The 72,089-nt window shown below is 35.8% G+C and overlaps 3 protein-coding genes and 1 long non-coding RNA gene across 6 annotated transcripts in view; 1 reads left to right on the plus strand and 3 right to left on the minus strand.

Moving 5' to 3' along the window:
- The window catches only part of LOC128982132 (uncharacterized), a 4,059-nt gene extending 974 nt beyond the window's left edge, over positions 1–3,085 (minus strand). Inside the window, exons 1-3 of one of the 2 annotated variants that reach the window (XM_054401181.1) lie at positions 2,996–3,085; positions 1,873–1,980; positions 669–830 (exon numbers count right to left, since the gene is read on the minus strand). In XM_054401181.1, coding sequence (XP_054257156.1) covers positions 669–830; positions 1,873–1,980; positions 2,996–3,058 — 333 coding nt within the window. In that variant the 5' untranslated portion in view covers positions 3,059–3,085. Of the gene's footprint in view, positions 1–316; positions 831–1,872; positions 1,981–2,995 lie in introns of those variants that run through there. The other variant, XM_054401180.1, reaches the window with a different exon arrangement.
- A 7,135-nt stretch (positions 3,086–10,220) lies between these two features.
- LOC128982138 (NADPH oxidase 4-like) lies at positions 10,221–45,602 on the plus strand. Of its 2 annotated transcripts, none has more exons than XM_054401186.1 (15): positions 10,221–10,278; positions 20,991–21,083; positions 21,846–22,044; positions 24,315–24,412; positions 31,594–31,775; positions 32,320–32,443; positions 34,595–34,765; positions 35,843–35,905; positions 36,449–36,512; positions 37,568–37,637; positions 39,310–39,429; positions 40,611–40,731; positions 41,361–41,429; positions 41,704–41,801; positions 45,257–45,602. In XM_054401186.1, the coding sequence occupies exons 1-15, from the start codon at positions 10,243–10,245 to the stop codon at positions 45,375–45,377; spliced, it is 1,629 nt and encodes a 542-aa protein (XP_054257161.1). In that variant the 5' UTR covers positions 10,221–10,242; the 3' UTR covers positions 45,378–45,602. The 2 variants fall into 2 exon arrangements, with proteins under 2 accessions (XP_054257161.1, XP_054257162.1); XM_054401187.1 differs by having other exon boundaries at positions 41,704–41,805; positions 45,257–45,332.
- LOC128982139 (uncharacterized) lies at positions 26,084–28,923 on the minus strand. Its single transcript, XR_008489540.1, has 3 exons — positions 28,790–28,923; positions 27,762–27,872; positions 26,084–26,117 (listed from the first exon to the last, which is right to left on the minus strand). It is a non-coding gene; the product is annotated as an uncharacterized LOC128982139 (long non-coding RNA).
- An 821-nt stretch (positions 45,603–46,423) lies between the features above and the next one.
- On the minus strand, positions 46,424–57,528 carry LOC128982136 (DNA-directed RNA polymerases I, II, and III subunit RPABC2-like). The gene is made up of 4 exons (XM_054401185.1): positions 57,330–57,528; positions 52,394–52,457; positions 48,258–48,349; positions 46,424–46,681 (listed from the first exon to the last, which is right to left on the minus strand). Exons 1-4 carry the CDS (start codon positions 57,356–57,358, stop codon positions 46,471–46,473), a joined length of 396 nt encoding a protein of 131 aa, XP_054257160.1. The 5' UTR covers positions 57,359–57,528; the 3' UTR covers positions 46,424–46,470.
- Between the last annotated feature and the right edge of the window lie 14,561 nt (positions 57,529–72,089).

A 72,089-nucleotide genomic window follows, 5' to 3' on the forward strand; every position in this document is an offset into this window, starting at 1 on the left:
ATAACACATTGTAAAATGAGGCAAACTTACAAATACGTATGAATAGCAGTGTGAACATTGTTTTCTTTCTTATGTTTTAGTATTTCATCAGTGAAAGGGAAAATTATTGTAAACTATATCTTAACATGTTCAATATCAACTAGGCCTATCATAGTATGTAGAAAAACTAAGAGACAAGAAGAACTTAAACATTATAACAATCTGTGGGTATACCATTCATTAAGACAAGAAGAGATTGGTAGGGTATCTGAGTACCACTCCTTGCTTTGCTGTAAACGATCCACGCACGGGCGCTTAGTCTATGTGGACAGGCAAATGCAAGGTTAAAAGAGGCCGCCAACCTCATTTTTTAAAAAAAGAAAAAAAAGAAAAAGATGAGTGGTAGTGCTCATAGTAATAAAATAACCCCGCACAGCAAACCTACCGACTAAGAAAATTTCCATTTGTCTGAATTAATTTTTCAATCAAATCTATTTTCAAGGGGATCTGTCATCAGGCTCACAGATTGTGAAGTTTCTTGAGGTTTGTCTGGGAGTGAAAACCCCCAAGTGGCTGGTCCACATTAGACAGCAAGGTCCCCCTTAATAATAAGTCGAGGCTCAAGAGATAGGATGTCTACTTAAACACTCCAAGACAGATTCAATGCGATTAACAGCTGCTAAACCTACCCATGTGAAGGTTGTACAACTGAGTGGCATGCTGGGAACTCCGATGACACAAGCCTGTACTCTGGTGTTGACTCTCTGTAGCACCAGCACCAAACTTTTGCGGAACTGAGGGGAACATTCATACCACGGACCATGGACAAGGGGAGCTGCTACACTGCCACTCTGAAAGATTGAGAGACACCAGTTCAGTGTCTTACAAGTTACAAAATTAATGCTTATACTCAGATTACTCTAGAATTACCTTGAGGAAGAAGGAATAGGTACATAGCTTACAATCAGGCCTACACCAGGGTTGCTTTAGTAAATGGGCCTGAGCCCAGGGCCATTTTAGGTATTTTGGTAGTGAAAGGAAGATAAATTTTCCCCGCAAGGAAAGGGAAGAGGGATCCAAATATCTCTCAGGCCCATAGCGTGTTACCAGTACATGCAAACCCTGCCTGGGCCTGAATTACAAAAGAAAGAGTTCCAGGCAGTTCACAGCTCACAAAAAGTTCACAACTAGTGTGATATTTCGTCCTTGAAAGAGGGCTTCTACAGAAGAAAGTTGTAGAATGGTAGCTGTGCTAGTTTTGAAGGCTGTTAGGTTGGGAATTTGACACGAAACATCAAACTAACTATGTTGTGAACTTTATATGTGCCTGGATCTCTTATCTTGGGTAGTCTGTTAGCTGATTATCCATTCCTTTGGTTATCAATGTATTCCTAAAATAAGTACTTTTTCGGTTCGGCAGTGAATTAGATCTTATAACATCGTTGGCTCTGAAAAGACTCATGAATTTTTCAAATTTAGCGTTTTGCCCTTTAGCAATAAGATGTTTTGCAATCCATCATATTCAATGAGTGTGATGCAAAAAAAAAAAAAAAAAAACAAATCCATGCCAAATGATGGAAGTATAATCATTATTTCCACCATTGGTCCACTTTTTCTAGCTCATTGTATGGACACAAGTCAAGTACTATACGTAACTATACCTCTAGGGCATGTAGGATGGAGTAACATTTTTATGGTTACTAATCTTTCAGTTTAATTAATAGGTAGTATAAGTTTAGCAATGAAAGTGACTAAAATGCAAATACAGACAGATTAGGATAAGCTTACCTCAGCCTTTTTCAATTTTCTAAAACTATTGCAAGGTTAGGAATCTTTGAATGGTACTTTTGACAGAAATGAAGAGAAGATACTAGCACCACACTTGATAAGTACCTGGAGGGCTAATTGATCTCCAGCTTCTGACATGAAGAACATACAGAGCAGGTTGACAATGCTGAAGAGAACAACTGCCGCTGACTGCACACCTTCAAAACCATTCGTCTGTCAACAAAATAAAAAGCTTTATTTATACCTAGGGATTTTTATAGTCCAATGAAACTACCCTAGGACAAAGGTCCTCTTCAGTCCAAACCACTGGTGATGAAAATAATAAATAATAAGATATTTAATAAAATATACTGTGCAGGTTGATAATGTGTAGAAAAGAACCATCCTGACTGCACACCTTCAAACCCAGTAGTCTAAAAATCAGAAACTGCTGTACGTAGGTACTGCATTGTATAGTGATGTTTTGTTTGGTAAAGTTGAACAAGGAATAGATATTTTTTTTCTTGGTGATACCTGTCATTGAAGCTGCTCTAGGGCAAAGGTATTTTTCAGTATAATAACATACATCGAAGAATACAAAGCAAGTTGCTAATGCAGAAAAGAACAACCACCATTGGCTCATATTCCTCATCCTTTTTTGTATGAAAAAAAAGGAAACTTCAGTAAAACCAAAAATATGCAGATCAATTTTCGGTTATACTGTAGTTTTCATTGTTGTTCATACACTAACAGGTCTGGGAGCTGCAATCAATGATGGTTGTTCTTTTCTGTATTAGCAGAGCAGCTTGCCCAACTATCCGGATCGATTCTCCTCAGGGATGGTTGTCTGTCAACTATACGGGACGGGAGGTCTCTTATGGGCTAGTGAACCTGAGATACCTGAGCCAACCCCCAGATCCCCCACTTCTTCATTCTGAGTTCTATGACCAGCATACTTATTTCTTTGCCGGATTTTATATGTTTTTCAAATAGTGACAGTCTATCATTCATAAGCATTATGGCTATCGGTATGGGTTAGATAAAATCATTAAGATTCCATGTAAAACAAACCACATAGTTTACACACACATAGGTATTGTGAAGGAATATTAAAGCGATTGAGAAGAGGTTATTAAAAAACCTAAAAACATAATCTTTTATTGGCTTTGTTTATACAGACTGTTAAAAATGCTTTGTTGATTTTAAAGCACTAAAGAAATTTATTCACCCATATTCATAAATTACTCACGTTTATGACCCCAAAGGCTCCAACACTTAAAAAACCAATCAAGCTGAGAAGATAAAACATCATCACTGGTCCATACACTTGACAGGTGAGCTTGGCACATCTGTACAAAAGAATTTAAATAGTTAACACAAAATATTACCACGGCACTACCTACCTATGAAAAATAATACAATAACTAAACATAGGTACCTCATGCGAATTTCTTGAAATCTTACTTCTTATCTTACTAATATTATAAAAATGTGAAAGTTTGGGGTCGACGTCTACTTGTACCGGCGTCTAGTTGTACCTGCTGCATTTTGGTGACAGGCGTCTAGTTGTACCTCGTCCAAAGCTGTGGGTACAACTTGACGATGGTGCGGACGTCTAGTTGTACCTACGTCTAGTTGTCTCTACGTCTCTCTTAAAAATCTGCAGGTACAACTAGTCGGGTACGCCACCGTCTACTTGTACCTCATACGTCTGCGTCTATTTGTACCTACGACTAGTTGTACCTACGACTACTTGTACCTACGTCTAGTTGTACCTACGGCTAGTTGTATCTCCCCTTCAACTTGTCACCAGTTTAAGGGATTTATTTTATTTCTTTAGAAATCATACAATCTTACAAAAATTTTTATAAACAACTTGCTACAAAAGCCAGGAGAATTTGGCTTGTTTGCAGCTCATTGAGAAAACCCTGTTCTTGATAACAATGTACTGTGTCCCTTGGTCAGTCCTTATCCATATTACACTTTGGTTTTACTTATTTCTTGTCAAGATCTGCTATCATTGTTTTTTCCACTTAAACTCTATCTTTCTATAGAAAACTAACATTAACTAGCTTTAACAACAACTTAAAACAATTATCTTAAACCTAAATAAATTCAGAGTTTGTGTTTTTGTATGGTATTAGCCACGGAGAGTATATGAGTTTTCAACCCCTGGACCTCAACTTCATTGGTCATTGTTCATTGGGAAATCCGTAAACTATAAGAAATGCACACTAATCAATGCTAATACTTTAAGGTTATGTGAAAAAATAGTTAAAGGAATCAGCAAAAATAGTAATACATAATTGCTAGGCAGCGGTCTATTGCAATTTATTAAGGATATACTGCTTGTATATTTAATAATATATATAAATGTTTTAATTAAATAAGCGATTTTCTGTACTAGGACTCGAAAAATTTGATTACAACTATAGCTGCCATTTCGACCCTAGACAGCAATGCGTAGCTTTCAGCCTCCAAATAACGTCTGCAAAACTACTAAAACATCGTAGTGCGGTGAAAAATATTTGCCAATCATACTCAATTGACTCGGAACACTGCAGTTTCTGATTTAATTAAGGGTATTATTAAAAAGTACTCGTGCAGTAATCAATTAAACAGGGTAACGAATTGAAGGATAGATACAACTAGACTATAAGGACGCAAAATACGCGTAGGTACAACTAGTCGTAGGTACAACTAGACGTAGGTTCAACTAGACGTAGGTACAACTAGACGTAGGGACCACTAGTCGTAGGGACAACTGGTCGCATCCGTACAAGCTAGGTGATACTACTTGTCGGTGGGATACACGTCTAGTTGTACCTACGTCTACTTGTACCTACGTCTATTTGTACCTCCTAAAAATCTGCAGGTACAACTAGTCGGGTGTGCCACCGTCTACTTGTACCTACGTCTAGTTGTACCTACGACTAGATGTCCCTAGGCCTTGAGGTACAAGTAGACGTAGGTACAACTAGACGGAGGGACAACGAGACGCGGTCCCGAAAGTTTGTATGTTTGTTTGTTAGTTTGTTTGTTTGTTTGAAGTTCAATCATGCATTAACTACTCGTAGGATTGAGCTGAAATTTTGCATGGTGATAGCTTAAGTTCCCAATTATATAGACATACACTCTTTATCTCAAAGATCTTTTTGTGCCCCGCCCCAGTGTGGCTCTGGAAATTTTCTTTTTTTGGTTAACCAGTATTCATTTAAAAATACCCCCGCCGCAGCAAACCTGCAGACTAAGCGAATTTCCATTTGCCTAAGTAAGTGAGCGGAGCGAACGAGTTCCAACCTAAAGTTGAGTGAGCGTAGCGAACGAACATCAACCAGGACGTGATTGAGCCATGCGAACGAGCTCACTTGTGAAGTTGAACGGGGCAAAGCCCGCGGGTACAGCTAGTATATATATAAATGTATAGTTAATAAATAAATATATTATTCCTTTCATTATTTTTGTTATTGTATTTGTAAATGTAAACATGACTATGACCTAAGTGTCGAAACATGTCGTTTATTAATTAAAAATGAATTTAAAAAGGGTACTAATGTATTTATAATGTTTTCAATTATTTATAAATATATATATATATATATATATATGAATTTGAACGGATGGTGATTTTGGCCTCTAGGGACCTCAAAACAAAAAAAAATCGGTCCCGCGTCCAGGTCTTACCATGAGTACTACGGTAATAGCTTATTCCCTGTATGGAAAATTTGCTAATATTCCCTGTATGGGAAATTCGCTAAAAGGAATTAAATAATTTTGCCAGCTGTTTCAACTACACAAGTTGGTTCTATGATATTTAATAGCATTAAAAAGTTATGAGATTTATGTACAGGGTGCAGCACTATTAATGTTTTTCATTTATGACAACAGCTAATTTGAACCAAGCAGTAACAAACAATTTATTGTGATATACGATGGGAACCGTCCATGTAGGATTTATTTTTACAGTTATGCTTATATTTTTGATCTATAAATAATTTGTGATATTGTGCAAATATTTGGTAATTTACTCTTTTCTATATTGTTTAGGTGAAGTGATAGAAAATTATAATGGCTATGGTAGATGTATTATACAATATCTAAATCTATAAAAGGCAAAGCCCTCACTGACTGACTCACTCACTCACTCATCACTAATTCTCCCACTTCCCATTTACCTAGGAGGCTGAAATTCGGTACGCCGATTCTTTGGGCATAAAATAGGAAAACTAAGTAGTTTTTATTCTGATCGGGCTTTCGGGCTCCGCCCCAGTGGCTCTGGAGTTTCCCATGTTAACCTTATGATTTTTCATACTGGAAAGGAATTTCTTAACAGCTGTTTCAATTAAACAAGTTGGTTCTGTTCTATGATGTTCAATAGCATTAAAGTTACAAGGATTACCAACAGGGTGCAGCACTATTATTTTTTTAAATTTCTGACTACAGCCAATTTGCAACCAAAAGGTGAGTGAGCGTAGCGAACGAACTGCAACCAGGACGTAGTTTGAGCCATGCGAACGAGCTCACTTGTGAAGTTAAACGGGGCAAAGCCCGCGGGTACAGCTAGTCATACCATAGATTAAAAGAACCAAATCTTCTCAAATTGGGTTCTGCCTCATTAAAAACGCAGAGATTGAGTATAACTGCAATAAACATTTGATACTTATACGCCAATCCCGTACGAAGAACGGCAGAGGCGGCGTTTAGGGGGGGCCAGGGGGGGCAGTCGCCCCCCCACTTTCATAAGGAATACATATCAAAATTATAAAATAGAATTATATCAACAATAAATCTAGATTTCGCCCCCCCCACCTCTCAAGCCTAATCGCCGCCACTGAAGAACGGGTGCTCAACAAATTAGAAAAATGAAATAGTTTATAAACAAAATAGCCTATTGAAAACTCGGATGATGTATTTACTGTACCTTAAAACAATCTGGTGCTCTTTAATGAAAATAATTAATTTATCATTAGCCATTTTTTCTGATTTCTCATCCAACTCCAACTTGTTATACTGAATGCTTGAAGACCTCTTAAATCTAATTTCTTTTCCATCAAGAGGTTGAAGCACTTTCAAATTATTTTCCTTCAATACTGTATTGTCTTTTTGTTCTCCAACTAGTTGTATGTCTGATATGTGACTTAGCACACTCTTTCCTAGGCTCTTCAAAAGTTTGAAATACTGTATGTTCAGTTTTATTGCAAACATGAAGAATGAATCATTTGCAAAGAATCTTACTGCGACCCAAAATACAGTAACAAACTGCACGAAGACTGTAATTTCAAATTTTATTGCAGCGTGACAGTCGTAAGGACACCAGGTGTCGATCTGAAGCACCTTCTGGCCGTCTTTACCGAAAAACCCTAAGCTTCGTAGCAAAGGTTGGATGGAGAACAGAATCGCTGACATGACCGCAGTGAACAGCCCACACATAACGTAGATCTTGTGGTAACGAACGTCATGACGAGTTGATTTAACAACCGCTTCCTTGTTTATCTCCAGCGAGAGAGAAGTAGCTACATCTTCCAGCATCTTTTTCATATCAACAATCTTCTGGTATTGCAGACGAAAGCACAACGAGTAGTAGAGGGTTAGCAAGTAAGCAATGGTCACAACAAGACTGACCGACAAAGACTCTTTTTGATCAGAAGGGTGAGTAAGAAGCTGATAAACTGTAGCGAGGAGAACACAAAAAATTATAAAGTCTGATAGCAAATAGTAAGCCCTACGTAGTCTACAAGCATCCTCTCCAGGATAAAAGCCTGCTACTCCGTATACTACTTTAAAAGTTTTCATTCCGTCAAAATTTATTATTTTGTCCATTTTGCCCTCCTCGACAACTGATGTTAGATTTCTGAGTGGTCGCATGTCTCAAATGCTTACTTATGCACAACATATTTTCTCTCGATATCCAAGCTGTCATTAGGGTCTGATGGAACTATTGATGGAATATCTACTTGACGAGGGGAAATGAGGAATGAAATATGTAGAAAGTGTTTTCATACATGGGACATTCTCATTAAACTCAAAATTAGTTCATCACAGTTAAAATATGTCTAGTGGTTTAGATAAAATTGTTCATAAATATTAAGAAACAATTTAGTTTATAAGTAAAGTCTTTTATAGATTACATTGATTGATTAATATAGCACTAGTGTACATGTTGCTAGAATTCGAGCAATTGCAAAGTATTGCAGGAGTTATTTCAAAACGAATTGCACAGGTCATATTTACAATGAGTTTAAAAGAGTCAACTCAAAGATTATCGGTGTGTAACTCATGGAGAAATTCACGATGTATATAACGGTAATAAACATTTCCTGTAAATATTTGATCATATTTCGTAACCTGGTATTGCTTTTTAATGTTTTCTACAAACATTTCCTGACTTATAGCCAAATAAGGTTGTCCATGTTTATCTTTTTTATTGATAAACCTAAAGCATTCCGGTCGGTTTTCTCCTTCTCAAAATGCCTCGCTGTACAGGCAATACAGGTCATTGATAGAGGGCCAATTGAGAACGAAAATTCGTTTTGGGGTAGTGTTAGGGCGCATTGGTAACCTAATAGTTGAGATTGTCCAGGGTCAGGTGCTGACTGTGATGAGTTACTACGCCTCCTGTCCATGTTTCGTTGTCGTCGCGTCGGAGGAATTTAAAAGAAAGAAACAAATAAACAAATTATAGCTACACAAAACCACGATAAATGCACAAATTTAAGATACAGCCATACTAACACGATCCGTCTTGGGGGATATGTTTACACAAACTCAAATAGTAAAAAATGTAATGCAATAATATTATACAGCTGATCAGAATGTAAACAATTATGTTCTGCATAAGGATAACGTGGGAACTTTCGAAGCCACTGGGGCAGAGCCAAGGAACTTTTTCAAAAATGTAAGGCCAGTTTGCAAATCTACGCGACACGCTCTTTCCAATGAGACGTCAATGGATAAAATCGGTTAAGAAATGGCGGAGGAGTTCAATCGACAAAGTTTCATGTCGCGTATTAATTATATAGATTACTGAACAAAAAATTATAAAAATGTTATTGTATTCCCTATTTTAGGAATATACTTTTTATTTTTTCATTTTGTTTGAATTAAGCCTCCGAATCACTGATCAATACGTGTACTGGTGAAATTACCTGCTGTCAAGTGATCCTTTTGACCCTGAAAACTAGGTCAAAAGGATCACTTGACAGCAGGTAATTTCACCAGTACACGTACACTTTTTATCTTGCAAACATTTAAATCTATTAATAAATTAACAATAAAAAATACATTCTTGTTTATATTTGTTTCCTATTCAACATATTAAATAATTTTAGAGTTTATAAAATTTTTTTAAAAAGTTGTTTACAAGTTTTTTTTTTATTACTCAAATCTTTGACTATAAAAGAAGTAGTCATTCTATTTCCGTGTAAAATTTATTGACGGTTTTTTCTTTATAGTGAAAATTATTTAAATCACTGATTGTGATTTCTGTAAAATAACCAACATAAAAAAACTAGCCTGAAAAGTCAATTCATTTGTAACTATAGTTAATTTTTAACTAATTTAACAACACATAAGGAAGCTGTTCTAGCTTTAAACCTAGAACACTCTGTGGATGACTGATTCATCTGTTTAAAAAAGATGGTTACAGCTGGTCCATATTGTTATATAAAGGTCAATGGTTAAAACAAATCCAGCAACTATAGTTCGGCCGCTTAGAAAACGTCCTGAGCGCTAATGCTAAACCAATGCTGGAGGAGGTCGCTTTCTAAGCGGCCGAACTATATCAACATTTTAGTGAATTTCCCTGTAGGGAAGTAGCTATTACAGTTGAAAATCCAATCAGGTACAAATGGAAATTTATGTAGTCTGCAGGTATGCTGCAGCAGGGGTAATATCACACAGAACAACGATAAACGTATTCAACAATAATTACCAAAGTAATTTATAAATAAATGACAAATAGTGAATTATCAAATGTTATTGTAAAAAACAAAATGAATAAGTGCAGTACTAGAGTGTGACATGGAGTGAACACGCGCTAGTGACATTGTATTGTAACTGATTAGTAATAACATACATATATTTAAAGATATAAAAAAAAACAGTAACACAGAGATTAAAAAAAATAGTACATTATTATTACAAGCTTTTGCAACCTTCCTTCTTACAAGGCAAAAACGATATGCACAATTTCCCATTGTTAATGATATAATTACTATTAAAGTACTATTAAGTATTAAATTTGTCTTAAAAAAAGTTATCAATTACTTATGTATGTCCAATATGTGATAGGCTATAACGCCATCTATGACAATGACACAACACAAACAGTTGAAATGATACTGCAAATTTCAAATCACGGGGACATTATTTTCTCTAGGGAAATTTTGCACTGACAGCAGTTAAGTTGGCAGCTAGTCGATTGTTGCGGCGTTACCACTTCCACTTCTCAAGTTCCCAGTCCTGCTCTGTGCTGTAGTTGCATGACTCCGCCCGTAGATGGCGTTCACTTCGCTCTCTTCCCATCGCTACTTGGTAAGTTTGTTTATTTGTATTACAATAACGGTTTGAAGACATCTGTTTGTCTCGTTTAGTTTACAGAAGGTAATTTCATTATATTTCAAAAGGGAATATCTCGGTACTGTTTTATAACTACGTGCCCTAATGATGTGAAGGAGTAGTATCGCAGTCTACCAAAATAATATCAAATAAGTTATTATATCACTACTATACACATAAACATACAATTTATGCAAATTTTACATGACTATGACTAAGTGTTTACTCAGGGGATGCTCAAGAAAGCTCCATTAATTACAGTAGGCCTATACCTAACTAATGTATGTCATTGTCACGTTTTTCTTATCTGTGTATTCACTTAAAAATGCATATTATGGAAATAACTGGATACATATTTAATTTCTACTAGAGGTCGTCCAGTGGTCGAAACTCGACCAAAAATATTTAATGTACAGACTTCTTTATTTTCATCCCACACTGTGAATAAAACATGTGATTGGAGTTTCTTCCATTGTTTTGATTTTCTGTTTATATTTCGTTGTTATTTCATCACCAGCATGGCAACCCATAAGATCCATGTTAATTTTTTCAAAATTTTAGATTGATTTTTTGTGCTTATTTTTGGGCTTATTTTAATTTATAAAGGGATCCTGCACATCTACAGGTAAATATCTTTCCAACAGTACGGTATGCGTAGATTTTCCCTGCGATGCACACGAGCTGAGAAAAAAGGTTTTAAAGAAACATGCTTGCCTATTAATATATAGATGTGTATGACCATCAGCATTGACTATTTTATTCAAAACGTTTGTCAATTAGATTACAGATACCCATATGACATATTTATTGAGAAACTAAGACTTGGCGAAGCAATAGAAAAGCACAAATTGACAGACAAAAGTGTGTGCTGTGACTTCACTTCACATTTTATTATACTGACCGAACAAAGTTGGACGCACTACCCAACAAAGGCAACATATGAACCGCATTTTAAACATAAAATAACTAACCTCGTACTCGTTGGATTCGCGATCGCCATTGGCACAAATCATACATTAATCACACATATATTTACCGTAAAACAACTTATTAGGACAATTTTAAGTTTTTGTGGTTTTGTGCCTAGTTTTTGTTTTGTTTTTTACCAACATCCCACCTTTAATAGCAAAATATAGAACGATTTATTCTCAAACGTTTTCTTTTGTTTCAGGTTTAACTTAGGGTATAAAGTACTTACTGTAAATACTCAAAACTAAGAGAAAAAATAAACGCTTTCAGACTTTTCTGCATTGTCTTGCAGTGTCTGAAGTCAATGGCCTAATTTACCTTGGTCGCTGCCGGCACAACAAACTTGTCTGCCGACGACCTAGTTGTCGATGCTATGATATGATAACAGATGATTTGAGCCTCTAGTCTATCTCTTATCTACAAAGCCTGCCGTCGGCGTCGCGTCACTGTTGTCGGTGTCTTGCTGCTATCGAAACTTCAAAAAATAGAGTCTGAACGAAGGATTAATAATTGAAGACTTTTAAAGATATTTTTGACCGATCCTTTGTATAGGTAGCAATTATACTAACTTATTATTATCGGAAAATGAGCTGGGTTAAAATGTGCAACATTTCTTTTTCTTTGATGATTCTTAAAAGCAACACATATGAGGACACACAAAAAGGATAAAAATATAATTAGCCTAATTCAAATTTTATTTATTTATTTATTCCAACGACAATATATCACCAATTTACAATGTGGATACAAGAAGCCTATGTGGTAACAACATGCATTTTAACAGAAAACTTAACAACTAACTTAAATCTATGGCAGGATCAGAGCAACATTGGTAACAGGAAATATAATCATGACTAGGAAAACAATAATTAACAATGAAGTACAAAATAATTGTGAAAAAACAATAACAATAAAGGTAAGAATTTGGACTGGCAATACAGTTAAGCAATCGATCAGCAAAAGCAAGGTAAATCTTTGGCTAAATGTTCATAATATCGTTATCCAAGCATTGGAAGTTGAATATTTTTTTTTTATCAAATTGGCCATTACTAAGATTCGTGATTAACTGCAGTACTACCATAGATGAAGTAATGTACTACTGTATACAATAATTTCATCTCATGCATACAATAAAACAGAAAATTAAGTTTAAAACTCAGGGACATAAGTCAATAATTCCAATATAGTAACGCATATAGTAAATATAGTATAAAGCATGGCTGTTTTGAAACTAGGCAAAACTATCAGTTGTCACCTTGTTCGACACAATCACCGATATAACTATCGTTTGGAAAAAGGTAGGGTACTACTGGTACTAAAAGTACTATACTTTGTACTAGACAAATGGCGAAACAGCAAACCCTTTTTACGATTAAAACAGTAGTTTAAGAGATTTCTGTTTTAATATGGTTCGTGCTTTATGTTATACCAATTATATTTTGTCAAACGAATGTCCTTTTTCTCGTGAATTGAGTGTTTTGAATCATCAAAACGTGGCGTTGACTTCGCAGCGGCCGTGTCTCGTGCTCAGTTTCTGAGAAGCTTGTTAATCTCGCAACAATGGTTGACCTTGAGGTCACACAGATGTGCTCCACCTCCCCCCCCCCATGCTAACAGCTGATCCAGGTAACAAACCATGCATGACCTCTGGATTCTATCTATCATCCTTAAATTTTAGCCGAACAAAGTGTACGGAATTGATTATGAATAAGTTAAAATACAACTTAAGGCGTATTTTGTTTGTTAAATAATGTAGGCTAGGCCTTTTAGACTTTTACCTGGGCAAAATTAATAACAAAGCAAAACCAACTGGAATGTGTTAGGCATGCTTCCCTTAACATTTTGTGAAAATTCCCAACTTTTCCCACTGTAGCAAAATCCGCCATCTTGGAAAATGGCGGACAATCTGTAAAACACTGCAAGGTTCCACTTAAAAACTTATTGTTCCCAAACCATTCCATCTAGAAAAGTCTAGTTAGTCTTAGATTCTTCGGCATAATATTATCTACAAGAAAATACCATATTAAATGATAGTGATATGATTTTTAATAGTGAAAAAACAAATTAAACTTTAAAATATGTAAAAAAATAAGACATATTCTTACTTTTTGGGGGTTTTTGCCATTATTATTGAGGAAATGCAGATTTTACCTTCAACGATCATGTAGAGCTTTAAATTCCGCTTCATTTCCATGTATAATATAACAATGTTTGAGCAATATTGACGTAATTGGCGAGTGTCAAAGTACACTCTCATGTAACGCAACTGTGGGACCAAAACGTATATATTGTGGTTGTATAAAGTGGCTTAATACTTCAGTTCTGGCGGGGAACATGCAACACTTGAGGTGGTAGCATAGTATAGAAGTCCCTGAACGTAAAACTGCCCAGACCCCAATTTTTAAAGACCTAGGTCGTCCGTAATGACGTCATCAAGATAGCGGGTGTAAAAGGATGCAAGGGTCGCCATGAATCGGTTATTATAACCTCCAATTGCCTGAACCGATTTTAATGAAATTTGGCATACAAGTGCTTGAATACATTATCTCAGCCCAGGTTGTCTGTCAATGGTCGAATTTGATTAAGTCGTTTCAAAATGGCGGCCGTTAATAATTAAAATAATACAAATGTAACAGTTTTTTGTGTTTTCAACTCCCTCCAGAGATCTGCATCAACCTATTAATTTTCCTTGCAATCACAGGTTGTGATGCCTTCTCTACTTTTCATGGAATTGGTTCCCCCACCACAGCAAACCTGCAGACCAAGTGAGTTCCATTTGCCTATTTTGATATTCAATTAAATCTATTTCAATAACGTTCGTTTTTATGAGTACCCAGGTTTGCTGCCACAGGGAGAGTTATAAAGTGAGTTTTTATTAATATAATAATAGTTTAGTTTATAAATAAATTTGCCCAGTTTCATCAAAATATATCTACAAACAAGCAAACTAAAACAGTTTATTTATTATCCGTAAGAATAATTTTAAATTTACAATTCTTTGAATTATCTCCGTAACCAATAGCCATGCAAAAAAACATCAGTATACTAAATTATTTGTTTGCCTAAGCTCTTCACAATTTTTTAGAGATAAATTAGGGATTTCTATGTTTTGATGGTCAAAAATGAGAAAACCCAATTTTTACCCCATAAATCACCCCAACCATCCCGTTCCCATGGTCCGGTCAAGCTGGTTCGTGAACTTATTCGAAGAAACGTAGGTTTACACAATTGTACAAAATTTCATCGAAATCGGATCATTTTTGTGTGATTTATTGTGCCAACGGACACACACATAAACAGGGTGTTCAAAAACACCTACATACCAATTTTAGGGAAAATAATTACCTTGGTCCAATTAAAAATTTCAAAATGGCAGGCATTTTAATTTTTAAAATCCAAATTACTGAAAATGGCAGATTGTATGAAAAAGCGTCAAGAAAACTTTTGGTTAGCATTTAAATTTCCTATCAAACTACTTCCAGTTCAAAACGATCGAATAAAAATAATTTAAATATTAAGTCTTTTAGTTGTAAATTGAAGAAAACCTGGCTAGCTTAGTCTCATTCCGACTATATTCACAACTAAAATCGTGATATATCAGTCATTTCTCTTAAGATTTTTTTTAACTTGGTATCGTTTGATAGGGAATTTTAAATGTTAAACAGAAGTGTCCATGACACATTTTCATAAAATCGTCAATTTTCAATAATTTTGTATTTAAAAATTAAAAGAACGCCATTTTAAATTTTTGAATTGGACCAAGGTAATTTTTTTACCTAAAATTAGCATATTCTACCTTTACAAACATAGCAAGTTTCATAAAGTTCAATCAAAATAATCCAAAGATGAAAATTTTAATAAAAAATTACAAAACAGTGGATATCTGAATGAAACTATGTTCTTCTTATTTTGGCACAAGGGATCAATTTGTAAATTTTGTTCCTACCCTTTTTGAACACGCTGTTTGTATAAATGTGTGTCCGTTAGGAAAAAATATCCGATTTTGATGACATTTGGTACAAACGTGTAAACCTACGTTTCTTCGATTAAGTTCGCGAACAGGCGTGATCGGACCATGAGAACGGGGTTTTAGGCGGGATTTAAGGGGTAAAAATTGGGGTTTCTTATGTTTAAACCTCAAAACATGACATTCTCCAATTTATCTTAAAAAAATTCCAAGATCTTGAAAACAAACAAAAATAATTTAGTATATTGTAGTGTATTTGTACGGTTATAGGTTACGGAGAAAGCTAAATTTTTTTTTATTATTCCCATGTTATTCTTACGGAGAATACATAAAATGTTATAGTTTGCTTGTTTATGAATATATTTTATGAAACTTGGCAAATGTATTTATTTTAAACTTTGCTACTATTATATAAATAAAAAACTTGCTTTATTACTCTCCCTGTAGCAGCAAACCCAGGTACTCATGAAGTCTAATGTTATTGAAATATATTTAATTTAAAATCAAATCAGGCAAATAGAAACTCACTTAAGTCTGCAGGTTTGCTGTGGTGGGGGTATTTTGCCAATTCCATGAAATTTTGAGACGGCATCACAACCTGTGATTGCAAGGAAAATTAATAGGTTGATGCAAATCTCTGGAGGGAGTTGAAAACACAAAAAACCGAAACATTTGTATTATTTTAATTATTGATGGCCGCCATTTTGAGATGACTTAATCAAACTAAACCATGGGCATCCTGGGCTGAGATAATGTATTCAAGCACTTGTATGCCAAATTTCATTAAAATCGGTTTTATAACCGATTCATGGTGACCCAGCATCCTTTTACAGCCGCCATCTTGGTGACGTCATTACGGACGACCGAGGTCCTTAAAAATTGGGGTCTGGGCAGTTTTACGTTCAGGGACATCTATACTATGCTACCACCTCAAGTTGCATGTTCCCCGCCAGAACTGAAGTATTCTGCCACTTTATACAACCATACAACCACACTATATGCATTTTGGTCCCACAGGTGCGTTACATGAGAGTGTACTTTGACAGTCGCCGTTTACGTCAATATTGCGCAAACATTGTTATATTATATATAGAAATGAAGCGGAATTTGAAGCTCTACATGTTTGTTGCAGGTAAAATCTGCATTTACTCAATAATAATGGCGAAAACCCCAAAAAAGTTAGAATATGTCTACTTTTATTTACATATTTTACAATTTAATTTGTTTTTTCACTATTAAACGTCATATTACTATTATTTAATATGATATTTTCTTGTAGATAATATTATGGCGAAGAATTTAAGACTAACTAGACTTTTCTAGATGGAGTGGTTTGGGAACAATAAGTTTTTAAGTGGAACCTTGCAGGGTTTATAGATTGTCCGCCATTTTCCAAGATGGCGGATTTTGCTACAGTGGGAAAAGTTGGGAATTTTCACAACATGTTAAGGGAAGAATCCCTAACACATTTCAGTTGGTTTTGCTTTGTTATTAATTTTGCCGAGGTCAGGCCTAGTTTTATGCTACTGGTCTTAGACTAATGATAACAATGGTATTTAAACATGCACGTATTTCTTGGGTGGACACAAATTTTACAACTTTAGCCAATCCTCATTTCCCCTAACAACAGTTTTGTAACAGGCCAACAGGCCAAGAAACTGATGACGTACTGGAGAAAAGTTGAGCTAATTTTTAAAAACCTTAGTGCGTTTCGTTATGAAACTCTCGTTTGGACGAAACCCTCTGCCTGGCTCGAAAATCAGTACACCCCTTTCTGGCCTTTCCCCAAAAGGACCAGTAAAGTGAGTTTTTAGTAAAGTTACCCAATTCATGCACCAGCCGTTTTCTTGGTCAATACTGTGGTCGGGTGAAGCCTACCTACTTCAGTTACACTGCCTGGGTGGCCTACTGGCCGTATATGGAAACAACATGAACCAGCTGTGCAATCGGAACATGAATCAGCTGTGCTGCCCCCAACATTCAACATCCAACCAAGCCTCTGGTATATTGGAGTAGGAAACAAACATAAACGAACTGATGGTGGCTCCTCCAAAGATTAAACATGTTCGAATGTAGATTATCCTTTAATATCAGCTGAAGAAAATGTAAAAGTATGTTTATTGTACCCTTGAGCGCGTGATGACTTTAATTTGTTTATAGGTTACCGACAACACTTTAGTCTCAAAGGATCTGAGGGAGAGAAAAATGTATCTTTAATCTGCTGCAAAAAATCGTATCATCATCATTACTATAAGCTAAGATCACCAACGACCATCTCATCAGTAAACGAATCACTATGTCACCACTCAGCTATACTTTTATTATATACACATAACACAAACAGCACACCAACAAAATCAAAATGTGACATTTAAGGCTCTGATAACACTAGACTTGATTATTATTCCATCACAGGGACAGAAGTGCTCGAAATCGATCAATGATCCGTTGATCTATTTACACTCTAAGGGACGAGCCTGTTCGTGTAGGCCACTCTGCTATATCTATGTAAATTCTGTAAGTGTTGAAACGCTCCCTGTGGTTGGATGGTTGGATACACCCATCACATCTCCGCTATAGTTGTGTTTACATCACTTAGTGTCTAGCCCGCAACATAGTTCGAGGTCAGTATAGTCAATTACTTGCACATTTTATGTTTAGTAAGATGAAATCTCTCACAGAAGGGCTATTTAGCCTCACATACATTGGACATGTTTCCTAACTTAACTCCAGTGTGTGTTGGAGTTGGATGGAATGGATTTAAGTGGTATTCCGTAGCTTCTATTATATGTAGTAGTTTGTAGCGGCTCGATTTGATCACTATCATGCCAGAGGACGTCACTGGTTCATAAAATCAAAAAGTCGTAAAATATTGTATAGGCATGTAAAAAGAAGACATAAACACGCTCAAGCCGTGTGCTCCCACTATCTCCGCGTTCCGCCACCTCCGAACCCAAATCTGTCCCGCCACCTCCGAACCCAAATCTGTCCCGCCACCTCCGAACCCAAATCTGTTCCGCCACCTCCGAATTCTTGAGTGACCCTTATAAAACCGCCACTGCCTGCGTTGTTAGCTGTCATTGCATCCACGGCTGCGAAGCCCCGTGGATGGAAGATTTAATGAAAATTTAACCCGTGGGTTAGATTAGGTTAGGTCAGGTCAGGTTAGGTTAGGTTAGGTTAGGTTAAGTTAGGTTAGGTTAGGTTAGGACGGAAAGTCTTAACGCAGGAAGTAACCAAGGATTATAGGGGTCACTCTGAAATTCGGAGGTAGCGGTACACGGAGGTGGCGGGACGCGGAGATAGCGGGAGGTCACCGCTCAAGCATTACCAGACAATAGACATAAACATATTTCGAAATTCGCTTGAAAGCTGATTCTCAAGGATTATAATTAGATTACCTTGTTTGTTTGATCCATGCTTTAACTAATTTTTACAAAACAGTCTCATCTATAGGCCTAAACTCTTGTTTGGCTTAGGCTTAGGCTATATGGAATCACATGCTGCAGCTGCGGTGCTCCCCCATGTCTGGGGAATTACTGGTCATTATTCATTAGTTCATAAATATCACAATATGAACTGATAAGATGTGGCGTGTCGAGCATATGGAATGGTTTGTCAATATAATAGTTGAAGCTCAACATTAACGACGTCAGTTTTATTGAGTTGTGTCAGTCACATGACGTAAGACGTCATAAACCAACTGATACACAACTGGATGACTCACAGATGCTCTTTACATTAGCTAAGGCTGCTCTCACTTTCTCTAATATGTAAAACAAACAATGGTTAATCAATTAATGGTTCTTAATATTACATTCAAGCTCACCATATTAATTTCGTCAAATATCTGTCAGAAAAGCGCATCTTTTCTCATGAACCTCAATTCACTTGATTTTTAACCGGTAACACATTTTTTACTGAACTAGAACGTCATCAGGTGTTAAAACATATAGTTTTAAATACTGGGTGTTTCAGTTTTATATTTTGGGTATGTGGATCAGAGCTGGCGGTTTTATGTTGTAATTACACAGATATTACCGTCTGACGTCATAAATTTAATGTTTGCAACGTCAACGTCAACAAGTTTGCAAAATCATTTTCGTTGAATGGTTGAGTTACTGTCATAATTTGACAGTGTGAAAAGTCCTACGACCTCATTATATGTGTACTCTATACTGTAATAGCAAAATCTTAATTTCTCTGTGCTACTACTCTAGTGATATGGCATTGAACTCGGAGAATTTTGCTTTGCACGTGCACGTGATATATTTGTCGTGTTTTAGCTAGTGATAAATGACACACAGTCAAGTCCAACGTTATCTATTTCTCGTGCGTGCCACTGACAAAGCACAGGCCAAGGCCGCTTTTGTTGCATTTGCGGCTTCTTTTCGTCTGACGAATTCCTGATAACCTAAACCGGAATAATATATCATTTCTGGGAAGTGGGAACCTAAGCAGTGGCGGTGATAAAAATTCCGCGCCCCTCCCCCAATAATCTATAAAACATTATCACAGGTATTTTCACCTAAGCTTGCACTTAATGGTCTTGGCATGGAATCTCCCGGGACACAGAGGCGTCATGATCGTCTTCCATCATCGCCGCAAAATCCTGAATATCTTCATAAGTCGCAGACATATTATCATTCCTCAGTGACAGGGACAAAATCATTAATACTTTCCACAGTCACAGAAACATTATCATTGTCTACCATGATTGCAACCAAAGGCATCTCTTGCTGTCGTGTAGAGACTTCATCGTCGGCTACAGCGATCGCGGTCAAATCCTCATCTCCCGTGGTGACGGAAACATAATCTTTTTCCGCAATCGTAGCAAATCCTAAATATCCCCCGCTGAAAGAGAAACGTCATCGCCGTCTTCTGTGATAGCGTCAAAATCTTAAATACCTCACACGGTCATGGAAAAATTAATATCGTCTCCCACTATTGCAGCAAGGCAAAATCCTCGACGTCTCCCGCGGTCGCGTGGACATCATTATCGTCTTCCGCAATCATGGCGTAATATATTACAGATATTACTCCTGCTACGTTAAAACTAGTGCTGAAAATAAGAGTTAAGTGTGTGTTAAGTTTAAACAATCACTAGTTTTAAACAATCACCTCTCTTAGAGGTTACGTTCTTGTTTATAACCACTCATACAGTATAATCAGCTGGATGGTGTCCGGTAAAACTCCTTATTAACAGTACTGGGTCCCCCCGTCACTAGCGCCGCGTCGCTAACACGACCATCCGCGTTCGCGTTGGCATTGGTTGGCAGCGCCCAGCATCTGGCCAACGCGGATTCACCGGCGACATTGGGTAGCGTCCGTACGGTATGACTAGCTCCATAAGAACTAAAGAACCCCATTTCCGGGTTGGAGACATGGAGAGGCTTCAACACGACGGAATCAACGCTGAGGCAATAGCGCTCCTATGATATGGGCCTAAATGGATCATGATCATGGATCCTTGGTATAGTGGCTATTTTTGTAAAATTCTAGTTCTGTCTGTTCACTGTTCAGTAGTTTTTACATGATTGAGTAACACACACACACAGGTAGACACCATTATATTTTTGTTTACAGTAGTAGTATAGATTAATACTAGCACCCATAATTTGTCACAATGATATGAGAGTATTTGAACAGACATTTTCAAACAATCAAAAGTCTAAAGTATGTTTAGTCATTATATAAACCATGTTAAAATCTGAATAGTAATGTATGATTTTTGTTTCCATGAATGTTTCAGATACTATGGATTCTGTTGAATTCTGCCATATTCTACATCACCTACCAAAAGTATCTTCAACCTCAGTATTTTCATCTTCAGTCAATGCTCGGGGTAAGTTAATTATTTATGAACGTGGCATTTTTTAGCGAATTTCCCGATAGCGAAGCAGCAATACCATAGATGGCAGGTAAGACCTAGACCTGGGACCGATTATTTTTTTCATTTTGGTATCTCCAGAGGCCATAAAACCACTAAGTAAAATTTTTACATGTGTTCGTAAAAGTGACAACTTGAGTAATGTTGGCCCAAATTTGATGGAAGGTGTGTAAGGTGTGGGATAGACTAGAGAGTTTGCGAACCAGCAAGGGATCGTAGGAACAGGGATATCACGGGGTTTGACATCTTTGATTTTGTGTTGATTGGTAACTTGATTGGGGTTTGGAACTGTTCCCTTACAAGTCACGTAAAAATTCCAGTGACGTTAAACACACAAAAAGGAGTAGGCCTAATATAAAAGGGATTGAACAGTATCACTTATTAGGTACAAGGTGGATTTTAAGCTTGTTATTTCTACAACCTCAATGAAGCAGCCTTAAGTTGCAATAGAAAAATATAGATTTGGTTTAGAATAGTAGGCCTATAACCATTTACTTTTAAATACTGAAGTTTATCAATTGGTCTATCAGTAGTAAAAAGGTAACTTTTATAGAATCAGGACCAAATGTTTCTGAAAGCTGTTGGTAAGTAAATTTTTGGTTGGTTTTTTAATTGATTGGAACACACAACTTGGCCAAACAGGCTATGTATTTCTTTTTTGTTGTAACTGGTTTCATACAAGATTAATAACTTACTAATCATGAAGTGTTGTCCCAGAGAGGCCTCTGCATCTCCCGGGCTTCAGCCACAGTCATCAATCTCAACTCAGCCCTCGTGCTGCTCCCTGTCTGCCGAGGGCTCAACTCACTGCTTTACCGCTTACTGAGCAGAGTCTCCAGAACTCTCCTTGCACTCTGGCTCGCTCGCCTCAAGTCAATCCACATCACACTAGCTCTGACCATTGTGGTTGCAGCAGGTAAACTTAATGATTAGGATGTCCGATTTATTTTTAAGTATGGTGGCCCAAATTGGATCCTTAAGTGTCAAAACCATATCAAGACGTGAGACATCTCAAACGAGTTAAGATGCAGTTTCAGCTTATAGTGTCAGTTAATAAGGTTTTTAAATTTATTTGGGGAAAATTCTTAGATCATATATATAGTCTGTATTCAATCCTTTAAACCTAAAAGATAAAATACCCCCGCCGCAGCAAACCTGCAGACTTAGCGAATTTCCATTTGCCTGATTGGATTTACACTAGAATGTCTCCTTAAAAATATCACATTTGTTCCCTATTTAAACAGAATTAGTTTAACGAGTACTTAGGTTTGCTGCAACAGGGAGGGTAAAAAGGTATTTTTTTTTGTAAAATGTAATAGTTTAGTATGAAATAAATGCATTTTCCAAATTTGATTAAAATATGTTCATAAACAAGAAAACTACAACAGTTTTCATTTTCTCCATAAGAATAACATGGGAATTTTAAATTACACTATTTTTGAATTTTCTCCGTGATTGTTAGGCATACAACAGCGCTCCAATATACTAAATTATTTGTTTTTTTAAGGTCTACAAAATGGTTTAGTAAAAATTGTGAAAATTTGTGTTTTTAGGGTCAAAAATGGGAAAAACCTATTTTTACCCCATAAAACCCCCCATAAACCCCCGTTCCCATAGTCCGATCATGCTGGTTTGCAAACTCATTCAAGTTTATCCCGCCTTACACCTTCAAACCAAATTTTATCAAAATCAAACAAAAATTACTCGTGCGGATGGACATATATAGATATATAAAAATTTGAAAGAATGGTGTTTTTGGCCTCTGGGGACATCAAAATGAAAAAGTAAATCGGTCCCGGGCCTAGGTCTTACCATGAGACCTACGGTAATAGCTACTTCCCTATAGGGAAATTCGCTAAAGACTTCCCTATAGGGAAATTCGCTAAATACTTCCCTATAGGGAAATTCGCTAAAAAAAAACAAGAAGAAAGAGCAGAAACATTTGAGCTCGATATAGACAAAATCCTGCTTTAATAAAAATTAACCTTCATGCAAACATAATTTTTTTACAGAGTTTTTTGTTTATTTGGGTTTTTTGTGTAGTTGTATAAAAAATAATCGTAGTTATCCGAGTTTACTTTTTAATTGTTACTTACTTTTCACAAAACCAAATTTTTTTTTTGTTTCTTCTCAAATCCGCTAGCTCTGTTTTTTCTATGTAATGCGGGGATAGAATTTTCTTACTTATAAGTTACTGGATCACTGTGTTGATTTTCTCTTATTTTACCCTTTTTTCATATCTCTTTAAGATAAAATTTGAGAATAGGAATTTAGTCCTGGCAAGACAACCATTCACCCAGTTGCTTTTCAGCAAGTACCTAGGGGAGTGTGAATGAAATTAAGACGCAATATTAAATGTCTCTTTTGTGTGCCCGTTCTACGCACAGGGATCTTGTAGTCAGTTGAAACCTTCTTATATTCAGAACAGCAGTTGGTTTTCGTATATATTTCCAGATTTGCTGGCAAAACTATTATAGGACGTTTGATAAACCTTAGAAAAAACAATACATATAAAATTAAATTCCATGTTGATGGCCCCTGGATTACTATAAATGACCATAATATTGTGTAATAATTACCTCATTAAGTAATCCAAATGTTGTTAAATGACTAAATGAGGTTAAAAACCTAAATGTTTCACCGTTAATAAGGCATCCTCAGGGTACAAATACATAAAAGAAATTACTGTCACATGCACACATTAAATAAACAACACAAAACAAACATGTAGATAGGCCTATCACGTGACGGTCCCGGCGCAGGTAGTAGACTGCAGCTTCAGACTCCTTCCTCATTGTTGTCCACCTTATCAGCAGGACAAAGGTCAGGTGGTCGGTTACTTGGGTTTATTAAAACATTGAAGATAAAGTGTGAACGGAACTGCAGTTTTTCATTGAGGATTTTATGTCCACTTGCGGTGTTGTCGTAGTATAATTTGTAGATTTCAAATAGTGTTTAATTTACTACCTTTTCTGCATAATGTAGCACCTCTAGACCGTCAGCGTTATGAGTAGGATTGGTGACCCATATAATTCTGAACAGTGTACAGACAAAACTCCAATTTTGTTTATATAGATAATTATTAAAATTTAAGTTACACGTGAATTATGTTTAGCATTACCAAGTTAGGTACATTTGTTACAAGTTTTAAATAGCTATATATAATCTGCATAAAATCTGTTTCAGTGGTCCATTCTGCAGCTCACTTTGTAAATTCAGCGAACTTCTCTCAACATTACGATGCTCATCACCCTGAGATAAACTGGGCGAAGTACAAGGGACAAGTTAGTAGAAAACCCTTACAATACATTTTAACATATCTCATTCAAATTAACCTGCTCAATGTAGTTCCGAAATCATCAAAGATAGCTCTTTGAGCCTCATGAATAATTAATTTAATCATGCCTACTTATTTTTATTATCCTCATCTTGGAAGTACACAAAAATTCATATTTTTATCAAACGAGGGATGCATACCATGAAGCAACATGAGTAAAAAACAAAAAAACTCACAAATAATCCACACATCCAATCAACTTTCAACTGAGCGATCCACTGTTTATCACGGTGAGCCTCTCTTACCAAACTGTGCTTCACCAATAATTCTATTGATGAGAAAATTTTATTTTTCCATTCAATAGGTGAGGGAAAACGTAAAAGGTAGGTAATTAAATCAATAAGTCTCTTTCAATCCTTATTTAAGTAGGTGATTATTTCCTTGCACGGGTAGGACCGAGGCGCGCATGGTACCTCTGCGCTCCTCGATTCCGTCTCCCAAGCGCCCCGTCTCCCCGCCGAGCAGGCTATCTGTCACAATCTGACAGTAAAAGCAACGAACTGCGGTAAAGGCGTGTGCCCAATTGAGCATTGTAGATGATCAGCACTGGAATGACGTTAATTAATTAGCTAGCTGTTACGCACAGGCTTCACCCCGTTTGACTTCAAAAGTATTAAAAACTATTGATCGGTTAAGTTATAAAAATACTTCAGACCTAAAAGATGAATTGCTAATTAAATTTAATTCCTGAAATGGCAATCATGTAATGGTTGAATCATCATAATAGTTAGATCTAATTGTAAACTTATGTTTGCTGCGTTGCAAAACTTTAGTCATGTATATTGACTGCTTGTCTTAAATGTGTGTTGTATGACGACCTTCAGCAGAAGCGACCCACATAGCACCGAATATTTATTTGATATCAAATAGCTATCAAATTTTTGACATTTGAATATCAAATTGATATTCACGAACATTCGTTTGATATCAAATAAACGTTCAATTTAGGTTCAAACGTCACTCAATTTTACATCAAATAAATATTCAAATTGAATATAAAATAAATATCAAATTTGACATTCATAAATTTATTGGTAAAATATAATAAAGAGAATATGATTGAATTTACATTCACATTTTAAATATGATGGTGATAAATATTATTTTTGACATTCGAATATTAAATTAATATTCGCGAACATTCATTTGATATCAAATAAATGGTCAATTTAGGTTCAACCTCACTTAATTTGACATTAAATAAATATTAAATTGAATATCAAATAAATGTCTCATACATTTATTGGTAAAATATGTTTAGAAGAATTAGGTTGCATTTTTTCACATTTCAAATTTCATGGCGATTAAAATAATATCAGTTCAGACTTCTTTACTGTTCTTACCTTGATTTGACTTATTATTCTGAAGTTATAGGTAGTTTGTTAAAGTTCTTGGGTGACCCAAAAATGTAAATATAAATATATATTTCTTATTTGACAAAACATTAACAAAAGTATCACAAAACATATTTGTTTAAAACAAAATTGCATTCAAGGAAAACATTTTAAAGAAAAAACTTTGTTTGTATGATAAAATAAGTTTAATTAAAAATTATTTAAACACAAATATAAAAAAGATATGTACAATTTACAAAAAAAATAATTCTGGTCTTCTTCATCTCCCAAACGTCCTTCTTGAGTTTTCTATTGTTCCTGTAAAAGAGGTTCAACAGAGTTATTTTCTAAGACAGCTATAGATAAAATATAATATGTTAGACAAGGGGTCTCCAACCCTTTTTCCTCGGTGAGCACTTTTTTGTCTAAAAACGCCACCGATTTAGCGACTAACGTTAATTGTTCGCTACTCTATCGAATCACAACATCATCTACTATCGATGCGATTGTAGTTGTCGTTTGTCACAAGGTAAAGGCTTTTTGTGATACGGACGAAATGAGAGCATTCTATTATAAAATTAAAATGTCGTAACCTAACCAAATTAACCAAACTTGCTGATTGTGAAAAAATTGAATTAAGGTTTACTACGGACAAAATGAGAGCATTCTATTATAAAATTAAACTGTCATAAGCTAACCTAACTTGCTGATAATATAAAAAAATATACAAGATAAAAATTGAATGAAGATTAGATTTAACAAGGTTAGGTTTGCAGCCATGGAGAAGGTAAAAAGTTTTTTTGAGCATACGTCAATAGTATAGGATAAAGTAAATAAGTTTGCCAAATTTTATCAAAATCTATCCATAAACAAATAAACTACATAGTTTCCTTTTTTAATAATCTAAAATATAGTTCTGTTCATAAAATAAAATTATAAATGCCTCTAATTCTAACGAAAAATGTGCAATTAAGAAGTAATCACATTCTAAGCTAAATCTTTGACAAAAAGTTCAATGATTTTTTAGTGAGAATAGGCTATAAAATTTGACACTTAAAATGTCAGCTAGTTTAAGATTTCAATTTGTAGTTCTACCAATTAGGATCAATTAAAAATATATATATTTAAATTAATCTGCCGCTACTTGACTACTACTAATATTCCCCTAGGCCTATTGAGAAAAAATTAGCAAGTGAGAGACATTTACTATGTTCCTATTTAAATACGTTAACCTGCCAACTTGGAGGGTATTGTACACAAATTTTGTTGAATGGGGAAGAGACAGTTAATTGCTCTTAATTATGGTATGAGCCGCGAGGTAAATAAATATCCCATGGCTGAGCCTGCATTCATTGACAAAGTTCTCTTTTTACACCTCAAGGAAATCACGGTCAACAATGAAGGGTGTTGCTGGGATTGCAAAAGACAATCACGGCACCGTCGAGACTGCAGTATAATATGCTCGTGAGTCTTGGCGAGATCACGGGAGATGATCACGATATAGCTGAGACCACCTGACCACACGTGTTTACGCAATCGTGGGAGAATATAATTGGTGTTTGCTATAAAAAATAATCATTTTCAAAAACGTATGCTGGCTTTCTGCTGGCTGGAATAAAACTGCACGAGGGCCGGATGTAGCTCGCAGGCTGTAGGTTGGAGACCCCTTCGTTAGGCATTTTTAAGACCTATTTTTTTACTATACCTGTACTTTATAATTGAATTTGTCGATAAGGCATTGAGTTCTTGACAATAAAGAAAAAAGAGATGGATAAAACCGCAGATTAAGTTTTGCTCATTTGCATAGCCTGTCACTGAAAATTCACAATTTGAAAAGAAAACATCACAGTAGTTAGATGTCGGCCTAATCTGTTAATTATAATAAAATTTAAGTTCTATATTAGGTAATTAGATAAGCAATCTTTTCTTTAACCTAAATTATAAATAACACAATAAATTTACCTTGCATCAATCCTAAACTTTGCTGGGCGAAGCCAATTCTTGATTATAGTAGCAACAACATATATTTCCATTACACCACGATCCTAGTGTTCTTGCGTACCGGTTCTGCCTCTGTATAAAAGAGATTAGTATTAGCACTAGAATTTGTATATATTTTAATTTTCCTGATCAACACCCAGGATAGCCTACAACTAGGTACACATATTAAATTGTTAGTGAAATCTATTTTATATTTTGATGGCATTTGCTTCTTTTGAGTAGCCTTGTTAAAGCTAAATCTAAATCTGAAAATTGAAAATTTTGACCTAGGTAGTGGTAAAAGTAATCCTCCGTCACTTGAACGGACAAATATTGGGGTGAGCACTGACTGAAATGAGTGCAACGGTCGGATGTAGTTTGGTGTGTGTATAGGCCTATGTGTGCGTTTAAAAAAATTCAACTAATACAGTTTTCTTTTACACAAGTTAGCACTGCCGGAATATTTATATAGTGTAAATCAAAGACTTCCTATATAAGTGGGTCACAAAAAAGAGAAACTCTCTTAACTGTGTGATGAACCTTAGGCTACGTTATTACCCAATAGGTACCTATCATGAATTAGGTTGTGTTTTGGTGGTAGAGCCTAACTTATCTACAGTTCCTAAGAGAACCTGCGATATATTATCGGACGGTATATATATCTGATTTGATATTAATATTGCAAAACCAATTCACCAAATCTGCAAATCATAACTCAATTTGATGTTTACATAGTGAAAAAAACATAGGGAACGATGTATTGAATCGGATAATTATTGATATATAATGTTATTCATCCGATAATATATCGCAGGTTCTCTGCGGAACTGTACCCGTTATGGCAAAAAAGACATACACAGTCATGGCGAATCAAACAGAAAATTGAAATAAAAACACCTAAGATTGAAACTTTATTTTAACTTATTTTAACTTTGAGAAAACCTAATTGAAATATATGTATGTCTACCTATTATTAATGTCTGATTGTAAATAAAAAAAAAAAAACTTACGCAAGATAGCTGGCTTCAGATGCAGATTGCAAAAGAAAAATTTATTCCTCCTTCCCAGCCTACAGGCTGCTAGACAGCCACTTTGTCACTCGGGAGAATTGGTACCGTAGGCAAATTATTCACTGCTACCAAATCCACCAAAGCTGCAGAGTTATCAACTGAAACAATGGAGAGAAAACTAATTTTAGTTAAATTCATGCATACCTTTCTCTGGCCTAAATATGTATCAAGATTAGTTAGGCCTAATCATTGGTTGGTAAAGGAAGCAGACAACAACTAAAATACAAAAGACTAAGAGACAATACAGGGGTAGACTTTCGTATCTGTTGTCAAAAACAACCGAATGAAAATATCGATCGTTATAGCCTATGTTCATTCAGTTGTTTTTGACAACAGATACGGAAGTGTACCCCAATTCAGTTTAAAAGGAAAATGGATTTCAAATAGGCTAGGCTATTTCTTTTATAATACCGGTAAATTGTAACCTGGTTGAGGTAGAATATGTTAGGCCTAGGCTAGCCTAAATTAAGTTAACTTATTCTTGATGGTGAATTTACATAAACTTAAGTTAGTGACTGACGTAAAATATAACCCACATAACTTAGTAATATTTCAAAATTAGCCTAACAAGGTATTTCAACACAGTATGGTATTCCATTTGCCTTGTAAACCAGTAAGTTAGTCCTACGTACTAGCCTATATATTGAACACTATTTTCATCCGGAAGTTGCCCTTTGAAGCTAAATAAACTACTGGTTCAGTAAGAACTAAGCAAGCCGCCTAACTTAGTAGCTTACGCCTAGGCCTAATTAGTATGCAGAAAAATACTTCCTCTAAAACAGATTGCCTATTTTGAGGTTTCAGATTTATCTATTTATACTTAAGTTAAGGTATTAGGAATGATAAGTTGGCCAATTTAATTTGTACAGTAGCTTAACTTAGGTCTAGGTAAGGCCAAGGCCTAAAATACGTCTATGTTACTAGGTATAGTGACTTATACTTACATACTCCAAGGATCAAAACGTGAAAAGATGTTCGGTGTAGGTTATGCCAATACCCAGTCACAAAAATAACAACTCTAAACTAACAGTAACACACACTAAACAAAATATCAGCACACTTAAGTTAACTGATTTGAGGTTATGTCTTGTTCTTGAATCTTGATACTCTTGTTGCTTCCATAGTTTATTTTCACTACTTGTGTAGCCTACTCAACAAGTTAGTTGTCATAGGTACATTTTACATAAATCGTGTACTTTCCCTCAAAAGGGGCAATTTGTTGGTTAATAAATAAATAAATCCACACCGTGAGTAAACTGGCCACCACTGGTCGCGCGACGGATTTTGTAATTTGTTTTGTATTGTAATGTTTTGTTTTGTTTGCTGAGTTAGGTTAGAATTAAGTTGGTGTTTTGTCTTCAGTCTTCCTCTCTTCCTTTCATACGAATGGGCCAAGTCAAGCTCAAACTAGATACTTAACATATTTTTAGAGTTATATTACACTTAAAAAAATTTAAATTTACGTTTGGTTTAATTTACTAGTAAAAATAAAATTATATGGCCAATCGTTAAGAGTTTGACTTTTTTATTAATAAACAAAACTTTAAAAAAAGCTGTGTTTCCTATTCACTCTTCTTGAAATGTGTAGTAAGCCTAGATTCAGAAAAATATCAGATGTTCCAACAACTCCCCCCCCCCTCACCGCGAAAAGTCAAAATCCATCATCAATTAATTAAAAATTACAGTGTTCAGTGTTCCTTCCTATTATTAATTATTGTGAGATAATTAATACAAACTGGGGCCCATTTCATAATAAAGTACAAACTAATATTATTAGTAAATCAGCTGATTGCCCAATGCAAATCTAATGGAAATAACAAGTTAAAAGTTGTAACTTGTAACTTGTAGTTTATTATGAAATGGGCCCCTGTAGGCTGGGGACTAATTCTTTACTCTAAAAAATTTAAAAAGTTAAATCTAAATAATTTTAAAACTAGTATATTTGGAAATTTTCAAAGAGAAAATCAAATTTTTAACATTAAGAATATTTAGATAATATTCTAAATTTGATGTTATTTGACTTTGATATTTTGAAGATACAATAAATATTCAAAGTTTGACATTGTTTGACTTTGACATTTTGAACATTAAATGAATATCAAATAAATATCAAATTTTTGATTTGACATAGTTTGATATATTGAACGTTTATTTGATATCAAATAAATATTCTGTGCTATGTGGGGATGTTCCAGTCCTTGTAATGCCTGATGACAGCTCTAGAGCGTGCCATTGTGCCAAAATTTAGTTGCCACTGCAATCAATTAATAAGACTACCAACAATATACTTATTATTTACCTCTTATATTAGTATGTATACCTCAGTAATCCAGAGGCTACCCATTTTGAAAATTGATATAGGACTACACATTCCTTACACAAAGTCCGCGGAACTGCTCAAAGAACAATAATTAATGTGTTTGTTTTTTAGAAGTCCGACAAACTTTGAGCCTTCTAAGGGGAACTCAATAAGTAATTTAGTCTTACATGTCCAACAACTCAGGGGCAAAATCTATATAGATTTTATTTGTGACTATCATGAGCTTTTCAATTATCAGGCTTATCTGGTTTGTAGAGTTCTACGGTACCCAGTTTAAAGAGTTTGTTATTATTGATAAGTTACCATTTTTGTTAGTTGCCTTTTGTTCGTATGTCCATCATGAACTTGGCAACCTACAAATAAAAGAAACTTAATTATTATCTGTTTGTTATAGTTGACTTTTCATGTTCAATCTATATTCCAGAGTCCTGTTGTCCTGATCCTCAGTTCCTCTGTGGGTCTGACAGGTGTTGGGATGTTACTCATTCTCCTCTTACTGCTCATTCTGTCTCTCAGCTGTGTTAGAGAGAGATACTACGACATTTTCTGGGCCACTCACTTCCTTTTCCTGCCTTTCATGATCTGCCTCATCCTCCATCCCCTCAGGTCGGTATGTATCTTGTTTCTTGTATGCTTTTAGCTCGTTAATATCATAAGCAAAAAAGGATATCTTTGGGATAAACTTCTCCTTTATCCAGATTGTTCATCGTGATGTTCCAGTCCAGTGAGCTGAAAATCCTACCGGACTGAGGCTGTTTGGGACTTTGTCCTCTTCAGCCATACTTTATCCAGAGAAATTTAATTACTTCAAGGGGTATTTAAAATTGTTGAGTTGCCCCCAAAATTGCCTATTTTGGTTTTTTAAACGAAATTGGGATTTTCTCAATAACATGTACTGTCATGCCATATCAAGGTGTATAGAGTTTGGTTTTCCTGGAGTAGCCCATTAAAAGGTTAATGGGGGTGTCAATACTTTTGCCCAACCCTGGTTTGATTGTTGAAAAAGAGAACACTCCACTACTTTCAGCCTTATAGTTAGTACAAAATTGATACAGATGCTAAAAATGATGACAGTAAAATGATATTTTTTCAATACAGATTATATAACTTCTGTTCAGTTAAACTTAAACCTTTACTTTGTATGTTTCAGTGGGGTTTTGAAAGAACAAAGTAACTATCCTCATAACTTGCTAGAATGTGATGAAGCTTCCAGTAACATGACCATCAGTGAGACTTGCCATGCAAACCCCACCTTTACCTCAATGGAATGCCAGGTGGTAATTTATATTAAAGCAATCTTGTACTTTAACTTTTAAACACCAGGGATCTATATCTATAAGTATACAAGAGGATGTTTGTATATATATATATTTGTTTGGCAGTGATAAACTCAGACACCGCTGAACCGATTGCCACGAAACTTGGTACATACGTGTAGAATTTCATGGAATAGGTTTATACACCATCAATTTCGTGATCCGTCCAATCGGCTCCGCCCCAGTGGCTCTGGAGTTTCCCATGTTAACCTTATGAGAAATGGAATTAATGAATCTTAACAGCTGTTTCAATTAAACAAGTTGGTTCTGTTCTATGATGTTCAATAGCATTAAAGTTACAAGGATTACCAACAGGGTGCAGCACTATTATTTCTTTTACATTCATGACAACAGCTAATTTGCAACCAAAAGGTGAGTGAGCATAGCGAACGAACTTCAACCTGGAGGCGAGTTAGCGTAGTGAACGAGCTAACCTGAAGGCAAGTGAGCGTAGCGAACGAGCTAACCTGAAGGCAAGTGAGCGCAGCGAACAAGCTCCAACCTAAAGGTGAGTGAGCGTAGCGAACGAGCTCCAACCCAAAGGAACAAACTTCAACCGAGACGTGATTGAGCCATGCGAACGAGATCATCTTGAAAATTAAGAAGTTAAACGGGGCAAAGCCTGCGGGTTACAGCTAGTTATTTATAAATTTAAATATCCATATACTGTACCTAAGGTAATAAGGATTTCTCTTTAAGTCCCTTTTTCAGCCATCCTACTTAACAGATTTTTATGATTAGATGTAATTTCAAAGGTTATGATCTAGCCGAGGGATGAATTATATTAACTACAAAGGTAATTTGTTTTAGAGCTCCCCTCCCTAATGTTGAATTTATCCTTAGAGTTCACTTTCCAAGATTTAGTGATTCTGACCAAATTTCTTTATAACAGTTCAATGTTAACAGCTAATCCTTCAGATGAATGTACACAGTCAGATTGTAAACAAGAGACAAAAACGTTTATGAAAATGGATTTTAAATATAGCGATCAGGCTACTTTTTTGATAGTTGAAATCTGATTGAGGTAGGTAATCACTCTTATGCTGTAGATCTGAAAGAAACAAATTTAATTTATTGTAAATTAGTAGTTTTTTCCATATAATTACTGTCCCAAACAAACACAATCTTTTAAAAGTAAAAAGGTACTGGTACTGCATTCATTTTGTCTTGGAAACAAGTTGCGAACCCATATTAAAATGTACAATTTGCTTACAAGTTTCCTTGTACCTACTTATTCTTACAACTCTTTCACAACAAAAATTTTAAAAGCTTTTCATATAAAGTTTTATTCTAAAAAATACCTTTTTTGACAAAAACAAAAAAAATGAAGATATCAAAAAATATAAAAAGCTTGATCATAATTGCTATTTACAAATAATCTACCCCTTCAGTCGGGAGGAGGTAACCTGCTCCCCCTTGGCTGGCGCGTCAGCAAGACCGTGGTGCGAAATGTTTGCCTTGACTGTACTCTTTCTTACCTGATTTAATCCCGACCAAAGTATGAAACCAAAGTATGAATCACTACTGTAGTGTTTATGTGATATGGGATGCAAGGTTTTCTGAGGTCAACTACTAGGTCTGATGGTTATGTTTGGTTTGGTTACGCTAGGTTAGGTTAGGAATACTACCGTAATGTTTGCCTTGGATCATCAGCTTCAAAATCAAAAGAAAACCAAATGTTATAATGCACAATACGTTATTTAATATTTATAACATAATTTGTTGCATAGTGTTTTGATAACTGAATGAGTTGCTGTAATCTATTTAAAGTATATTGCCTCAAATTATTACTTACATTTTATCACACAATTTAACAGTAAATGTCTGAATCTCAATTGCTCAGTGAATATAAATCAAATATATGCACGAAGCATGCAGCACGAAGAGGGCTAGGTCAGGTAAGAAAGAGTACAGTCAAGGCAAAAACTTCGCACCACAGCCTCGCTGGCGCATCACCCATGGGGGAGTAGTTTACCTACACCTTTCAGTCGACTTTTACCTTCCCAATTTATAGGTTGGCTTCTCTAACCAAACTCACCCATGATTAGTTGCACACCATGTGAGGTGTCACTCACTTCTCTTTCGGAACTAACCACTATGTCTCCCCAGGGCTGGTTGTGGGTGGTAGCAGCTCTAGGGATATCCCTGAGTGACTGTCTGCTGAGGTCATGTCGTCGCAACTACTCAGTCTACCAGGTGACTCAAGCTGTAGACATGTCAGGAGGTGTCACTCACCTCACTCTTAGAACCGACCACACTGTGCGTCTCAACCCTGGCCAGGTAACTCTGATTACACTCATTGGACATGTTTCAATTTACAAATTTAGTGCTATATTAGATTGGGCATTGACAGAAGGAATATAAATCTGTTCTTTCAATTTTTACAATACAGTAGACTCCCTCTTATCCGGATACCTTTTAACCGGACATTGGTTTAACCGGACTAAACTCGGGGTAATGACATCTCTTTAACCAGACAATTTTTATCACCACATTGGTTTAACCGGACTAAATTGGCAGGCAGTGGGCGGTACTGAAACGACCGTTCTCGTGGAAAAGATTTGAGACCAGTGATCACGTGTCTAAATACAATGCTCTCCTAAATTTAAGCCAAATACGCTTTTAAACAGTCCGTTTTTACAAGTTTTTCAGCAAAAAAAACCATTATCCGGACTGACCTTGGTCCCGAGGAGTCCAGATAAGAGTGAGTCTATTATAGAATGATTACTAGTTAAGCTACATTACAGTAGAACTTCAATCAGGGTGATTAGTTGGGACTGGGACCCCATTCCGATAATAAAAACTCCAGATTTTGGATCTTTTAATGGTTATCTAAAAAGTTATTTAAAATAAACAAAAAGTACCTTGCCAAATTTAATAAAGTATCTTACAACATAACACCACAAACAGAAAACCTGGCATATAAAATACATATTTTTTCAACTAAGAGGCAATTGTTCAGTTTCCGTTTTCTGTGCCGTCAGGTCTGGTTGACTTAGAGCAGCTGATGTTGAGTTCACCTTGTCATTCCATCCACAACAGACCAGTGAACCTGAGTGTTAAGCCTAACCCGTTGTTGGCCGTACAACTTTGTTAACTGTAACATATGATCTGATTTAATTTTTGTACTCATTTGAGGTGATCCGGATAGTTGGCAATCCCTGATTGAAGTTTAGTTAGTTGTAACCGTATTTTATTTATAATTTTATTTTATTTTAGCAAGTAGAGTTGATTAGGCAAGAAGATCCCTTTCCACGTGTTTCATTAGTACCTTTTATCTTCCTTCTTTATGTTTTTTATGTTACCTTAAAATTTTACAAAATGTTTGCATGTCTTCTAATTTAGATTCTTTCACAGTATGTTCTGCTTCAATGTCCTAGGCTGTCCTCGCTGGAATGGCACCCATTTACTGTTACCTCAGTAAGTACAATAAAGCTACATACAATTAAATCCTCAATTACTTCAAAAGTTCTCATCTATTTGGCCAGCACTGGTCAAGCAAATCGATCAAATCAGCTCTTTTGAACTAAGCAGGCAGACGAAATAAAATTATTTATTACATTATTTTTAGAAACAGCTCATACAATAGTAAAAATGGTTTTTGTTTTATAAAGTAATGTGTTGATTGCTGCTTGTACATTTGTGGTGTGCTTTTTAACAATCGTTAAGACTAATTTAGTTGATGACTCAATTAAACAGTTGACACTTTTTTATTTTCTAAAAAAATAAAAGCGAAACTTGTAACCAAAAGACTTACAAATATTTAGTAACATGTACAAGGGGTGCTTAGTTTTAAATTAAAAGTACAATTTTCTACCCAGCAAGTCTACATAGGCACTTAAACTGTAACTGCATTTAGAAAATGAAAGATAAAAAATTGGTTAATCGATAAATTAAGTTGTGAAATCTAGAATAGAAGCAAGTTATTGTAATCTGTTTGTGTTTATTTATGGTTTTATAAAGGTTTCCTGTTCGACTAGTCACACCTACATCAGTCTGCTTATCCGAAGGAGAGGAGATTGGACTAGTGAGTTAGCGCCGTTGATTTGTATTATTGTTTAGAATTTAAAAAATCATGTATTTGTATTTTAACATAAGAATTCTTTACTTATGGAAAACAATATCATCCAGGTCCACAAGCTTTCATCCACGCAGGATTCAACCCTTTTTTAAATCTCCTATTACAAGTCTCAGCAGCCCATGGATCCATTAATAATTGTTGCCACTTCCTTGTGAACTGCTTCCTTAAGATCTATCACAGTTTGGGGATTGTTAACCAACCTGAGAATTTGTATTTAAAATGGGAATGATATGTCATGGGGTCTAAGTTGAAAGTAAACCCAAAAAATCCGCTGCTTTGCCATAATGGACTCACTATTTTGCTCATAAGTATCGAAGGCAAACATATGGTGTTTACCGTACACTGCTTCATGGATTCTAAAATGACATCATATACAAAAACTAGTGACCCCTTGAAACACTCACAGTCGCACTTATACTAGCCATTTAAAAAACACTGTTTCCTGTCAGACACCTTTTACTTTAGATACACCAACAATAAACAAACTATTTACTGAATCCATGCTCAAAATAGACCACTGAAGCATGGGTGCAATATAATGATCTGTTATCTATATATTAATAGGCAAGCATGTTTCTTTAAAACCTTTTTTCTCAGCTCGTGTGCATCGTAGGGAAATTCTACGCATACCGTTGGAAAGCTATTTTCCTGTAGGTATGCAGAATCCCTTTATAAATTTAAATAGGCTCAAAGATAAGCACAAAAAATGAGTTTAAAAATTTGAAAAAATTAACATGGATCTTATGCGTTGCTATGCTGGTTACGAAATAACAACGAAATATAAACAGAAAATCAAAACAAATGGAGGAAACTCCAATCACATGTTTTATTTACAGTGTGGGGTGAAAATAGATAAGTGAGTACATTACATATTTTTGGTCGAGTTTCGACCACTGGACGACCTCTCGTATTTTTAAATAAGTGACATAGTACAATTAATATTAGATTTGTTTCTGTATAATTTACAAACAATACTCTGTATTTAATTTATTTATTTACAGAAGCAGTTTGTAGACTACTGAGCAAGGCTGGCCGAGATAACATTCTACCTCACTCTGTTGCCCTTCCAAGGTTAGTGCTGTTGTTAACTTACATTTGGCATTATATATTAAAGCATGCCCTTATATAAAAATACTACCTTTTTATGTTGAAGTAGACATCAAAACAGAGGTGAACATAAGGGGGGGGGGGGCGAGGGGCGAAATAATGAATATGAAGAAAAAGTATGTACCGTACTATAATATGAATTATTTATTATGAAATTATGTGCAAAGTCATCGCCGTGGCAGACAGTAATAGTTTGTGCGAGTTCAGGTTGATTCTCAGACCGACTCAAGCTCCCACCCGCCGTCCGGCTATCTTCGCTTTGGAATAGTTAACCCTTCAGTACAAGTGCTGCGGACTCAAGAGGCCGCACATTTGCAAAAAACGCTGAAATAAGTGAATCCACAAGCGAACGACATGACGCGCCATCTACGTTCCACCCACTACCTTTACAAGTACAATGGTGGTGTTTTGACCGTCTTAGCGTGCGTATTGGCCCTGAGCTACGAGGGTGTAAAGTTAAGCGTGTCATGTTTCAAGAGGATGAAGAACAGGCCAGCGATTGACTGATTGGTTTTCAACAGGACATTTTCAATTTGAAATGTTTGTAATCATTTTGAAATTTATTGATATCTAAAATCTATTTACCTATTTTATTTAGATTGAAATTTTGATGCTATATGAACTATATTAGGTATATAAAAGAGCATTTCCAGTAAGAAGTAAGACACTGACTGTCAGTCCGTGCGCGCGTACTGGTGTTAGTATTAGCCACGTGTGTGCTGGAGGGTTAATCTGATTATAGTATTGAAATACTGTTGTAAAAGAAAACTGATGCTCCCGACAAGTATGAATCCTGTTCTATGGTTACCGTACTTTTCTGTAGATAGGTGATTAATGTTGCCAGTTGATTGATCTGTATGAATTAAAGTGGCTTAAGATGTAGAAAGGGTGGATTGGGGAGTGCATAGAATGTAATCGCATATTTGCATGATATTTGTGCATATTTGCAAAACGAGGACGGCAGTAGTGTTCATAAATTCCATCAAGCAAGATAATTATTGGATTTGAGTAAACTTTGCTTACAAATCAGCGTGTTTAAGACTTCCAGGGCCTTTATAGTCTTAGAGAGACATCCGCTAGTTGATAATCTCTCTCGTTCAATTATACTTTGATACGATCTACATGCAGAATTCCCTTAACTAATTTGGGCAAATGAGACTTAAGAAAAACAGCAGTCAGTTACACCATGGAGAAGGAAAACATTCTGCAAATCTTTAAAATCACCTCCAAACTTCTTTCATCCATTACACACATTTTGTAAGTCCTAACACTTTTCTGGATTCATGTCCGTCAAATGGCGATTTACTGCAATAGCAGTTAATGGCTGAGGCAACGCAATAATCTAATTACAGGTCACAAATTAAACTCTATGGGAGCGTTAATTTTTTTAAACGTTTTTAAATACTTTGAACAGACTAGTCGTCCCATAGGGGTGGGAGCCGGCTAGTAGTAGTTGTGGATGATCTAAGGAAGAACTTTATAGTCTCAGATTCGAAATAGCTCTTAAATGTGACAAGAGCTCAATGGAGTCTTTCATTCACTGAAAACCCTGGCATATCCTTCAAAATTTATGAATTATTGTAATTTTAACTTCTGCTCATTGCAACACATTGACAATCAATGTTTTCTTGACCAGGATTCTAGTTGATGGTCCATTCTGCAGCCCTCTGGAAAATGTGGTCAAAGCCCGACTAGCAATCTGCATTGCTGCAGGGATAGGGATCACTCCATTTATTGCTGTTCTTCACCATTTGTAGTAAGTAACTGTAAATCACTTTAACTAACTAATGGTATGTGACATATAACTTTCGTGACTGTTTGCTACTTCACACTCAGTCAAGCAGTTTTTACACAGTAAACTGCTAGTTTCTAGTCTATTTCTAGACAAGAAGACCTTTGCATACAGAAAGTACACTCTTTAAAATCAGCTGGAGCAAATTTAACGAGCACTCTTCCGGCACTTTTTAAATTTGAGTTTATTTTATAGGCTCTAAAAGAAGCAACAAAATAAATACTACAGTCAGGACCACGAAAGTTCTGCAGTTGAAGGAGGAGCCTATTTACCATATGGTTTTGAATGAACCAATGAGAACGTGCGGTGTTGCCAAATCTAATAATACCAGCTAATTTGAAAATATTGCTTGGTATATTTTAATTAGTGTTGTCAACGGGCGATGTGGCAACGTCGCACTAGCCTTTTCTTGTGATTGGCTGCCACCAACTGCAAACTTACGTGGTCCCGACTTTAGACATTTTTGGACAGGCACATTATTTACTTTTACTATTATGGAAAGGATGAAAAATCATACCTTTTGTAAAAAGTTGGAAGTTTTTTTTACACATTTTTTATTTAAGTACCTAGTGTAATTTAAAGAGTATGTTGTGATTGGGTACCTTACTTACCTTAGTATTCCTGGTAGTCAGTATCGGTTTAAAACTTGCGGCTCTTGGCCAAATTAACCCAAGCAGCCCCCTAGTTGAAACTTTTTCAGAATCGCGGTGAAATCGTGGACATCTCCTGCAGTCACAGGACAGGTGCATCATCATCGTCACCCGCAATTGAAACCAAATTGTAAAAATCTCTTACAATTACGGGAGCACCATCATTGTGAGAGCAGCAAATTATTAATTTTGGAAGATGAATGTTTTCAAAATGCTTTGGCCCCTTACTGCTTTTGGCCCCAGTGGTGTGGCAAAAAGTATCGTACTACATTCATCTGGGAAGGATTTAACAATACTAGCATGAAGACCTGTACTTGGCACTAGCACCATAAACACTTATTTCCTAGCCATGTTTTGCAATATACAAGTAAACAACTACTACATCAGTTGTTCATGTTATTAATAGAAGATGAGACAGTTTTGGACTATACATTGGTTAGTACTGTTGAATATAGTGTTTTCTGTGATATTCATGCATGATTTATGTGTTTGCAGTAAAAGTGACAGTGTGAGATGGGGTCAAGAGAGACCACATCATCTGCACTTGCTCTGGGTAGTGAGGAGTCAAGATCAGCTGACTTGGACAGCAGACTTGATAACTCACCTCCATCACAAGGTAGTACCACTGACTATTAGACACTGTTGTATTAATAGTCAAAGGTATTACACAATCTATACTGTAACCCACAGATGGACAGGTCCTCAAAAGTTTCAGGAATTTTTCGGGAAAAATGTACTTATCATCTTCATAAACCACCATAACGGATGAGCCATGTTGGCATAGAGTATGGATCAGTGCAATAAGACAGAAAATTGATTTTGTATCTTACTGTAGCCATCTCCAAGATTATAAAGACAAACTTAGTTATAAAAGTAAAAAAGTTTAAAATCCCCCCTTGAATGCCATGAATATAAATATAAGTCCCATCCCAAACTAGTACAATCCTTTAAGCCTTTACTTTTGATGCACGAAAAAGCTGATAGTTGATTGGTCACTGGATTGTCACAATAAATAACAAAGGTAACTGAGTAACGAATTGAACTGACTAAACCTTCAAATGAAAATGTCAAGGTGTATATTTTCCTAAAACTTTAAAATAAATTAGATTATACAAAAGACAGCCGAATAATTGGTTTACAAAAGTAAGAACGGTTCTACACACACATTAACATATATTTTTGTCATATTAAATGTTTGAATAAAAAGTTGAAAGTGTCACATGAGTTTTTTTTTTACTTTTACAGTGTTGGTCCAGTAACTACCCTGACAAGTTTGACTTTTCCTTGTACATAACTAAAGGAAATACACATCAGGTAATGAAATTTAATCCAAAATATAGAAAAAAATCTGTTTATAAATCTAAGCATTTGACATTAATTTTAAAGTTGATAGGTATTTATCTGAGCATGGTACAATAGTTATAGTTACTGTTTTATTTAACATGCAAGAACTCAATGATCAATGACATATAAGAGTACGTTTAAGAATTCCAATTTTAGTATTGAAATAATATTTTCTCTTAGAAATTTTTGAAAAATATAGTAGGAAAAAGTTGTATAAGACTCTACAGCCTACCTCTGTCAACAGGGTTCTCTTTCACTCTCAAATTTGATTCAAAAGAGAACATATTTTGGTCGTCCAAACTGGAGGAATCTATTTTCAGAGTGGGCTCTTCTATACCACAAGTGAGTATGTGTAAGAACAATTTTTCATCATTCTGAGACTACTTTTTTGTTACAGTAATTTTCAAAAAGCATGTATAATATATACAGGTAAAATTTCAAACTCAATATTGTAGCCTACTTTAATTGTATCTCAAAAACCGAATCTGTAAAATAATAAAAAAAAAATTCCAAAAGGTTTACCGAGAACAAAGCGCATCTTAATGCATTGGGGTAACTGAGACAAACCGTGTGGCTTGGCTACCATTAAAGGTTTTTCCACATTACTTTGGGGGCTGGCCCAGGAATTAAACTCAAAACTCATACTAAACAAACTAGGCAGACCTATATTCTCATCTTTAACAAGAATACAATAAATAAACAATTTTAAAAAAGAAAAGAAAATAATATCTTTAAATAGAGTAGAAATTAAATCAAATAGACCCCGCTTCTGCTAGGGATAGACTTTTATCCCTAGCAGAAGCAGGAGAGATGAAGATAATGAGCACATACTTCCCACGGAAAGCTATCCACAAAGCGACATGGATGCACCCAAACGGTACAACACTTAACCAAATCGACCATGTTCTCATAGACAGAAGACACCACAGGAACATCACCAATGTTAGAAGTATCATAAAAGCTGAGTGTGGTGTAGATCATTGTCTAGTGTTAGTTACCATTAACCAAAGAATAGGAGTAGGAAATAGAAAGAAGAATGAAACGGAGAAAGTGATTGCTACAGAAAGAATCAAAGAAAAAAACATCGCCAGAGAATACAAGATAAAACTGCAGAACAGATTCCAAGTTTTGGAAGAGGAAGAAACTGAAGAAAATGTAGAAAACCAGTGGAACAGATTGAAAAATTCTATTCAAGAATGTGCCCTAGAAGTGTGTGGACAGAAGAAAAAGAAGAAGAAAAAACCCTGGTTTGATGAGGACTGTAGAGATGCGGTCTACAAAAGAAAAGCAGCGAAAGGAAAGTGGTTAAACCAACAAAACTTAAATAACAAAGAAAATTATATCATGCAAAATAGAGAAACAGTCAAGATTCTTAGAAAGAAAAAACGTGACTGGATTAACAGCCTGATAGAAAAAGCGGAACAAGACAGAACAGCCAACAACAGCAGAGACTTCTACAGGTCAGTACGCTGCTTCAAGAAGGGGTTTACACCCAGCACATTTGGGATCACCGACAAAGATGGAAACATAATAATAAATAAAGAAGAATGTTTAGATAGATGGCGAGAATACTTTATGGAGTTACTAAATGGAGACTTCCAAGAAACAATCGAAGAGCCTGTTAAATATGAAAATGTACAGCCATATGTTCCAGAACCCACTTTAGAAGAAATAAAAAACACAATCAAAAGCATGATAAATAATAAAGCTCCGGGAATAGACGGAATAACCATAGAATTACTAAAAGCGGGAGGAGACGGACTAAGCAGACAAATACATAAACTTATTCTAAAGATTTGGGAACAGGAGACAATTCCAAAGGACTGGCAGGCTATCATAATCCCAATATTTAAAAAAGGAGACAAGCGTAATTGTAACAATTATAGAGGAATTTCATTGTTAGCAAGCACCTACAAAGTACTCTCAAAAGTAATACAGAGGAGACTAGAAGAGTATGTGGAAACAATCATTGGAGAACACCAGGCTGGTTTTAGGGGAGGAAAATCAACAATAGATCAAATCTTTATTCTAAAAGAATCAATTGCCAAACATTGGGAATATAACCAAAATTTCTTCTGCTTATTTGTGGATTTCGCCAAAGCATACGACAGCCTCAACAGGCAGCGTATATGGGAAATAATGGAAAGTTTTGGGATACCGGAAAAACTAATAAGGTTGTCCAGTTTAAGTGTAGTTAACTCAAGATGTAAGGTCAAAGTAGAAGGAGAAATGTCTGACGATTTTGAAGTGGATACGGGAGTTAGACAAGGTGATGGACTTTCCCCCACTCTATTTAATATAGCCCTGGAAGACTCTCTGCAAAAAGTAAAAAACTTTAATATTGGAATCAAAATTGGCAAATCCTTAAACATTTTAGCCTTTGCAGATGATTTAGTTTTGATGGCAAAAACCAAACAAGACTTAATAGACCTCACAAAATTACTAGTTTTAAACACGGGAAAAACAGGATTAAAAATAAATGACTCAAAGACTAACTATATGATAGTAGGGAGGACCCAAGAAGACCTTAGGGAAGATGATTTTCTGGAAGTTGGAAGCCACAGATTTAGAAGAGTAGATACATTTACATACCTGGGTACCGTAATATCAGGACAAAGCAGAGAAGATCTAGAAGTACAGAATAGACTTAATGCCGCGAACAAAAGTCTCTATGCCTGCAATAAATTAATGAGCTCAAAATTATTATCCCACACAACAAAATTACGTCTGTATAAAACAATAATCCGTCCAGTAATTTTATATGGCTCAGAGACTTGGATCCTGAACAAAAAAGAAGAGAGAAAAATAATAGTTTTTGAAAATAAAGTATTGAGGAAAATTTTTGGCCCAACGCTAGAAAATGGAGAGTGGAGGAAGAGGCACAACCAGGAAATAAGAGAAATGTACAAAAATGCAGACATCATCGGAGAAATAAGAAGTAGGAGACTAAAATGGGCAGGACACATACTAAGGAGAGAAGAAGAGTCAAACCTGAAGAACATTCTGAGGGGAACACTAGAGGGACGAAGACCCAGGGGACGACCAAAGACTAAATGGTGGAACCAGGTGAACAAGACATGAGGCGGCTGGGAATTGGAGAGGAGGATGCTGAAGAAAGAGACGGATGGAGGCGCTGTGTTGCTGAGGCCAAGTACCGACTGGGGTACAAATGGCCAGGGCAGTAGTAGTAGTAGTAGTAGTAGACCCCGCTCTGAATGTTTGCACTGGGGCATAACCATAGACAAAAAGAATTAAATATAGACCATCAGCTGTGCTGCGGTTACCATAGGTAGGTCTGTATGGGGAAGCGATCTGGTAGAGGATTGTAATTCAGCCCCCGAGGTCTTCCACTCTATCCTTATTTATAAAATAATTGCTTAACAGCTGATCAAGCAACATGCATTAAGGACAAAAAAAGTGGTGGGTTAACTTCCTCTCAAACCACCTAAATATTTTGAACCGAGTATAAGATCATAAACAAAAAGAAGTAGATAGACAGACCGTCAGCTGTGCTGCGGTTACCATAGGTTCTGGCGCACACCGCTGGGAGCGCCTTGTAGTTACAGCGTACGCTGTACGTAAACTACAAGGCGCTCCCAGCGGTGTGCCAGAACCTATGGTAACCGCAGCACGGCTGACAGTCCATATTTAATTCTTTTTGTCTATGGCACTTCCCAAACCGAGTCTGTTTACAATAGATCTTTTTACCCAGTAGCACAATTCTTCATTGCTGCTTCAATACCTCCTATTTATAAAGTAATCTCTCCTAATAATGCATTGGTTTTGTGTTACTTCAGGAAGGAGGTGTCAGTTTTCACTTGTGGGCCTTCCTCACTGCATAGACAAGTCAAGTCTGCAGCACTCAAGTTCAACAGCAAGGGAACTCGCTTTAATTGTGTTCAAGAATCATTTTCCTAAAATTTCCCACATGATTCAACCAAGCCAGTATTATTATTCTGTAAATATATCTTAGTGTTGTAAGATTCATATCCTAGATGCGTTTATTAGATATCTGTGATAAGTTGTGGGTTCAAAGTTCTGTTGAACTTGTGCCATTTATCCCTGTAATATTGTAACGTGTGTGTGTAGGTAGATAAATTTAATATGAAATAAAATTGTAAAACAAAAGAGCCAGGGATAGTATTGAAACCAAAACATTGGTAGTTTATTTACCACTTCCCTGATTCAAACACGTCTTTACGTTGTTTGGTAACATAATGCTAACTGCTGATCCCTCCGTGTTCTATTTGGATCTTCCTCAGCTTCAGTCCAACAGTATATTGATGGATTAGTCAACACTAAAATCAATGTAGATTCAATTTTTGTCTTATTATTAAAAGAAAATGGTTTGGTTAACACTCACTGTTAACACTCATCAAGTAAAAGGTAGATAATGCTTATTTAAAGGCAGGTAAGGATGAGCTAGAGAATGGGTGGGAGGTGGGATGTATTGTGTGTTGATACTGACTAAAACCAGCTAATGTTTTCAAATGAGAAATTTCATTCTTTGTGTAAAAAATCACTTGGATTTGGAATACACTAAGAAAGAAGGAATGAATAGACAAAAATTGGAAATGCTCCTTAGTTGAAAATGGACCATGTTGGGAATGCTCCTTAGTTGAAAATGGACCATATTGGAAATACTCCTTGGTTAAAAATGCTGTCAAAGATAGTGAAATATTCTAATGTTTTGTGTAAAGTGTGAAGTTTACTGTCTCTCGTGCCAATTGGACTCTTTCTCATTCAGGTAAGACTGATACTCTAAAAAAAAATCCTAAAAACCTAGGCCCTTTTACTTTATCTTTCATCTTAAAAATAATATTTGGTGTAGTTCACATAAATTACTAAGGAAAATTTTGATTTCCATAACCATTCATTTACCTTTGTTTATTCCTCAGATAATCTATCACTAAGAAAGAAAAAAAAACAACTACACAGTTCAGGATAAAAAATGTACAGTAATGTATAAAACGACTTTTAATTCTTAAAATATAATCACACAAAATAAAAACTAATGATCGATGATGATAAGCTCATCAATGCCCCAGTCCTCGAAGCTGTTGTCGGGTAGATATCTTCTGATGATGATGGGGATCTTGCGCTGCTTCAGTTCTTTCATCGCTATCTGCAGCGGATCTGTTTCCCCCTCCAGCTCCACCATGACTGGAGCACACATCGCGATCTGTAGAGCTCTGGTACCCAGCACACGTGCTCTCTCATACCTGAACAACCGTCATTTGTAAACAGAACACTCATAACACTAGTTTGTATGTAGAGGTGGGGAAGAATCTGTGGGATCTAAGCTTAACCTATTTTTATTTTTAACCCTTGTTTGTTTCAGGCTCTCACGTGTAACCTTGTAGGTAAGCAGGGTGAACCTACTTAGTTTATTGCTCGCATAATCAAGTAGTTTGTGGCATTCTAAGTAGTTATTACCCACAAAGTCACGTCAAAATTAACTTATAACAGGTTACGTACCTTGACGTACATAATTCCTTAGTCGATATCTATGACTAGTTTTGACTACTACATAGTCATTATCAAAAACGGAACGTTAAAATATTACATTCATTGAATGAATGTAGTCAAATCTTAAATACATCGGACACACAAACAAACATAACACAAACACGGTAGACATTTAACATAATGACGTTAAATTTCTACCGTGTTCGTGTTATGTTTGTTTGTGTGTTCGATGTATTTAAGATTTGACGACATTCAATGAATGAACGTTCCGTTTCTGATAATGACTACGTAGTAGTAGAAACTAGTCAACGGATATTGACTAAGGAATTGTGGACGTCAAGGTACCAGTACGTAACCTGTTATAATTGATTACCAATTCCGGAAGGCTTCAACATGTAAAAATTATCGACTCTTCACAAACTCCTCTGACTAGGGCAATGAACTAAGTGGGTAGTCTAGGGACACTAGTTGTTCAGAGTTCTGATTAATCAATAGTGAGGCTATCCGAATCACTATCAACTCTTGGAAAATCCCAGCAGCAACCTGACTCGTGCGATTCCTGGCACTTTGTTGATTGTTAAGGTGGCAGAATTTCCTGCGCTACCATATGAGTGTTCGCCGGCAGGAAATTTGTGTCACAACTGTTTCAGGAATTTGTTGTTGCTCACAGCTGCACGACTGCTCAACGCAATGCAACGCTCTAGTCAACAACTTTTCGATTTGGCTGTGGGTTGGCCAGACGCAGGCGTTATCCAACTGAACGGTTGTTTAAAGAGGCAGTTGTATTAAACTGTTACGCAGCTGTTAAGTCGTCGTTGTTGTACCGAGGTTACCTAAAAAACAGATTTCTTTCTTATTGTTTCTATCGATTCCCGTTCTGTGTGGCAAATAATTGGTGACCTGTGTCTTTGTAGTGATACCGGTATACTACAACCATTGGGGCATAGTGAGCTTTTCATAATCCTTGGTTTAGACATACACCTCGAATCATCGGATTGGGCGAATCTTTTAGCTAAGTGGTTGTTAGTGTATCCCATGAACATGCAGGTCACCAATGGCCGTTTTGCTACTTTTTGTTAAAATAATCTTCCTCTCTATATCCCTTAGAGATTTTAGTAAATGCCGATTTATCGCCGCATAGCACTCAAAGGGTTAAAGGCCAGCTGTTCAAGCAATGTTTCTAGTAATATTATAATACTTAATTGTTCCTGTTGCGCTAAACAAGTACTTGGTTTTTTTTTATTGTACATAAAAATTCTATAAAAATTTAACAAATTGCTAAATTAGGTCTACACTCAGTAGGCCTAATCTTTACTTCACATCACTTACTTTGTCATATACTTTGTTGTAATCCTGTTTGACTTCTGTACACCGCCTCTAGCATCCTGAGCATTGAGAAGTTCAATATTCTCTCCCTCTTCCTGCAACAGAGAATGTTTTCACCGATTATTGCATTTTCCCCAAAGACTAGATGATTGCGATAACACATTATGTATAGATATGCTATAGAAGAATAATGTGATGTTTTGTAAAAACAAAAAACTACTAGGTAATTTACAATATTTAAAATATCTTTATTCTAACTTTGTACCATAAAGACTGTACTTTGTACCCCAACGATGTTATTACTTAATACATTACTTTAATACTTTCTTATTAACTGGCGACCATACAAAGTAGGTATTTTAAGTCAAATATGAATGTACATGAGTGTAGGATGAGTGGCGCGATCTTGTAGTCTTGTTAGTGACTAAGGCCGACATTCCTTAGACACAGCTGTTAATTAATAGCCCATACAGCTAATGGCAACTAAGGGACCTACATTTTATCGTGGAATCCGAACCACATTTTTGCCTTGGTATAGGCTATACGAATTAGTCTAATTATCAGGATAGTTCTGCGGATAGTCGTAGTACTCACTCGTGCGGACGTTAATCCACACCAGGGAGTATTGCATCCACAGTGCATGCCTATAAATATCCACAATTTGTGACAATATTTTGTGAAGTATGGGCAAAGCAATTTGTACTTTGTACTTACTTTTCTGTAACATCCCTTTTTCCCCCTTCTACTTAAAAGGGTACGTCCAAAAAGTCCCAGGTGGTTACATGTATATTTTCAGAAACATTTAACCCTCCAAGTGTCCATAGTTTAGGCCTTAATGTCCACCTATTTTTGGCGCATTTGCAAGGTTTTATTAAAACGGATCTGAGAAGCTTAAAACAATGTTAATTCTAATGTTCTATATACCATTTTGTTTGGAAAATCATGGGCTTCAATATTATATATAAAACATAAGGAACATTTTTTCAAAAAAAAATTTTTAGGTAAAAAAAAATATAATTTCGAAAATTTTCAAAAAAAAAATAAGTTCACGCTCAATGAAATTGTATAAATTATAGGCCTATAAATATTTGAAAATAGCCACTTTGTTCTAAATTTTATGAGGATTACAAATATATAATAATATAAGGAAGTAGATTTGCAAATAAATAAGTTATGGGCAAAAAACAGATTTCAGTACATAGCGTTTAGCTAAGAATGCATAGCCATAGCCTAACCATAGCTAGGAATCTGGCTGATAATTTACATCAATATCACTACCTACTTCTTCAGGATCATCAACCAGCACTTCAAAACCACTTAAATCTTCTTATAATGCAACACGTATATCACTACTTTTGATTTTTAACACTAAAACAATGATAAACGTAATAAAACACATCAGTCATCGGTCGGAGGGTAACCTAGCTGTTTACAAATACACGCACGTCAGCTGTCTGCTACGTATTACGATCGGCTCAGATAATGTACAGCGCTGAGACAGACCTCTGGAGAAAGCTTAGAATGAAACGGAAAGAACGATACCTAACTCGATCCAGTTCAATCCGATTCAGTCAGTTATAGAGCCTTCGCCGTAAATGATGTCTGCTTGTCGAAAAATCGACAAGTAACACTACACAAAGTGTGCTGCTTGTCGAATTTTCGTCAAGTAACACTGGGAGGGTTAAAATAGAGCTACAAAAAAAATTTAAATCTACTTGATTACATACCAGCTGTTACCCACGGGTTTCAACCCGTTTGACTTCATAAGTAATAATAAAACTATTAATTGGTTAAGTTAAGCTGAAATATACAAAACAGAATACAGTAGTACAAACAAATAATCACACCTGATTTTAATAAGGTAATAAATTAAAAGAATAGGCTAACAAATAAATAAGTACAGCTGAAGTATTTTTAACATTAGGTATATGGGAAGTTCCCTTTAGGCCGGCCACACACAGAACCAGGCAAGGCGACAGGGCATTTTGCCCCGGGGCGTCTTGTGCGACGGGAATTGCACGGGCGCTTATGGAGCTCCACACACAGGACCGGGCGAGGCAGGGCACGTCGAAAAGATGCCCCCGGGCGCCCTCAGGGCAAAATGCGAAGGTCTCCAAAATTATGCCCCGAGGCAAGTCGCTGCCGGGCAGAACTTTCTGCGCATGCGCGGTCATGTGATTTATTCCCTTACGGGCTAATTTTGATAAGGATTATTTTACAACTGATACAATTTACATACAAGACTGTAACAATTTATACGACCAAAGATTACACCCTTTGATAAGACTATGTAGTGATGATATTACTACAGTGGTTGAATAACTAATAATTTATCTTGGTATTGATAACTGAGGAAAGAGAGGGCCAACGTTCATATCTTAAGGGTTTCAAAAACCACTCCTCTGGAGGTATGGCTTTGAATTTTGTTTTCTATTTTGCTCCCAAGTATAAAGTAAAATTTAAAAGTTGGCTAAATCGGCTCAAGGCTCAGAAATAAAAAATCCTATATTAATTTTCAGGTTTATGGGGGCTAAACTTTTTACTTGGCGTGCCCTGTCTCATTCTGTGTGTGACAGCAACAAGACAGGTCTTAAGTCAGGCGTCTCGTCGTGCCCTGTCGCGCCCCGACCCGCCTGGTTCTGTGTGTGGCCGGCCTTAGAATGGAATTACAATTATGAATTACAGTTAGTTTTAGTTAGAATTAGTTTATCAAATAATGGATAGTTTTGCGCAAGGTTTCTCGTCATGACGAACATTTTAAGTATCTGGTTTATGGGGGTGTGACTTTTAGTTTTCTCAAAAGTTCATGGGTACTTTGGGATTTATATAAGGATTTAGTGATCCGCTACTTCCTCAGGGGGACGGCCCGATAGGAGTCAGAAGAAAATCTTAAATGTATGCATAGGTTGATATGCACATAAAATGAAAGGTCTTTGTTAGTAAAATAATGTAAAATTTTCTTTTGAGTTAAAATATGGGGCATTGTATTCTACTAGTACAATTCACCCCTTTAATTTCATGTGCAAATCAATCTATGCTTACATTTAAGATATTCTTATGACTCCTTGCGGGCCGTCCCCCTGAAGAAGTAGCGGACACTGAATATGTGATAAAATGAATATCACTGAATATGTGACAAGTAATATTTCATTTCAAAATAGATTTTATGTCTAGTAACTTTGTGTAAAGTCTTGTAGCCTAGATCTATTTTAAATATTTCAAAAAATATCTAACTGACCCAGGACTTTTTGGACACCCTGTATTGTGAGGTACCTTATCGAGCCTTACCACCACAACTTCCTACCAACCACAACTTGGGCGATAAGTTGAGTAAAAACAACTATTTATGCTAATATATTATAATTTATTATTTGATGAAAAATAACTGTAACCTACTGTGCAGATAATTCCCTACAAAAACATCTTAAAAGGGTAAACGCACAAACAGTGCAGAGACAACAACTGTGTGTGCCCACAGGGTTGCAAGGCTATTAAGGATCATTATTAATCCGTAGTAGGGCAAATATTTTTCAAAGAATAATAAACATATTAACATTAACAGATTTGTATTTATTCACCTCTCAAGTTATCTCCCTAGCAGTGGTTGGCGGCTGACAGCTAACAGCCGTCCGTTAACACTAACGCTCCTTTCACACTGTACTGCTTTGCCGTACAGGCAATTTTCTATTAGTAGTATAAAGAAGAGTATGGCACTTTCAACGGTCTTGGAACTGTACACTGCCTTTGAACTGGTTTATTGATGCGCCGTGGCCTTGCGTCAGTTGCGCATTTAGTTAAATGCAAGATTTCATACTGCACAGTTTTTATCAAACGAGAGCCTACCAGTCAGTGCCTAAATAGATCAGCTGTTAAAATCTGACCTGTCAGTTTGGCACTGTTTATCTTTATTGTGGTTTTACAAACACATTATCTCACCGTACAATCAGAAACTGTGTTAATGTGAGAGAAACTTAGACACAACGTAAAATTGTACTTTTTTTAACTGGACGGCAGAATCCGTGTAGTCTGAAAGGAGAGTTACGTGGAGGGCCATGTGAACTACTAAATTTGGTGGCCTAAGCACTGCCCTGGGAAACCACTAGGCCTATGTAAATATTCAAATGTTTTTAGGAACTCACATCTTGCTGATCTATTTCATCGATGTCCGCATCATCTTCAACTTCATCAAAATCCTCACCAACACTGCAACAATTAAATTCAAGAAAGTTATGCCTAGGGACATAGAATTCATAGGCCTAACTGTTTTGTTACTTAAGACAGAAAACACCTTTGTAAAAGTATTATTTAGCTAAATATGTAAAAGTGAGGGTAAAAATGAATTTTATTACATACCCTGTGCTTTGATACTGAGTAAAAACCTGCTGTTTCTTAAGCCAGAACCATTGAACAGCTGTGTTACGGTATGTTTTTAAAACATTAATATCTAAGTCTATTTTAAAACGTTTTTATTAGCTCGCATTCTTGTCCGGTACAAATTTTGCAATCAATTTTATACTAACTTCCTGATGAGCTAGAGACTTGAAACTTGAAACATAGCTCACAAATGGAAGACAATGCAATATTATATCATTCAATTTTCATATTTCCCTTGGGCTACGCCCCATGGCCTTGTTTTTTATTAACTTGCTTTCTTGCAAATTTTGATACTTCCCGATGAGCTAGAGACTTGAAACTTGAAACATAGCTCATAAATGGATGACAATGCAATATTATATCATTTAATTTTCATATTTCCCTTGGGCTACGCCCCATGGGCTTGTTTTTATTAACTCGCTTTCTTGCAAATTTTGATACTTCCTGATGAGCTAGAGACTTGAAACTTGAAACATAGCTCACAAATGGATGACAATGCAATATTAGGCCTATATCATTTAATTTTCATATTTCCCTTGGGCTACACCCCATGGGCTTGTTTTTATTAGCTCACTTTCCTACAAGTTTTTTATATAGGTACATTTTAAACGAAGTTCCCTATGAGCTAGAAATTTGAGACTTGAAATTTGAAACATAGCTCACAAATGGATGACAATGCAATATTATATCATTTAATTTTCATATTTCCCTTGGGCTACGCTCCATGGGCTTTCAAATTTTCCATGTTTACATTTTGAAAGAATGTAAATACATCAATTAATTTAAGTCAGCTGTAAATACTTAAATTTGACAGTTCGAAAAGCAGAGGTTAAGAGGTACAGGTTATGCCCCCAAAGAGATTCTTTATACGTACAAACATTTTTAAATAACGATAAACAATCTAATTGCAGATATAAAGGTGTTTGTTAATAATGTCAATTGTTATTTATTTAGTCCTACTAATATTATAAATGAGAAAGTTTGGATGTATGGATGTATAAATGGATGTATGTTTGTGACAAGTGAACGCGAAAAATACTGGTCGTATTGGGCTGAAATTTGGCATGATGATAGCTCACATTCCCGATTAACATATAGGCATATTCTTATTTCAAAAATCCTTTCGGGCTCCGCCCCAGTGGCTCTGGAGTTTCCCATGTTAACCTTATGAGAAATTAAATTATTGAATCTTAACAGCTGTTTCAATTAAACAAGTTGGTTCTGTTCTGTGATGTTCAATAGCATTAAAGTTACAAAAATTACCAACAGGGTGCAGCACTATTATTTCTTTTACATTTATGACAACAGCTAATTTGCAACCAAAAGGTGAGTGAGCGTAGCGAACGAACTTCAACCTGGAGGCGAGTTAGCGTAGTGAACGAGCTAACCTGAAGGCAAGTGAGCGCATCGAACGAGCTCCAACCTAAAGGTGAGTGAGCGTAGCGAACGAGCTCCAACCTAAAGGTGAGTGAGTGTAGCGAACGAGCTCCAACCTAAAGGTGAGTGAGCGTAGCGAACAAACTTCAACCAGGACGTGATTGAGCCATGCGAACGAGATAATCTTGAAAATTAGGAAGTTAAACGGGGCAAAGCCCGCGGGTTACAGCTAGTATTCTATAAATCAAACAATAAATTAAATAGATTGATATATTTATAGTTATTAGGTAGGTGCATATTTATTCTAATAAACAATTATATGACAAGAAACTCAAATAAACCTTAGATTTCCCGATTTCCCACATGCCTCTGTCTTAATCTGATGTATAGTAGATGCTTGAAATAGATTTAACATCCACACATTAAACATTAAACTAACTAAACATTAAACACATTAAAAACTAAAAAGTAGAAAATAGTTTATAAATAAAAAAATTTTTATAAAACAAAACGTTAATTTTAACACACTAAAAAGTAGAAAATAATTTTTACATATGTGGAGAGTATAGGCCTAAATACTTGTAAGATTTAAAACGAAAAACATGGGGTGCATGCAATTGATAATAATACATTAGTTCAATAGGTGGAGGTAATTGTAAATTATTTATTGCATGCACCCCACGTTTTTCGTTTTCAATCTTACAAGTATTTATACTCTCCACATATTTATACATTATTTTCTACTTTTTAGTGCGTTTAAAAACGTTTTATTTGATAAAAGTTTTTTTATTTATAAATTATTTTATTTCTCTGTTAGGGCCTAATTATTTGTTATCCTTTTTTATGTCTTTTATTGACTTTATCATATGCTTATTTCAAGACAGTTATTAGGCCTTACCGACTTTTCTCAGGATCAAAAGGATCCTTTTAGGTTACTAGACTGGAATTGCATCCACTTAAGTACCAAGTTGTAATAAATTTCTTAGTATGTAGGCCTAGGCCAGTTATTTTCAGCCATCCTTTAGTTCAAAAACCAGTTAAGTTAGTATTTTTTTGGGAATTGATTTGAGTTTTAATTGACAGTCTGCTTGGGGAACTGGCTATGAAGCATTCAACTCAAAGAGTCTGCGTTGTACACAGTAGATGTGTTCCAACCAATTGCCGTGGGGGGGGGACACACGTTCAGGCTAGTGGAGGATATTACATATGGAAAGACGGTGGCAAGGGTAAAGTTAGATGGAAACAGGCAACTATTCTGTGAGTACAAGATGATTAAAATATATTCTGCACCACTGCAAGGCCCGTACAGTTTACTCAGTACCTACTTGGCGTGCATACATTATTGCTAGACTTGCTAGACACATAATTAAACTCTCTTTTCATTTATTTTTCTGAGCTGCGTGCAATTTAAGAGAAACCGTGCAGGTATCAGTTCTGTGTTTAAAGCTGGGTTTTCCTAGGCTGCGCGAAGCGGAGAGAGGACATGGAGAGTGGAAAAGAGATTAACATGGTGTTCCGCTCCACTTCTCGGAAAACAGTAACATTAACCCTCCGAGTGTCCCTTGTTTTGGCCTTAATGTCTGCCTATTTTTAGCTCATTTGCAAGGTTTTATTAAAACGGATCTGAGAAGCTTAAAAACAATGTTTATTCTACTGTTCTATATACCATTTTGTTTGGAAAATCATGGGCTTCAATATTATATATAAAACATAAGGAACATTTGTAAAAAAAAAATTTTTTGGAAAATTTTCAAAAAAAAATAAGTTTGCGCTCAATAAAATTGTATAAATTATAGGCCTATAAATATTTGAAAATAGCCACTTTGTTCTAAATTTTATGAGGATTACAAATATATAATCATATAGTGAGGTAAGTTATCAAATAAATAAGTTAGGCTATGAGTGAAAAACAGATTTCAGTACATTGCGTTTAGCTAAGAATGCATAGCCTAACCATAGCTAGGAATCTGGCTGATAATTTACATCAATATCACTACCTAATTCTTCAGGATCATCAACCAGCCCTTCAAAATCACTTAAATCTTCTTATAATGCACCACGTATATCACTACTTTTGATTTTTAACACTAAAACAATGATAAACGTAATAAAACACATCAGTCATCGTTCCGAGGATAACCAAGCTGCTTACAAATACGCACGTCAGCTGTCTGCTACAATTACGATCGGCTCGGAGAACATACAGCGCTGAGACAGACCTCTGGAGAAAGCTTATAATTTAAGGAAAAGAACGATACCTAACTCGATCCAGTTCAATCCGATTTAGTCAGTCATAGAGCCTTTGCCGTAAACAGTGTTTGTGAGTCGCTGAGGCGATGCATGACACTACACAAAGTGTGTTACGCGTCGCTGAACCGACGCATGACACTCGGAGGGTTAAATTGCGTAAGACAAGTGGAGTCCGCTCTCCACGTTACTCTCTCCGCTCTCCACTTCCGCGCCTAGGAAAACCCGGCTTAAAGCAGACTTCCTCCTATGTCTAATATTAGGCCTAAGACCTTTACACCGTACGTAATAAGCTGGTAACTTAACTCACAATTACGGCCTACAAGAGTTAAGTTATTAACTCTTGTGTATTTAACTATTAAAAATAGGTATTTTCCTGTTAAAGGAAACATTCATTATTATCGATGATTTCTTTTCAATACAACTTATTTAATAACGAAATATAAGTTGGTTATGGTTGTCGCTTTTCAACAGAGCCTATAATAGCCTAAGTAGATGTGTGTGGATAGGCTTTAAAATGTGGTTTTAACGGGCATAATTATTCAAAGTCGTTATAATTACAAAGTGTTTCAAAGTTAAGATTGTACTGAGCCTAAGCGGGTACAGTTTCTTAACTGGGCTATGCTAATATTCATTGAAACTATCGAATTGAAAATATTGATTTATAATGGATATTTTAAAATAGGCCTATCTAAACTTATTATTAAATTAAACTATCAAATAACCTAACCTAACCAACCAAACTTGCTGATGGTGAAAAAATCGCATGAATGTTTACTAACCGAATCGATAGTTTCAATAGATATTAGCATAGCCCAGTTAAGAAACTATACCCGCCTAAGCTGAAAAGTGAGTATCTTGACAGCTTAGCCTAGATACTAGTACTAGGCCTACCTAGGTATTTATACTATTTCTAATGAGTGTGCAATTAATTAACTTAGTAATAGCCTAGCATATAAATTAGGTATAGGCTACTAGGCCTAACTATAAAACTGAGTGAGTATAAATATGATGGGCAATTAATAAGAACATTAAGCTAGTTAACAACATGGAACATAAAACACACTAAAAACTTACTCATCAGGTTCGAATTCGTCGTCGGCCATGATCTAGTTGGAAAGGTAAATTGATCTAGATGAAAATATTATTTAACAATAAACCCAAACTGAAAATTGGATTTCAAAGGTGGTTAACTGTTGTCGGAATTCTTCTGAAAAAGAACGGAAGAATTAAGGATCAATATGATCAATTGATCAACGATCAGCGAAGCGATCAGGTCCAGGTCGGAGCTATTTTGAAGGTTATGTTATGTTATGAATAGGGATGGCAACGATATATCGATATTTTTGAAACATCGATATTCTGGCCCCGATATATCGATATATTGCCATCGACAAATTCTTCCCGATAGTATCGGAGACATCGATGTTTTTGGGTCCGATATATCGGATTCATAAAATGAAAAAAAATTGTCATTTTATTTAAATTTTCTTGGGAATTTAAGTTCCAATCGCAAGCCCATATAACATTTTAAATGTATATTTTAAATATAGGCTAATTATAAAGTGGTTTATTTGTTATTTAAATTATCTCTCTTTTCTTTTCGTCTACAAACGTTTCAGTTGGCTGCCCTGCTGCGAATTCTACTCCCACTCCACTCTAGTGGGACTGACTGATGTGATGAGCGATAGCTGTCTTGTTCTTGTTCTTGTTTCGTTTCGTTTCTAACTTCTAACCCTAACCTCACCCCTCACCATCACAAAATCGCATCATATTGTTTTGATTGTTTAGTTTAAGGTTATTCACCAAGGAAATTGCGACTTTACTTGAATCTCAATTAGTGTTATTGTTTAAATTCGTAGTTAGTTCCCTGTGTCTGCACATTTGTAATTACAATAAGCAGTTTTCTTATAGAAAAGCGAAGTAAAATTTTCGATGTATCGTTATCCCGATATATCGAGAATATCGATATTTTGGGGGTCGATATATCGTAGACATCGATATATTGCTTCCGATATATCGGAAACCCGATATATCGACAAAACGAAAAATTTTGCCATCCCTAGTTATGAATGTTATGATGAAGTTGAAGTTAGGTTATGTTTATTTTGTATTTTTCTTCTTCTTGTTTTCTTGTGTTCTTATAAAAAACTGACTTAGTTTTAACACATGTAACTTCACAACTTCAACTTATATAACGACTGTAGTATAAATTTGTCCTGGGATTTCTTGAGGTTTTAAGTTAGGTAACTTCATTTTTTTTAAATTCTCACATCATATCAAAGTTAAAGTTTTGTGGATTTTGTCACGACTCTTTTTCTTTTTCTTTCAGAGTTCTAGATATTTTCTGATGGCAGCTAGCTCAATATTTCTACACTTGTGTTTTATTAGCTGTGCAAATACACTAACACGTCTATTGTTAAATCAGTGTATTAAAAATAGAGCACGAATAGATAGATCCTAAAACGTTAAGTGAAATGGGATGAGTGTAGAATGGAGTGAGATGGTCTTTGTAGCTTTGTTCCTGTCTAAGATCATCTGATTCCATGATCCATTGATTCAAACCCAATGCTGGGTCCAGTTTCAAACCTTAAAAATGATAGTAGCTTCCAACTTTTCTCAGAAACGAACCGGTCCAGAATTGGCAAGGTCACAAGTAGTGCTGTTTAGTGGTAGACGTTCCATATAACCACGGCCACCTTTAACTACAGGCCGCGGCCTGGTAGAATTGGCAACGTCGCAACTGGTGTTGTTTAGTACAGACGTCCCATAAGATAACATGGCAGACAGGTGACATCAGCTCATTAATTCGCACTTTATTGATTTAAATCGAAATTTATGAAGATAAATTTATAAAAATATTGAAAATGAAACATACAGAATTGAAAACCGAAACAATATAAATTATAAATCTATATCTGTACATTTTTAAGCGGAGCCAATATTGTCATCGTTGAGTAACCAATCTTTCGTAAATACACAAAATACTATTAGCTGCTTCCAGTGGCGTAGCCAGGATTCTGCTTTGGGGGGGCCCGATCCGGGGGGTCTGGGGGGCATGGAATACCCCCCAGGACCGAAGGGGGGTGGGAAAAATGTTGGTATTTTATGGTGCTAAATTGCAGTTTACAACACCTCTGGAGGCTCTAAAGTAGAGAATAATATTGGTGTATTACTACTAAAAATTTGTTTTTTTACTGTTCTGAAATCTAAACAAGTTGCCTTAACTACTATTAATCTACGTGACGTAATTTTAATAAAATAAATCAAGCTGACAGAACTACACTCAACTTATAGATTAAAGCATACTAGTGGTCGTCCAGTGATCGAAAACTCGACCCAAAAATATGTAATGTACACGCAATGACTATTGGATACTGAAGAAGACACTATATGTACCAGCTGCCGTCATTTTTTTAATTATAAAACATTTTACAGAAGACCCTATATAATCGGCACTGTGCCACTCCGGCACTCCAGTAATCCGGCGTCTTTTGGCGGGAGGTCTTCCGCGGTCGCGGCAAAATTCTGATTATCTCCCGCGGTCGTGTAGATATCATTCTCTCCGGCGGTCATGAAAACGTCATCGTCGTCTTGCGCGATCGTGGCAAAATCATGAACATCTCCCGCGGCCATGTAAACGTCATTGTCTACTCCCGCAGTCACAAAAACGTCATCGTCGACTTGCGTGATCTCGGCTAAATCATGAACATCTCCTGCGGTCATGTAGACATTATCGTTGTCTTCCCCGGTCGTGGCAAAATATTGTATCATCTCCCGCGGCCGTGTAAACATCATTGTCTACTCCCGCGGTCACGGAAACGCCATCGTCGTCTTGTGTGATCGTGGCAAAATCATGAACATCTCCCGCGGCCATGTAAACGTCATTGTCTACTCCCGCAGTCACAGAAACGTCATCGTCGACTTGCGCGATCACGGCTAAATCATGAACATCTCCCGCGGGCCGCGGTCATGTAGACATTATCGTGGTCTTTCACGGTCGCGGCAAAGATTTTATCATTTCCCGCGGCCATGTAAACAACATTGTCTACTCCCGCAGTCACAGAAACGTCATCGTCGACTTGCGCGATCGCGGCAAAATCATAAACATCTCCCACGGTCACGGAAACGTCATCGTCGTCATGCGCGATCGCGTCAAAATCACGAACATCTCCCGCGGACGTGTACACGTTATCATCGTCTCCCGCGGTCACGCGTCATCGTCGTCATGCCCGATCGCGGCAATAGCGGTTTCCGATTGTGCGATCTTCGGAGACGTGTTTTAATTGCATTTTTATGTGTTTTTATTGATAACATTCCAGTAATCCGGCATTTTATATAATAACAACACGTATTGTGTAGTGTGTACACTGTACGCACTCATTTGACTGTTTCTAGAACGCGCATTGCAACGCTCCCGTGTGCCGTGTGTACAGGATAACTAAAAAAAAATAATTTCGGGGGGGGGCCCGGCCCCCTTGGGCCCCCTCCCTGGATACGCCACTGGCTGCTTCCAAACAAAACAGCTGTTACAACACCAGTTGCGACGTTGCCACTTCGAAGGCCGCGGCCTGGAGTTAAAGGTGGCCGTGATATAACACAGCAGACAGGTGACACCCACTCATTCAATGGCGTACTATTAATTTAAATTTAAATTTATGAATGAAATTAAATTTTTGAATTTATGTGTGTAAAAAAAAAACACTCCGAATTATTTTCAAAATTAAAAATAAACGCCAATCAATGAAACCATTCTTTTCTAAATTAGGTGTTATGACAGTCTATGGTTTGTATATTTATGAAACTATATTACATGTAAAAAAATTAAACCTCCAAACTAATAGTACAAATATTCGACACTATAAATTAAGGCAGGCAGGTTGAACGACATAAATTAAAGTTTTTTTGAGAAGAAATGTAGTTTCATTGGCATAAAATTCTTATTTAATTAACCTAAAATTATAATAGAGGAAAAAAGTTTTGATGTTTTAAAAAAAAGATTGAACAGTTATCTCCTTTCATTGTCTTTGTATTCTTTGGATAGATTTTGGAATTCAAGAGAAATCATAAATGATAGTTTAGAAAGATGATTTGATTTAATTTTGTTTTGTTTATTCTTCTTAAGCTTAACATATGTTTTGTAAGGATAGTGATTGTTTTAGCGATAAGTAAAGCATAATTCATCTTTATATTTATTTGACGCTATTCATTGTATAAAAACTTGTACTGTGAATGAATAAAGAGAATTTGAATTGCGAATTGAATTGAATATAAGTTTATTAAGGTTGAAAATAAAACATATAGTAAAGTAGTGTTCTAAACCAAAAATATATCAATTGAAAAACTATTTCTGTACATAGTCGATGATTTCATAGCCCAGTAAAAAAACTTTCGTATTCTAAAATAATACAAACAATACGCATTAGATGCCTCCAAACTAAATAGCTGTAACAGCTGTCAGTGTTGCCACTTCGAAACACCGTATGACCGGTGGCGGTATTAATGGTTATACATAACCATTGGACGTGTTGATAGTTATCAAGGGGAAGAATAAACGCCTTTAAAACACGCCCTTTACTTTGAGAGGACACTGTAACGATGTGTTTTTCTAAACAAGAAATTCTTCTAAAACTACTACAGTAATCGAGCTTTGTAACAGGGCAGCAGGGTTCTTGTTCTAGAGTTTACTTGTTTGTTCACGAAAGGCATACACCAATGACATTTTTTACACACAGAATGGATTAAAAAGGACAAGTTTACAGTTAAAATAATGAGATTACGAGACGATAGCAAAAACCAAGAATACACATTTAACATACAACAAAGTAATAGCAACAGTTTTATTAAACACAGCCTGTATTTAATATTGTCACAAACTTAATATTTTAATTCATAACAGCTACAGTACAATATAAAAACTAGAACAAAACAACAACAGATTTAACAATTAATTTTACCTAAGAATTGAATTAGTAATATTATTTTTCCTTTTTCCACCCGAACATCTTGCCAAAGAACTTAACACCGCAGGCATGTGCCCACAGTACTACTTAATGGGAAAATATGTGTATGGAACTTAAAAAGTCCATGTTGAAGCTTAGGCTCTTACCATCTGGGTAGTTGAATGGTTATAGTGATTGCCTAAAATAAAGTTTGTCAGTTTGACCACCCTGAAACCTCCATACCGGTAGGTAGTTAGATAAGTCATAAGTCATAAGTCGTTTATTCAGCAAAATTAACATAAATGCATTAGCTACGTCAAAAACAAAATAAAATACAGTATTTACATAATAAAAAACTCTCTTATACCGGGTGAGTTTTAAATGAGTTCCCCCCCTACTTTTTTCTACATTTCTTAAGATATCAACTCCGGACCACGTTAGATCATTGTTGAGTAGTAAGTACTTCATTTTGACTGGGTATAAATTTTTGGCCGCCATCTTGGATCCGCCATATTGGATACAATTTTTTTTCAAATGTAAAGGTAGGGTTGTGACCCATTATTCCAAACTAGAATTTTACGCTGATTACAATGCCGCAAATAGGTTTTAAAAATCTTGATCCGTTCAAAAGTTATAAGGAATTTTTATAACTTTATTTTTAGCCCAATTTATCATTGTGCATTTACAAACTAAGACCATAATCTCAAAATAGTGCTAGATAAAGTTAAGTATACACCACCATTCATTGTCGACCTACTGTATTTTCACTTGGTTATAACGGATGTTTTTTTTTCGGCCGCCATCTTGGATCCACCATTTTGAAATGTGACAAATTAATTTAAATATGAAGGTGGTGTTATGACTCATAATTTTCAACTACTTTTTTTATACTGAACTCAATGCCGCAATCCGTTTTTGGTTTTCAAGCTTTCTTGATGAAATATTTAAATTATCTTATTTAAAATTTCAATAATTCAAAAACCAAACATGCAAATGGAAAACTGATGGCGGTATTGAGTTCAGAATAAAAAAGTAGTTAAAAATGATTGGTCACAACACCACCTTCATATTTAAATTAATTTGTCATTTTTTCAAAATGGCGGATCTAAGATGGCGGCCGAAAAAATACATCCGTCATAACCAAGTGAAAAAAGGTCGACAATGAATGGTGGTGTATACTTATCTTTATCTAGCACTATTTTGAGATTATGGTCTTAGTTTGTAAATACACAATGTTAAAATGGGCTAAAAATAAAGTTATACAAAGTCCTTATAACTTTAGAACGGATCAAGATTTTAAAAAAATAATTGCGGCATTGTAATCAGCGTAAAATTCATGTTTGGAATAATGGGTCACAACCCTACCTTTACATTTGAAAAAAAACTTTGTATCCAATATGGCGGAACGAAGATGGCGGCCAAAAATGTATACCCAGTCAAAATGAAGTACTTACTACTCTACAATGATCTGACGTGGTCCGGAGTTGATGTCTTAAGAAATGTAGAAAAAAGTAGGGGGGGAACTCATTTAAAAATCACCCTGTATAAATTAAAACACTGTCAACTATGCTACTCTATTACAGTACTACCAGTTCTAGGGCAAAGACACTCACGAACGCTGCAGAAGGCATTATCCAGAAAAAAATTCTTTAGTTTTTTCTGAAATCTATTTAAATCCTGTTCGGTCTTTAGGGAAGGAGGAAGGTTATTAAAAAGCTTAAAGGCATCGTATTGAAAATTCTTTTGAAAGAATGACGTTGAGTAATTAGGAATTGCAAGGTCGGAAGAAATTTACGAAATGGATATCTGTTGTTGAGCTGTGAAAAAAAGAAGATACATTTTTTCTGGTGAAGGACAATGTTTCAAAAATGTATATGGATGGAAAAGTTAGAATTCGGATTTTTTTAAATGTCTTTGTAGGACTGACGTTTGGGTAGGGAAAATATAATGCGGATGGGTTTCAATTGTTGTCGAAAAAGAAACTTAGTCTTTTCACATTCACTACCCCAGACAGGGTCAGTATAGGATAAATAAATGATAAATGATGATAAATGATAAAGATGGTTCGAAACTGGACTTAAGTTGTCCTTGAACATTGCGATTTAATAATTTTTATTTTAATGTCAACACCAGTGTGGCATTTTTACCCGAGAGATTTGTCCCATAAACGACTCGTCTCAGTCAATAAAATAATCTACATGACGTGTTTCATTTCAGTGTACTCTCAATATTTGATCAAAATACGACCAGTTGCGAGTGCGCCCAATCTTAATTTGTGATTAATTATCGTACAGTGACATTTTTAGGATTAAACCAGTCATAATTGTATTAGGAGGTGGGCACTAACCACTCCAAGTTGATAAACCCCATCGCCAACCCACTCTCACCTAATAATTTACAGTTCATAGCCCAGATCGCTTAATTTATACATCATTCAATTCAAAAATTATCACCGAGAAGCAATCGAGTAATTTTCTACACAATTAGGGGCGAGATTTTACAATAAACTGAGTCCTGAATGGTGACTACAAAAGGACCGCTCCATTAGCCGATATTAGACAACCGCATCCCAGAATTAAGACATTGTCCACGCATAATAAGCGCGATTCTGATCCTGAAATGTTTGGAGCACAAGGTCAACCCCATAATGATCCTTTGTTCCGATGTCTTTGGGCTCTTGGAATGCTCGATGCTTCATAAATGCTCGATTTGTTGTATTTTTAATAGGGTTTCATATCGTGCTCGTTTGGTTGCTGTTGTCACGGCATTGTGTCGCCAGAAACTTACCTAATGGTACCGTGGTACTTTATTGTTTGATCAAATGTTTGTATATTTGTACGATTTAGTAAGTCGCTTATCTTTTAATGTGTTAGAATTTAGCTGGAATATGGAGCTATTCAAATCAGGATAAAACCAAACGGTTTACGGATTACAGTATCTTCACGTGTTATAACAGGGCTTATTAGTAGTCAGTATCAGAGAAATGTGTGTAATTGTAAAACTTTGACTGAGTAGTTACCTTCGGATTGTTCAACCCTGATTTACAGAAACCTTTTAAATGTTAAACTGATGAATCCTAATGTAAGCCCCAATTTTATATTCGTTGTATTTTTTTATGACTGGCCACCAGAGCTAATCTGATACATAACCGATTTTCCGTCTCAGCTCTGACTCGTCCTTTATAGTGGATGACCCGGCTTTTTAGCGAGTTGATTGGTCATCAAAATAAACTATTTAAAGATGCAACTATTAAGTCTATTACTTTGAAATAATAAAATCACAATATACGCCAAATTAAATGTATAGCAAATAAAATATTAATGCATTTTACTGCATTTCTTCTCAACGTGAAATTAGTTTTTTTAAATCAAGCTTATTTAAATTTTTCTTTATATGAAATAATTACTAAGCATTTGCCTTTAGTTGGTTAGTAAAAACGGGTTGGAGCTTGAAAAAGGACGTCTCAAGCAAAACATGAGATGATCCTTGCCTAAAAGGTCATGTTGAAAGTTGCCATGCAAGAATTAACTTGAAATGTACATTTCAATATGAAATTCTATCTACTTACATAATATTTTGTTACCTAAGAAATTGCTGTATTTCTTCTCTTTTACGTTGACATGTCTTGAGCTATAGGGACTCTTCTGCCTCCTCTATCCAAACATTTTCATAATCCCATGCTCCAGTAACATCACCCATCTTCTCTGGCGCCACAGGATATAAACCTAACCACTGCATTGTTTACAATTCCTCACCATCGTAATACTGTAACAGTCTCTTCCTATTGTGCCTCCAGCAGTCGACATGGATGCGTTCACATGTAGATTGTTTGGCCATGATCGTAAACAAAAGTTCCCCAACGTCTGGGTACGTTTTTAGAGTAGATTAAAAAAGCTAACGAAGTTCACGCTACTTGGTGAGCTCTTTCGAAGAGAAATTTGGAAAATTGCGAGCATGGAAATACTTGTAATGGAAGAAGTGTTATTTTAATTTAACTAAGGGGTTAGTACCGAACTACTAAAGGCTCAGTACTATGTGTACTCAATGCTATATTATTGTCTTGTATAATGAAGTAGACATCTCCTCCGCATATCGACGAGATGCTACTTGAATATTTTTTACTGAAAGAGAAGTTGAGTTGAGTTTAACTCGTATTATAGAATGTGCCACCATGACATTTATTGATTGCTTTTGTTCGATCGGCTTGATTTAAAAGATGAAAATAACCAACGAACTCTGTCCGTGGCTCAGTAGAAATAATGCGTTACAATATTAGCCTACATCTGGCTACATACATCATTAGCAAAGTAGTAGATTGTGTACATTGCGGTTGTGAGCCTAATAGTCAAAGGTTGTCACCATTTTTGGTGTCAACGCCTGTAACATTTTTTAATATAGAAAACTAGGCCTATATGCTTTTAACGAAAACGTGGTCGGAATTACAAGAATGTTTATGGATGTAGCAGGTATCAAACCTACCCCTCTCGCATTGGCCCCGAGACGGTAATCATCTGAAGCTAAAACAAACCCAACTTTTGTATTATTGTCATTGATGTCAAGATTAATGGATTTAGGAAGTCAGCCAAATACTAGAACACCTATACATTTGATTATCCAATTCAATCTGGAACGCACAAGTCATGCGCGGGCTTGTCAGAGAGTGAGAGAGTCAAGTGCAGAGGGGTTGGTATTCGTGGACAGGTTGCTGAATGAAGGTGGGCGATGACGCCCACCACAAGTCGCCTATCATTAGACGTGGATTCCAATTAGATTAACATCACTGTGTGTCTGTGTCTGTGTCTGTGTGAGTGAGTATGTGACCTAGTTGTCCTGTCATTGTCTCTGCCTTCACTCACGCTTCAACACTCATTACTCTGCCTCCTCCGCACACTTACACACACTCATGCAGCTGATCAGTGTTGATAAACGCCCGATAACTTCAGAGTCAATCACTCATTGACGCCTTCAGCCGCGCTCGAAGCTCCAGTCCCTGGTTTACTAATAAAATTATTGTATTAGGCTTATACTACCGATTCATTCTCCTCATAAGAATGTTTGAGAATACAATTTTAAGAACAGTCTTGCACGTTGCAATCCGTTAATTTGGGAAGGTAACTTTCTTTGACTACGACAGCACTCTTTATACTGAACTGTACAAATGTTCAGACTTATTCCTAAGAAATGTAATGCTACAATTTCATTACAAGGCAACATGACCATGTCCACTTGTCTCAAAATATTCGGTCTTTGTGAAGATTGAGAAAACTTGATGTGTGGTTGTATTTACTCGTATTTAAAAACGTAGATCCGAATACAAAGAGAATATTGTGTTTTCTAACCAGTGATGAAATTATCTATTTATACAAACAGGTAGGCCAAATATAATAGGTAATTTTTAATCTAGTACCTGCAACTATTTCATTCATTGTATTCGAGATAAGGTAAACATAATTGCTACGTAATTAACAATACCCCTAGTGCTTAACAAATTTAATTGAACTGACTTCTACACCAGAATTAGGGCAAATTGTCAACTGAATAATTCTGCATAGCCATTTATCCAAATAAAAGAAATGTCTCTATCAACCTCCATACTGAATTAACCATTTCAGAACTGGTGTTGCAAAATCGATCCTATTATGTTGCTGTCAATTCACAGTGACTGTCACCATACAATTACACTCCCACTGCAATATATCAAGGATAAATCGTGTAATAATAATTTGAATTATAATAAATTTAACGATTTCAGACTTTCAGAACGGATACGTGGGAATTGCTGCTGTGGTTTCCCTCTGAATTAATTATGAATCGTTAGCTGACCTTCTAGCGCAGAAACCTATGATCAATTGCCTCTTATATGCATCTTATTTAAACAAGCAATACTTATTGAACTTCAGTGATTCCAGGCGTTCTGCCGTTGGAATTTATGAATTACTTAGTTAATAAACACTGATTGATATATTTATTGAATTTACATGTTGGATACTGTGGAGAAACTTTTGATACTCATTTCAACTATACCAGCTGTAGGCAGTTCTGTTCCCCATAAATCTGATGATTTATGGAATGACAGCGTTGTGTTATACTTCGATGATGACGGCATTGAGTGAACGACATTGTATGTATCTTTAAATTATAAAAATATTCGTCATATTGTTTTGTATTTTCGTTTAAAGAGATTAAGCAATTATTACTGTAGATACACTTCTGTTACTCAATTTTAAACATACCAAGGTTACATATGAGGAGACAACAAGATTGTGCAACAAAACAAGCCTGGTTTCACCTTGCCAAAACATCAATCTTGGGGCCACCAGGGTTGTCTTCCTGGATGATTTACCCAGAGATAAATCAAAGACCTACGAATGTAAATGATGCTACGGAGAGGTTCCGTGGTCTCTGACAGGTGTCGCATCAGAGCCTATTGTCGAGAGAGTGGTGGGCGAGCACCAAATACCTGCTTTACTGGACGACATGTGAGATAGAATCGTGTTTTGATTGTTTGAAGAACAAAGCAGGGCGGTTTCAGCTTTCAGAGAAAGTTTACGTTTGTGTTTATCACGTTAATTTGAGTGACATTATTTTGGTTTGTGGTCTCAAAATAGAATTTACAAGATACATAATAGTTTTATTGAGTCAACAAAAGTGGAGTTATAAAATAAGGTATCATACACGTTTATAAGGGCAAGTGGTCCGAACCCAGCAAATGTTGTGGATATACAGTTGATCGTACCCGCCCTTCTCGCATCGAAACCCAAGATGCTATACATTTGGCTAGTAAAACATACGTTTTCATCATACTGTCCGGAAATCAGCCGTTTTTATAGTTCTCTAAATCGTCAGCAAATTAATCGTTTTCAGGTAACTTCAAATATGAAACAGAAAGAAATATGGTAATTGTTTCGGTTCGCTAACTTCAAACTTTTATCAGTGCATTATGGAAACGCTACTAACCACACAATATTTAAAGATGCACAAAGCTATTGACATATTGTAACTGCCAAAGACAAGATCAAATCATATTCATATCAAATTTGGCCACATAATAGTTCCAAATCAGTGAAATATACATAGAGGAATTAATGTATAAGATAACACATCTGTATTGATAATGGGCATAAATAACAGTTTTGTGAATCAATTTAGATATAGGCCTATGGTAAAAAAGTTTCTCAATAAATCATGTACAGTAAACAAATATCCTTATGTAGAGTAGGTAAGACCATACATCCAATCTAAGAAAATATAAACATGTAAACATTTGTTGAAAGAGATGTCATTATATAAAAGTATCCAATTAAGTCCCGTAACCTGTAAAATTGAGACACATGTCTAGTTTGGAAAACGTGTTTCAAGGCACACTTAAAATTAATTATTATTCAGACATAATTATTCAGCATGTTACGAACATCCTCTCTTCTGCACAAGTGTACTTATTTGCATTATTTACATAGGATTTAAATTAATTTTCAATTCACGAGTAAATAAACAACATAATGGCGCTAAAAGATATATATCGTGTCGACGTTTTTGTCCGTGGTTCAAACTCTTAAAATGCTAATGTATATAGCTAAAGCAATTAATTAACAATGACATGAACCTCAAAGCTGGAAAACACTTGTTAAAACAAATAATTAGCACTTTGACCTGTAAAAGTGAATAGCAGTTAAATTGATCATTTGAAATTAAATATGTCATAAGTGTGGTCCATAATCATCTACTGTAAATTGAGGGATTTAATAATAATGGTTAATGACTTAAAACATCACTCTATAAAACTTAATTCAATTAAAAGTAGTCTTAAATGAATTATATGTTGTTACTGGAATTTAATTTAGCCATTATTATTTCCTTATACATCCAAGAATGTATATCTAGAGGAATGTCGTGGATTTTAAGTTACTTACATACTCTTCTCTACTTTACTGGGAAGAGTACAGTTATTTGCGGAATTTTTAAACACGTAATCTTAGAGTTTCTCCTTAACCTAAAATAGTATTTCGTAAGCAGCGCAGACGTTGTTTCTCCAATTAAAACGTGGTAATTATGTTTGGAGGGACCAGGTTCAAATCCCGCCAAACACCAATGGCTTTTGGTGACATCATGATGCCAAGGAACGGTGGTTCTAAAATAACCTTTCTAGACGACTAAAAAAGAACAGATTTTTAAGGCTCAGAGAAAGTTATACAAAGTAAATGGTAATGTCGTACCATTGAAAATGGTAATTATAAGAAATGTTTGAATTTAATCGGTTTCGAACATAGTTAATTATTAGTTTATTTTATCGGCTGATATACATTAAACTGAGTTTACCCAATAAACTCAGAATATTCAGATTTCGTCCATTGTAAGAAGTGGTCAAGATTAAAATCAGCTCGTGGCTCGGCTTGGTAAGCTAAAAACTACTCTCTCACATCCAATCCATTAATTTTTCCACTTACACACCTTAAAATACCATTAATCGTAGACAGACCGAGGGGGGCTTTTAGACAAATCGCGTAAAATTAATCCCAATTAATATATATTTATGTTACATAATGAAGGACATATTATTTGGTTACAATGAAAGATGTGGGAAGGGGGCGGACACGTCACACCTACAACTATATGTTTATTTATTACACTGAGAATGTATTTAACAAATCCCGACCTTTGGATAAATAATTGATGAGTGTCTCGCCTCGTGCGTTATATACGTGGGAGGGTTCGTTTTGGGATTTTACTGCAAGTTAGTAAAGTTTTGTGACGATAATTATTTAAGATATATTTAAGCTTTTAAACGTTTAAGGATACCAAAATTTCCGAGTTTGTTGGATGTTGGGTTTCAGAAATATAGATGAGTTTTTTATTTGTATCTTTCTGATTTCAGATGTTAAGACATTCTCAATGACTAATTTGGAAAATTTGTACTCAAAGATTTTTTTAGATTTTGTGGGTTTAAAGAAAATATAGATTGGTTTTTTGTAAGGGGAGTTTTCTAGTAAAGAAAATTAGTTCCTTTTCAAAGACTTGTCCATTATTTTCCCAAGTAGGTGAACGAACCCACAGATTAGCTTGGGCTCTGACTCCCCCCTTTTAGCATTCAAGTCATGACGTGTTCTCGTTTTGTTAATCCCAGTATAAATTCTAATCCATTTCACCGGAGTCAGAACATTAATCGCAGCAGCAGTGCGATACCATTCTTCGCACACAACCGGGAGACAATGCTATTTAAAAGGTCGAAAAGCGAACAAAAGTGGTAAATGATGAGGGCAGCTGTGTAGGACCCCCATGGAGTCTGATGGATAACTGGGGGCCTGTGGTGGGCATAATGTCTTGAGGTCTTCGTTTTGTCACCTTACCAGACAACAATGGGTCCAGTAGTACTTTGGGTGGGTAACCGTTCACTCGAACAACATTTTCTTAAACTATATCTTCCATTTTCAGGTTTTAGCCTTTGTAATTTGTTGAAGAGTGTCGTTTGATAGAGGCCGGACTTGTAAAGAGGGTTCGGGTTCAAACCTTGTAAATTGTCTTGTAGCTATTACCACTGACTATATATACTACGATGCATGATTTGATGGGTTGGAGCCTAGGAAACAAAACTATCCGGTCTATCAGGTTCGGACATTCGTATGCATCGGAGATCGTACTCCACAATAAGCTTTACGACAATTATGCTGAAGCGGCATTACGTAAATACTCCAAACTATTCAGAATTTTGATTTTATTATAACTTGCAAACATTTATTATCGTTGATTGTATAAATATTTCTAGAGTATATTATTTACCTAACTCTATTATCTTAGTAAGACTTATGTTTTCACATACCTACTAAATGTTTCATGGGTTTCCATATACAGTTTAGTAGCCTAAGTAAACCCCAAACAATAACGTATTATAGAAAATACT

This window comes from Macrosteles quadrilineatus, unplaced genomic scaffold, assembly GCF_028750875.1.
Source record: "Macrosteles quadrilineatus isolate MER2022 unplaced genomic scaffold, UCM_ALF_1.0 Scaffold_128__1_contigs__length_305072, whole genome shotgun sequence".
In the NCBI taxonomy this organism is placed as follows: Eukaryota; Metazoa; Arthropoda; class Insecta; order Hemiptera; family Cicadellidae; genus Macrosteles; species Macrosteles quadrilineatus.

Coding starts and splice junctions, on each gene's coding strand:
- LOC128982138 (XM_054401186.1), top strand. CDS start 10,243: ATGGCGTTCACTTCGCTCTCTTCCCATCGCTACTTG. Junction 31,776..32,319: donor CTCATCCTCCATCCCCTCAG/GTCGGTATGTAT, acceptor TGTATGTTTCAG/TGGGGTTTTGAAAGAACAAA. Junction 32,444..34,594: donor TTACCTCAATGGAATGCCAG/GTGGTAATTTAT, acceptor ATGTCTCCCCAG/GGCTGGTTGTGGGTGGTAGC.
- LOC128982136 (XM_054401185.1), bottom strand. CDS start 57,358: ATGGCCGACGACGAATTCGAACCTGATGA. Junction 52,458..57,329: donor GACGAATTCGAACCTGATGA/GTAAGTTTTTAG, acceptor TAATTGTTGCAG/TGTTGGTGAGGATTTTGATG. Junction 46,682..48,257: donor ACAACAAAGTATATGACAAA/GTAAGTGATGTG, acceptor ACGGTTGTTCAG/GTATGAGAGAGCACGTGTGC.